Below are 72,089 nucleotides of genomic sequence, written 5' to 3' on the forward strand. Positions count from 1 at the left end.
GGCACATCTCGGACCTGCAACTTAGCCAGCTACTTTGTCTCTTTCAATGATCTGCCCAAGGATTCATCAAAATTGTCCACTCTTGATTCGAGGGCTCTGAATTGATTTGGACAGGTTAGATAGTTTATCAAAAGTGAGAAATATGGTAAAATGGAAAAAAGGACATTTATTAGCATAATCCAACAATAAAATTAAAAAATAATAATAATAATAAAAGAACTGCCAGTTGGAGGAGTTAATTATGAATAATTGTTACATATATATATATATACATTATTTTCAGCGTTAGTATATGTATACATGTATAAAAAAGAAACCTTTACTATTCAATATATTAATTTATAAAAAGAAAAAGAAAACTGCAACACATTCAAGAGAAAAAAAAAAAATGCAACACATTAAAGAGAAGAATTAGAAAATAGAAAAAAAAAAAGTGAAATCTAAATTTAGTTGTCATAAAATCTAATTTTGTATTTTGGCATATATTAACTTAAAATTTAAAACTAATTAATTGGGTGTAAAAGATATTCATCTTGGATTTTAACTTAATTACCAGAAAATACATAAATTTGTTCATTTAATCTATTATCAATTTAAGTTAGGAAGACTGTTTCTTTTTCTTTTTTTAATTGAAAATAATTTACGCTTAGAATAAAAGCATATTACATAAATCTTTAAAAGTAAATAATAATTTTTAAAAGTATAGTTAATTGTTTATTGTGTTTAGTTTGATATTTTTATTTTATTGGTGCAACCTATATATATATATATATATACTATCTTTAAACCTCCGCACATATTGGCTCCGAGAAAAACTTCCTTGTTCTTTATAGTATCAAATTTAGTCTCCAAGAAAACCATACTCTCTTTCAAGAACAATGTTAAAGAATATTGACAAAAACGAGAGCCGCGAGATACGGAAAGCAAGGCATGCAGTCACGCGCATTGTTAAATCCTACATGCCAAATGTTACTGATCGCCAGAAGTCTCGTGCTTTGAAGGGGATCGTCCGTAATATTACAGATGATTCCGTTGTGGACAAAAAGCAAGCGGTGGAAAACCTGCTCGGCGTTGTCCTGACAATGGAGCAGTACACGGAACTCTTCGACGCTGCTCAACCATTGAAAAGAGCTGGGCCTATGGAGGAGGAACCTGGGTCTCCCGAGGAGGCGAGCACAGAAGCTCATGAAGGCAGCGATTAAAGCTCTGCTTCTTCTTTCTTTCTCCTTCTTTTTCATTTTTCTTTTCTTCTTCGGGTCAGTCATCACTCATCAGTGTTCTTGGAACATTTTCATATTTTCTTTATGTCTGGTTTGGTCTAGCCAAGTGTGCATCTTTGACCTTGTGTGCATCTTAGGCATTTCAATGTACTTGTGTTTCCTTTATTTTCGGATTATTAGTCAAAGCAAGTTCATGGTTTTATGTATTATTTAATTTATGATCATGGTTTTTTTTTTTTTTTTTTTAATTGTAAGAATTTTACCCTTACAAGTTAGGTAGCCTTCAAAGGCATTCCCAGCATTCGGAAATAAACGCTATCGTTTTAGGCATAGAGTCGTCGTCGTCAACGTCACTTAGAGCTACTGAGAGAGAGGTCTTTCCTTGTTTTACAATCTTTTATCTTCGGATTATTCAAGGCTAGTCCATGGCTTTATGTATACATGATTATGGCCGGGTTCTTTAGAATTAACCTAAGAATTTTAACCTTACAAATCAAAGGCATTCTTAGCCTTTAAATCCAGCATTAATTATGGATCTTTTAAACATTAGACCAGCTAGTTACTAATAATACTAACATTAAAGATCTCAAGATTACGTTTGTAGTGTGTTTTGGTTGGAACATATTGCAATATTGTACCATATTAAAATCTCTTTGGAAACTGTTCCAGGTTAGTAAAAAAGAGAAAAAACTTGCATATATAGCTAGCTACAATTATAAAAAACATCTATATTTATATATACATATATATATTTCCTTTATTGCTGTTTAATAATGTATTTCTGTATTGTTGTTTAAAATGCCTCTACTTGGTTCTAATTAACAGAATAAAGTTGAAATTTTCAAAATTTGATTAAAATTTTCACTACTGCTGTTTTCAACTTGCTTAAAAGAATGTTCCAAATGGTATATATCAGCTAGCTAGTAACAATCCATTCAAACATGGCCTGCAGGAAAAAAGAAATGAGGTCCCATTGTGAAGTGGTGGTGGTATATAAATTCAAAAAGAATGTGACATCAGTAACAGGAAGAGCAAAAGTATAATAAAAACACTTTGGCGAAAAAAGTATTATAAAAACAAAAACGATTCTTTATCAATATATGGTTTTCTTCTTCCTATATGAGGCAGTATATATCAACAGAAAATTGGCGATGATTCTTGGAAAAATAAAATGGTAAGGGTTACCATCAGAAACATTGAACTCAGAACTTGGAAACTGCTTTTCATTAAAATCTCCATGGCATGAGGTTCTAATTTTATACTATTTACTTTAATATATATATATGTACGTATCTGGTTAATTTATTATATGCAAGCTGTGGATTTGGGGTATTACATGTGGAGGTGCAGTGTTACTTGGTGACAATGAAAGTTACTTTGCAGCTGACTAGTATCACTTGGAGAAAAATTAAAGCAACAATGAACGGTACCGATATACAATGGAGCAAAATTCTCCTCTAAGATTTAAAGATGTAAATTAAGTAATTGAGGTAGTTTCGCCATTAGGCACACGTACGTCAGTTAATGATCATAGAAATCTCTCACACATTAAACAAATTTATTAATTCAAAAGAGCTGATAATTTGTGACACATATGCATCAGTCTTGAAAATGAAGAACCCATCTAATTATTATTATTTTTTTAACCAAAAAAAATAAAAATAAAAATCTTATAAGTGTTTTTTTCAGTGGTTGGATTATTTGTTTCATCTGATCAAATCATGATTCAACATTCAAGACTTTTTCTAAGCTGGAAAGAGAAGAAATTAATTTAAGCTGCGGAAATCTCTAATCTGTCTCTTCAATTGGAAAAAGGGTGGGTGGGTTTTATTTACAGTACTGCTACAACTGAAAATGAAAATGGAAGAAGAAATCCTTCCAACTCGAGTACGTAGACAGTGGTAGTAATAATAGTAAAATAGTAAATATCGATGTGATAAGGTCGTAGGTAAGCCTGAAGGTGAAAATGAATACTAGTACTGTTCATAGTATCACTTTTACAAGTTGTGCATTGCACGGTGCAGACAGTAATGATGAAGGATTGTTGGGGTGGGAAGTTGGGAAGGAGGGGTCTGGTCCCTAGTCTTGATCTATTCCTTAACATAAATAAATAAATAAATAGAGCACCATGAGAATTGCAATGCATTCATTCTAACTAATAGGTTCATTTTCACCAGAATTGGATAGTTTAAATCAAAGGCATTACCAGCCTCTAAATCCAGCACTATGGAGCTTTTCAACATTATACTATCTAATTAGGAATAATTCTAACATTAACGATTTAAAGATTATCTTTGTAGTATGTTTTGATTGGAACATATTGCAATATTGTACCATATTAAAATCTCTTTGGAAACTGTTCCAAGTTAGTAAAAAAGAGAAAAACTTGCATATGTAGCTAGCTATAATAGGAAATAGCATCTATATACATTTCTTGTATTGCTGTTTAATAATGTATTTCTGGCATCGTTTGTTAATAATGCCTCTACTTGGTTCTAATTAGCAGAATAAAATTGAAGTTTTCAAAATTTGCTGAACTTTTCATTACTTGTGTTTTAATTTGCTTAAAAGAATGTTTCAAATGGTATATACCAGCTAGCCAGTAACAATCCATTCAAAAATGACCTGCAGGAAATGAGGTCGCATTATGAAGTGTTGCTGGCAGATAAATACGAAAAGAAATAAATTCAAATTAATTAAATAATATTAATAATAATATTATTATTTAAAATAATAATAAAATAATATGATTTTACACATGGTTGACATGTGGCTTCTCAACATGGTGGCACATGGTCACCTTCATTAAGTCACACGTGGCACATTGTTACGCGTTTAAAAATAATATTAAAAAAATACTGTGTTTGAAAAACTCTACAGGTCCATAACTTCCAAACCACATGTCCAAATCGGACGTGCCGCTAGTCTACGGACTCGTATCGACGAACACTTTACAACCATGCATGAGTCAAAGCTGAACTTTGCATGAATAAAAAGTCAACTCCGGCACCCCTTGGATAGTTTGGACCTCAACTTGTTTTGCTCATAACTTTCAAACTGTAGCTCCGTTTTCAACGTGCTACTAGTCTACGAACTTGTGCCAACGTGTACTTCGTAACGGTACCTCAGTCAACCTAGAATTCCAAGTGGGTCAAAAAGTCAACTTTTGACCCCTTGGGTCAACGGTCAACAGTCAACCTCGGTCAACGTGCAAAAATTCCGACGTGGTTCGAGACGGGGTGTTACATGTAGCGTTGTAAATCAATTTTAACAAAGTGATTTCATCATATTGTGGTACATGTCTCATAACCAAATTGTGGCTCCTTGGTTTATTTGGATATTGGACAGTACACAATTTGAGCCTTTTGATTATTTCTCAAATGCATCTAGCTAATTAACTAATATTCCCTGCACCTCATTACATCCAATGATGTGCTATAGTTTTTGCCCATGCTGATGATGTATGTATAAGACATGTTAGTTTTTTTATCTATTGATGTCCATAATTAAGGACTGTGTCAAAATTAAACCTATGTAGATTAAAGATCAATTATTTTAATAGGATATATGAAGTAGTTTGGTGGGACCTCATTTTGTGGAGTATTGTTCTTTTGAGTTTTCAACATTTGGGTACTGTATCATAGGGACTCGTGTCCATAGTAATGAATGATCAAGATACCTCAGAATCAATCATCAACAACCACTTGCTTCTCCTTTATACCACTTCATCTTCGGATATCAATCATTATAGAAAAGGAGGAAGGATTGAAAGAAATTGGTGATTGGATTTTTAATTCCAAGGCAGAGATTGTTTTCTCTAAGAGAACTATGCCTACAAATTTGGCTAATATGGATGTTTGGGAGTTGAGATGTTTGCCTAATGAGAAAGACCCCCTTTTTTTTAGTGTCCAAATTTCCAAAAGTCGTTTCAATCAATCTCTGCCAACTTCGAAATCATACTCCTGACCAACACTTTTATGGGATGTTTTTGTTTTGGTTCCTTCATGAGGTTCTTCCAGCAGTACTGTGCCATACAACTTGGAAACCCAAATTATGCTTCATAAACACTTCTGAGAATCTGGAGTTCTTTGCTTTTTTTTTTTTTTTTTATTTGGTTGAGTCATGAATGTTACAATTGATAAAAATGCAGCTTTATCTTGCAAAGTGAAGAAAAGACTCAATCTACCAAACACCTTTGTTATTTTCATTTGCATCTGTAATTGTGGTTTGGCGCTGGACTAAATGCATCTTTGATCCTTTTGATTAGTATAGTTTCAACAAGTTTTCATTGAAATTACACTTTTTTCATCTCCAAATTTTTTTTTGTTCTGGTTGAGTGTATTTTTTGCAAAATTGGATTTTGGTAATTCATAAATGAAGTTTTATATTAGATGTTTAGTTAATTTCAATGTGAATGAAGCGATTAATTATGTGGTTACACTTTGTTTTTGTATGCTAAATTCCCATCCTCGTCTTTTTAAGTTGCTCCATTAATTTTAACCTTCTTTCTCAATCTCCATCTTTTTACAAGAAAAAAAAATGCTACATTAACATTTAGCAGTAAAGTAAGTTGACAAGGAGTTTTATTCCACAATGAAGATTATGTATTAAAATCATTACAGTACTAACATATCACAAGCAATTTCTTTAATATTTGATAAACTAAATGCTTTAATCCCATTCTCCTCGATAAACGTGCTCTCTTGTTAAATCTTTAGTAAATGGATCCACAAGATTATCCTTAGATTTCACATAATCTATAGATATTATTCCATTTGAAAGCAATTGTTTCACAGTATTCTATCTTCAACATATATGTCAAGATTTGCCATTATAATTTTGGTTTTGTGGCCTTCCAATAGCATATTGACTATCACAATGTATGCAAATAGCAGGTAGAGATATTGACCATCTTAAAATATCGTTTAGGAAATGTCGAAGTCATTCTACTTCTTCTCCAACTATATCCAAAGCAATAAATTTAGATTCTATTGTGGACCTTGCAACAAAAGTCTGCTTGGAAGATTTCCAAGATACTGCTGCACCTCCAAGCATAAAACATATCTACTTGTGGATCTTGAATCATTTGAGTCAAATATTTAATTAGCATCATTGTATCTCTCAAGTACAGCAGAATATCTTGTATAATATAATTCATAATCCATAGTATGTCTTAGACATCTAAGAACTCTAATTATTGTTATCCAGTGATTATTACTAGGATTACTTGTGTATTACTCAATTTGCTAACTAAGTAAGGTGTATCTAGTCTTATACAACTCATAACGTACATTAGACTATCAATGATTCGAGAATATTCTAATTCTAATACACAATTCCCATGATTTTTATATAATGGAAACTTTGGGTCTATTGGTGTTTTTGAAATATGATCACTATCTTTGTCAAACTTATTAAGCAATTTTCAATCTAGTGCTTTTGAGGCAGAATAAAACCATCTTGAACTCTAGAAATTTTAATTTCTAGAATAACATTTGCGATACCCAAATCTTTCATCTCAAATTTACAAATCAAAATTCTCTTAGTAGGTTGAATTATTTCTTTAGTGCTACCAATGATGAGCATATCATCTAAATAAACGCATACAATGACATAATCATATTTAGTATCTTTCTCATAAACACATTTATCATATTAATTTATTATAAACCCGTTTGACTTCATTATATTGTCAAACTTTTCATGCCATTGTTTCGGAGCTTGTTTTAAATCATATAACAATTTTACAAGTTCACAAACTTTATCTTCATTTCCAGGAGCTATAAACCCTTCAGGTTGCCCCATGTAAATCTCTTCATCAAATTCTGTAACACCCCGTCCCAAATCACACCGGAATCCGTGCACGTTGACCGAGGTTAACCGTTGACCGAGCAGGTTAAAAGTTGACTTTTTGTTCCAGTTGGAATTTCTAGATGACCAGGGTACCGTGGCGAAGTGCATGATGCCCCGAGTTCGTAGACTAGTAGCACGTCGAAAACGGAGCTACGGTTTGAAAGTTATGGGCAAAACAAGTTGAGGTGCAAACAGTGCAAAAGGTGCCCGGAGTTGACTTTTTCTTGTGGTGTAATTTTGTTTTGACTCTTGTATGGTTGTAAAGTACTCGTCGATACGAGTTCATAGACTAGCGGCACGCTTAAATCGGACATTTGGTTAAAAGGTTATGGACGTTTAAAGTTCGTCGGATACCATAATATTTTATTATATCTGGCTTAAGTGCACAGTGACGCCACGTGCCAACTACTGGCCTACATCCTTCTTTATACACTTGTTTGTAGGCTCCCAGGCATATATAAATCCTCTAAAACTTGCTTACATTATCTTCGAACTCACTTTTTATCACCACAGTACTATTTGGGTTAGTTTTCCTCAACTCCTCACAGCAGTTCTATACTCTGTGGTATTGCTCTTCGACAGTCCCTTCTATAGCAGTAAGAGCCTTTCTTCTTACCCTGTAATACTGCCATTCCCTCACCTCCGTATTACACTGTTCCTTCACAGTTGTTAAGAAAGGGTTTAATTTCTAGTTGGGATCAGTTTTGAAGTTATTTATAAACCTCTTAGCTAACCAAGTAGATGTGACATTTGAATTCCTAAACAACTTAGCACATTTGTCTATATGTACATTATTCAATGTTTTAATCTGAAAGGTCATTTTATCTTTCAACATTGAAGCATACACAAACCACTCACATCTGAGGTTTAAACACACAGCTCTAACTTTATCACTGTAATTCTTCTTAAACTTTATTGGCTTTTGTTCAATGATTGCATACTCCCTAACTGCTTTTCTAAAGTCATCTACACAACTAAACAACATGCCAACCTCAAACTTAGGATCTTTCATATCTATTTGAGAATTAAACTTAGGAAAATGCCTATTAATGTCTTCTTCATCACTAGATGGTCCGCTCATCAATACATCATCATCATACCCATGATCAGACTCAATCTAGACTTCATCAGTGGAAGTAGTGGGATTTCTAGTAGATTGAACACCTGCAAACTCAACATTAGTGTCTATATTATCCCTAAACATAACCTCGTTATCTGACAACTCATAATCAAATTGCTGAAAATCTGAATCATCACCTTCACTAACATGATTACTCTCTTCACCTCCACTAACATGATCATTTTGTGGTTGGGCCTCATTGCCACCAACATTGCCCTGATCACTCTCTTCATCTCCACTCACATACATGTCAAAATTAGGCCAATCATTGCCACCAACATTGCCCTAATCACTCTCTTGACCTCCACTAACATGCAGGTTAAAATCAGAAATATCATTTTCTATTTGGAGAGGGGTATCTAAACCTGAGTCTTGGGATTGGTGTGGATCAGGTTAGGGTTCAAGTTGTTGGGTGCCTATTTCCTCCTCCCAATTGTGAGGTTCATTGGTCAAAAACCCCAAAGCCACTTGCTAAATGAAATATACTTCCATAACTCTACTATTAGGCACAATATTGCATATGTTTACCACATCCTGATCTCCTGGTATCCTAACAAAACTATCATTTATGTTCTTCTTAGGAATCTAATAGAAGTAAGCATATTGATCTTTGATCCCAATTAGCTTTGCAAACTTATCAAAGCTAGAGTAACACATAGTGTCGGTATGGCAGTAGTCTAAAAAATCAACACTCCCTCCTAAGTACATTGTCTTACCCATTCTATCAAACAAGTCACCACCATGGTGAGCTTTTAGGGTAAAGTACCCTGACCCAGCAGCTGCAATCATATATTACAACACAAACAAATAAATAAAAAGAAATGCAGTGACATAGATGCTAGACAAGAAAACATAGTTGTAAACAACTACATTACTACTAATCATATTATTTGGCATATTGCTTAAAGTTAAAGCATTAATAATTAATTCAGGCATATTACACATACACCAACCACAATGCAGTTAACATCATTTTTTTAATTCAATTTACACACATACAAATACAAACTTCCTAAAATAACTTAGACCTAGGATCACATCCCACCTAGAAAAATCCATATTTGGGACCACGCCTCACCCACAAACCTAACAACAAGTCAATTTAATACATAACGTGTGTCAGTGGTGGGGAACAAGGTTTTTACTAAAGATGGGATATGGAACCCAGAACTAACACAATCCTCTGTCATTTTCACTTTTCAAACCATAAAAATGAAAATTTCAAAGCATAAAACCTGCATCCCAAACAAAGATGCCAAAAAACCTTACAACCCAAACAAGAAGCATAGAATTTAAAATTTTAAAGCTACTTATGATATTTGGGGATTTCATTCTACACATTCTACATCTGCCAACTTTGCTTCTGAGATAAGCTCAGCTCCTTCAATTTTTGTTCGCGTAAAACTACTCTCAAAATTCTGTTCACGTTGCTCAAATTTCTTTCACCAAACTCTTAACTCTAATCAAATGCAACTCAATCAGATCATTCGATGAATCCCTAAGATGATTTTCCCGCCCAAAAATTCCTATATGAGGACAATGGTCTCTAATCCCTAATCACATACACGAGAAGCACGTGATGAGGACAGTAAAATGACCTGATCTAACCTCGCTTGATGATCACATGCGCAGCACGTGGTCATTCCGTTAAGCATTTTTGACAAAAGAACCAACAATGCAAGGGAAATAGGAGTTTAGGGTGCATAATACTAGGAAAAATAGTTTATGGTGCAATGTACCAACCCCGATAAAGTTTGGGGTGCATAGCAATTAGTTGGCCATACACATAATTAGCAATTAGTCACACTGGCCGTTGCTACTCCTAAAAAAAGACTGCACTTATACTTTTTTATTATGAACTAATCTCAAGATCAAAAATGGAATTCAAAGCCACCTCCTGGAAAGCCTCCACCTCCAAATCCACTAGGAAAGCCTCCATCAAATGTAAACATGAACTGTTAAAGGGTTAAAAGCACCACCATCACCGTCACCCATACCCATATCTTCAAGGTCTTCTCCTCTATCGTATCTAGTGCGCTTTTCTCCATCACTAAGAACCTGTAAAGGATCATAACATAGTGTCAAAAATGTCAATGGAGTTAAAGATCAAAAGCTAACAAAGATAGAAGATTGAATAGAAAAGTTGCACCATTTTTAGACCTCATATGCAATAGCAATTTCCCTGAATTAGGCCTCAACTTCTTCTCTGTTATCTATATTCTTATCTGGCTGCCACCGCAAAGCCAGCTTCTTATATGCCTGCTTAATATCAAAAATAGATGCAGCCTTTGAAACTCCCAAGATCAGTCTTTGCGTTTGGTCATCTCCAAAGCTTTCTCAACTCTTAGTATTGCTTCCCAAATATGCATAACCTGCAGAATTGACAGGGTTTTACTCTTTTCAATTAACTAAGACCAACAGCTAGGTACGTACACATGATTAATAAAATAAACTTTGCATACAGTTCTGTAAAGTGGAACATCAATTTGGAAGCACAACTATTTTCTACTAACATGTAGAAGGTGTGAGGTCAATAGATTCTGTTGTGTCCACAAATATTTTCTACAAACTTGTAGAAGGTAATGTTTGGAGTTGACTAGAATGATTCACCATAACATTCCTCCCAATCACTAAAAACATATCAATAATACCGCCTCAATCATACAGGACAAGTTTGAGGATCGAAACTGGAAGAAAAAATGGTCAAACAGTCTCTGAACACACCCTCATGGCAATATAATTATAATTAGGACTCTCTATAAAGATAACAACACCGAAATCGAAAAACAAATAAAAACAAGCTCCTGACTTTATATTATATCGAATAATCTCAAACACGCCATAGAATCGCAAAAAGCAAACCAAATTTTCAACAATCGAACTTGGATTTTATCCAATAAGGCACCAGCACTCAAACCCAAAAATAGCCTCCGAATTTAGAATGCACCAGAAATAGATTTTTTTATCCAATAAAACAAAAATACCCAAACTTTCAACTCATTAAGTCCTTCAGGAATAGAACACCAATCACAACACACCCACCCAAAAATTTCTTCCCTCCCAAAAAAATAAATAAATAAATAAATAATCCCCTACTTTAGATTCCAACTTATCCCAAAATTAATCAACAAAAAACAAAAACCACACCCGATAGATGTTTTAAAAAGACCCCAAAAACCAATCAAAAACAAATCCCAGAAACCAATCAAATCAAAAAATCAAAGGAAAAATGAAGCAAACAAACCTAGCATTTTATCAAAGAGACCAAGCGAAACAGCGAGCATAAGCATCTACTTCCGCCATGCAACACCACCCACGAGCTTCTTATGCAAATCCACATCCTCCTTCTTCACAATACCCTAATTCCGAACCATCAAATTGAACAGGTTTGTATGGAATTTTAGTGACCTGAGAGATGAAATGGGGCTGTTTGGCAAAAAGGCAATTAAGTGAAGAAAACTTCATGAATGAGAAGAGGTGAGCCAGCTTTGCGGGAAGGGTGATGAAGGAGAAGAGAAAAGCTGGGTGAAGAAAAGAAAGAATAAAAAAAAAAAAAAAAGTAAAAATATTTAATTTTGATGTAAGGGTATTTTAGAATTATTAAAAAATGAAAGGGTAAAGCAAAAAAGATGAAGGAAAGGATATATTTCGTTATAGCCTTGCCCACGAGGGCAAAGGGCCAAATTCCCCTTAGAAAATTCAAAACGAACAGCATTGTTGTTTTGGGCATGAAGTTGTCCAACCTTGAAGATATGGGTATGGGTGACGGTGATGGTCTCTAATTCCTATATGAGGACACTGGTCTCTAATCCCTAATCACATACATGAGAAGCACGTGATGAGGACAGTAAAATGACCTGATCTAACCTCGCTTGATGATCACATGCGCAGCACGTGATCATTCCGTTAAGCATTTTTGACAAAAGAACCAACAATGCAAGGGAAATAGGAGTTTAGGGTGCATAATACTAGGAAAAATAGTTTATGGTGCAATGTACCAACCCTGATAAAGTTTGGGGTGCATAGCTACCAATATCCCTTCATTTAATGCTTCATTGTATACATATTTTGGAATTTAACTATAACATGTGTTTCCAGTCAACCAACTATAATATTTATAGTGTGGAAGATATTTTGGGAGTAAATCCTACCAACAACACAGTGGCCAAAAAGAATTTTTAATGATGACATACTCATTGATTCCAAATTAAAAGAATCATAACAAAAACACATTGGAAACATTAACAAATTTCCATTACATTTTTGTATCATATAAGATAGATGTAGCATGCAAATAGAAAAAATTACAAACTGTTCTTTTTGTTGCATTATTCTTATCCTCTATAAAGGGAGTTGTAGATTGTCAATGCGATCCATATTCCGCATAAAAAATATCTGGAGGATTATGATATTTCTTTGTGGTAGCAAAGAAAGTCTCTTGGTTGGCCATACACATAATTAGCAATTAGTCACACTGGCCGTTGCTACTCCTAAAAAAAGACTGCACTTATACTTTTTTATTATGAACTAATCTCAAGATCAAAAATGGAATTCAAAGCCACCTCCTGGAAAGCCTCCACCTCCAAATCCACTAGGAAAGCCTCCATCAAATGTAAACATGAACTGTTAAAGGGTTAAAACCACCACCATCACCGTCACCCATACCCATATCTTCAAGGTCTTCTCCTCTATCGTATCTAGAAAATTTTATTGGTGCAACCTATATATATATATATACTATCTTTAAACCTCCGCACATATTGGCTCCGAGAAAAACTTCCTTGTTCTTTATAGTATCAAATTTAGTCTCCAAGAAAACCATACTCTCTTTCAAGAACAATGTTAAAGAATATTGACAAAAACGAGAGCCGCGAGATACGGAAAGCAAGGCATGCGGTCACGCGCATTGTTAAATCCTACATGCCAAATGTTACTGATCGCCAGAAGTCTCGTGCTTTGAAGGGGATCGTCCGTAATATTACAGATGATTCCGTTGTGGACAAAAAGCAAGCGGTGGAAAACCTGCTCGGCGTTGTCCTGACAATGGAGCAGTACACGGAACTCTTCGACGCTGCTCAACCATTGAAAAGAGCTGGGCCTATGGAGGAGGAACCTGGGTCTCCCGAGGAGGCGAGCACAGAAGCTCATGAAGGCAGCGATTAAAGCTCTGCTTCTTCTTTCTTTCTCCTTCTTTTTCATTTTTCTTTTCTTCTTCGGGTCAGTCATCACTCATCAGTGTTCTTGGAACATTTTCATATTTTCTTTATGTCTGGTTTGGTCTAGCCAAGTGTGCATCTTTGACCTTGTGTGCATCTTAGGCATTTCAATGTACTTGTGTTTCCTTTATTTTCGGATTATTAGTCAAAGCAAGTTCATGGTTTTATGTATTATTTAATTTATGATCACGGTTTTTTTTTTTTTTTTTTTTTAATTGTAAGAATTTTACCCTTACAAGTTAGGTAGCCTTCAAAGGCATTCCCAGCCTCTACTGGGAAGAGGTTAAAAGGGGTACAATATAACGTTGAAAATTCAACAGCATTCGGAAATAAACGCTGTCGTTTTAGGCATAAAGTCGTCGTCAATGTCACTTAGAGCTACTGAGAGAGAGGTCTTTCCTTGTTTTACAATCTTTTATCTTCGGATTATTCAAGGCTAGTCCATGGCTTTATGTATACATGATTATGGCCGGGTTCTTTAGAATTAACCTAAGAATTTTAACCTTACAAATCAAAGGCATTCTTAGCCTTTAAATCCAGCATTAATTATGGATCTTTTAAACATTAGACCAGCTAGTTACTAATAATACTAACATTAAAGATCTCAAGATTACGTTTGTAGTGTGTTTTGGTTGGAACATATTGCAATATTGTACCATATTAAAATCTCTTTGGAAACTGTTCCAGGTTAGTAAAAAAGAGAAAAACTTGCATATATAGCTAGCTACAATTATAAAAAACATCTATATTTATATATACATATATATATTTCCTTTATTGCTGTTTAATAATGTATTTCTGTATTGTTGTTTAAAATGCCTCTACTTGGTTCTAATTAACAGAATAAAGTTGAAATTTTCAAAATTTGATTAAAATTTTCACTACTGCTGTTTTCAACTTGCTTAAAAGAATGTTCCAAATGGTATATATCAGCTAGCTAGTAACAATCCATTCAAACATGGCCTGCAGGAAAAAAGAAATGAGGTCCCATTGTGAAGTGGTGGTCGTATATAAATTCAAAAAGAATGTGACATCAGTAACAGGAAGAGCAAAAGTATAATAAAAACACTTTGGCGAAAAAAGTATAATAAAAACAAAAACGATTCTTTATCAATATATGGTTTTCTTCTTCCTATATGAGGCAGTATATATCAACAGAAAATTGGCGATGATTCTTGGAAAAATAAAATGGTAAGAGTTACCATCAGAAACATTGAACTCAGAACTTGGAAACTGCTTTTCATTAAAATCTCCATGGCATGAGGTTCTAATTTTATACTATTTACTTTAATATATATATATATATGTACGTATCTGGTTAATTTATTATATGCAAGCTGTGGATTTGGGGTATTACATGTGGAGGTGCAGTGTTACTTGGTGACAATGAAAGTTACTTTGCAGCTGACTAGTATCACTTGGAGAAAAATTAAAGCAACAATGAACGGTACCGATATACAATGGAGCAAAATTCTCCTCTAAGATTTAAAGATGTAAATTAAGTAATTGAGGTAGTTTCGCCATTAGGCACACGTACGTCAGTTAATGATCATAGAAATCTCTCACACATTAAACAAATTTATTAATTCAAAAGAGCTGATAATTTGTGACACATATGCATCAGTCTTGAAAATGAAGAACCCATCTAATTATTATTATTTTTTTAACCAAAAAAAATAAAAATAAAAATCTTATAAGTGTTTTTTTCAGTGGTTGGATTATTTGTTTCATCTGATCAAATCATGATTCAACATTCAAGACTTTTTCTAAGCTGGAAAGAGAAGAAATTAATTTAAGCTGCGGAAATCTCTAATCTGTCTCTTCAATTGGAAAAAGGGTGGGTGGGTTTTATTTACAGTACTGCTACAACTGAAAATGAAAATGGAAGAAGAAATCCTTCCAACTCCAGTACGTAGACAGTGGTAGTAATAATAGTAAAATAGTAAATATCGATGTGACAAGGTCGTAGGTAAGCCTGAAGGTGAAAATGAATACTAGTACTGTTCATAGTATCACTTTTACAAGTTGTGCATTGCACGGTGCAGACAGTAATGATGAAGGATTGTTGGGGTGGGAAGTTGGGAAGGAGGGGTCTGGTCCCTAGTCTTGATCTATTCCTTAACATAAATAAATAAATAAATAGAGCACCATGAGAATTGCAATGCATTCATTCTAACTAATAGGTTCATTTTCACCAGAATTGGATAGTTTAAATAAAAGGCATTACCAGCCTCTAAATCCAGCACTATGGAGCTTTTCAACATTATACTATCTAATTAGGAATAATTCTAACATTAACGATTTAAAGATTATCTTTGTAGTATGTTTTGATTGGAACATATTGCAATATTGTACCATATTAAAATCTCTTTGTAAACTGTTCCAAGTTAGTAAAAAAGAGAAAAACTTGCATATGTAGCTAGCTATAATAGGAAATAGCATCTATATACATTTCTTGTATTGCTGTTTAATAATGTATTTCTGGCATCGTTTGTTAATAATGCCTCTACTTGGTTCTAATTAGCAAAATAAAATTGAAGTTTTCAAAATTTGCTTAACTTTTCATTACTTGTGTTTTAATTTGCTTAAAAGAATGTTTCAAATGGTATATACCAGCTAGCCAGTAACAATCCATTCAAAAATGACTTGCAGGAAATGAGGTCGCATTTTGAAGTGTTGCTGGCAGATAAATACGAAAAGATTTTTCAGATGGATGAATGGTAATACATGTTCATGGACACTCCTGCTTTCATGCAACAATATAACTAACCTTGGGTGCAGTTGTAGCCGGTTTGGCCAAGTCCATGCTTCTGCCCCCTCCCTGCCCAGTTCGAGTGGCAGTGCAGCAAATGCTGCAAAAACTACCAAAAAAAAAAAACAAACACAATATAGCTAACATGTTGAATAATAATATTAGAATTTAATAAGTGTATACACAATATGTAACACCCCGTCCCAAATCGCACCGGAATCCGTGCACGTTGACCGAGGTTGACCGTTGACCGAAGGGGGTCAAAAGTTGACTTTTTGACTCGGTGAGAATTTTGAGTTGACTAGGGTACCGTGGCGAAGTGCACGATGCCACGAGTTCGTAGAGTGGTAGCACGTCGAAAACAGAGCTACGGTTTGAAAGTTATGGACGAAACAAGTTGCGGTCCAAACTGTCCAAGGGGTGCCGGAGTTGACTTTTTGTTTATGGGGAATTGAGCTTTGACTCATGCATGGTTGTGAAGTGCTCGTCGATACGAGTTCACAGACTAGCGGCACGCTCACAACGGACATCCGGTTAAAAAGTTATGGACGTTTGAAGTTTACCGGATACCGTATTATTTTAATGTTTTTGGGTCGGTGAACAGTGAAATGCCACGTGTCAGCTTCTGATTGGTCCACGTGGCATGAACAGTATCAGCAGGGTTTTTATTTGTTAAAACACTCGGGGAAGAGAGAGAAAGAGAGAGAGGAGAGAGAGAGAGAGAGTCACCGGCCGCCGGTCATTTTCACGTTTTCCGGCCTAGTTACTGTACACAGGCCGGCCAGCCAGATTGCCCACCTCATTTCCGGCAAAACCTCCAAATTTCACGGCGATTTTTCCCCCTCCACCGCCGGCCACCGCGAATCGGCACTGTTACGGCCATTTTCCGGCCACACGCGCCTGACAGCCTTGATCCTCTCCTCAAGTCCGGCCTACCCACCAAAAATCACGGCCATCGGACCACCGACGCGCCGGGATCGGAGCGTTTTCCGGCGAGGGGTCGGAAATCTTCAAACGGTGATTTCTTCGCCGTCCGACCTCCGTTTTGCTCACCGCTGGTCCCGTTGGATTGCTCTCCTCACGATCTACAAGTCTGCAAAATTTCACAGCCAACGGCCACCGCACGCACGCACCGCCGGCGACGGTTGCCGGTGACCGCGGCGGCCCGCCTGAAAATACTGTTCCGGCTAGTACCCGAAATTCCGGCCAGCTCCAGTCCGCAGTGTTCGACCTCCTGAACCCAAATACGACTTCCGTTTCTGCCAATTCGCGACGGTTTGGGAGAATTGCGGAGCCGAAACCCGAAAAGCTTCCCGATAAAATTCCGACCCCGTCGGGTACGATCATCGAAAATTAAGACCGGATCTGTGATTAGCATCACTCGAGCTTCGATTCGGTATATAACTCGTAAATTCTAGATATCGTTTGTGTTTTGACCCCCCGGGTACCGGGTATTATTTATCCGAATAAATATTAATTTATTTATCTGTCTGTGAATTTTGTTCTAGGAGCACCGGTGAGTCGTAGAATTGATCCCGTAGTGGATCATGGGTTAATTGCGTGCTCCAGGTGAGTGACCCACCTTCAATTTAATTTTGGGAAATTTAATTGGTGAATATATTATGTGTGATTTAAATATTTGGAATTTAATTTCTATGTGCCAAATATTATTCAATTTATTGTGGAATTATTTATGAATTTATTGGATTTAAGAACATGTGCATTTTACAAATTTATGCCATGTGAAATTATGCTATGGTTTTGAGGATTTTGAAATTGGTGTGGTTTTAATGGTAAATTGGGCACGATTTGATTTTCAAATATTTCAAGGAAAATATTTGGTTATGTTGGTGATTTCAATTTTTATAAAATATGCCCATGGAATATTATGAGATTTGATTATGATATTTCGAGAAATTATTTATGCTTGGAAAAAAATATGGATATTTGAATTGATGGATTTGGAAGTTGGTGGATTTGAAAATCGTGGAATTTATGGTATGGATTATAAGGAAATTGTGGAGAATTTCCCGGTTCAAGCGGATGGATTATGCCCGCTATGCTTATGAAAAATGTGAAATTTGTTTTATAATTTAAATTTGCGGATTTTATAATTTTTAGATGCACCGTGCACGTACTGGTGTTCTGATTATGTGATATGGTATATGTGATATGGATATTGTGCACACGGATATGATTAGCGCGCAGGTGGGCGTGAGTAGCGCGCAGGTGATATTGTGAGGGTGTCCTGTGGATGCCATCGGAGAGGGTGGCCACCCCCCTTTGGCCGGGACACCAGGTTAGCAGCGGCGCAGTGGGACGCCACGCGACCGTATGCCGGTTTCTCTCTATAACCTCCTGTCTGGCGGTACCTTGGGACGCTGGGTACTGTTGGCGCCACTGGTATATAGTGGGTGCATCAAATGATTTCAGAACTGTGTTTTAAAAATAAAATGTTTTGAATCTGTATTGGAATTAAAAATATAATTATTACTGTTCTGGTATTTATTTGATGTCTTGATTTTCGGGGGTTACGAACAAAGGGTTTTGTGAAAAGGTTTTAAAAGGGGAACCTTTCCAACTGAGAGAATTGTAAGGGTTTTGAGAGAAATTATTATTTCCAATTAATTATTATCTATCTACTTATTACTGTGTTATATTGTATAGTAGATAGGGTCACTCACTGAGATGATTAGCATCTCACACTCTTAAATTCCGTTCCTCTAGGTACCAGGTTGTCGTTGTTCATTCGGAGCGGACTCGATCTTCCTCGCTGTTTTAGTTCGTGCTGTACCCTGTTATTCTTTTATTGCAGTTGTAATATTTCTTCACTCTTGTTGTATTTATTTTGCACTGGATTACTGTATTTATTTTGAAGTGCTGAAATTTGTGGAAACAATTTGTAGTCTGTGGGAGGAATAAGGGGATGTTGTTAGAAGTGTGTTTTCAGTGCAGGTAATTTGTGGTAGGTAAATCCCTTAGGGGAGGCTCTGCTGGATTTTCCGTTGGAGGGTTCGGTAGGGTTTCCCTGGGATCAGGGCTGTCTAGGGTTCCGGGGAAGGAATTCTGGACGGGTCCTGACAGTTGGTATCAGAGCTCTAGGTTCTAGTATTCCTAAGGGACTGTGCATTGTTGTGCATCCTATCCGTGTCTAATCTCTCGTTTTACCCGTGTGAAAGCGTTCTTTCTGTTTGTCTCGAAGTAAATTCGTTGCTCGAGTTTGAATAACTCTAATCTTCGAGGGTGACAATTAGGATCATCTAGCCTAACGGGGAATTCCTATGGCCTAGTCGATGGTCGAGGATGCTTTTTCTTTTTGAAGGTCAAGCTTATCATCGTGAATGGTATCCGTTTCGTTCATGGAGAAGAAGGATGATTGCCTAAGGATGTGTGTCGATCGATTTCAAGGCGTCAAAATATTTTCCCGATCGATTATCAAAATTTAAATGCTTTTCAAAGTGGTATTTGAAATTAAAGGTGTTTTATTCAAGTATTTTTGGTTTGTGCTCGTACATGTATCTGTATGTTATATTGTTGATATTATACTGCACCATATGGAGGCGGCGAACCAATGTGGTCCATGTAGAGCTAGCCCCATGATCATGTTGCCTACGACCCCGGGGAATTGGACGGCCAATATAGGCAACCACCCTGGTTTGTATTGGTAGCAGAGTGTCGGCGACAGTTGGAATCATGGATTACGTAACATGTAGAAGGAATTCTGGACGGGTCCTGACACAATATAGCTAACATGTTGAATAATAATATTAGAATTTAATAAGTGTATTGAATTTATAGTTTAATGGATTTAAAGTAAGTTATAGATTTTAAAAGATTTAATGAATTGTTATGGAATCCACAAATTTGTAAAAATCCAACGAAATTTTTGAAATGAAAGTTGAATTTCATATTGACAATTTTTTTCATAATTTTACTTTTGAAATTAATAATTTTTTGAATACCTGTATATTTTAAAAGAATTTTACAAATTCTAATTAAATACAACTATATTTTACCTCCAAATTATAAATTGAATATACCCTTGAGTCTCTATTCAATGAAATTAAATTTTTTTACAAATATATATATATATATTAAAAATGAATCCTTTTTTAATCTAAACTTCACCTAAAGTTTTAAGAATTTAAGAATATGTGATATTTAATCGATTGAAAGATTAAAATTATTTCTATTTCTTTTTAATTTCAAAGCCTTCCAAATATAGTTAGTTAAAAGCCCAAAGATTTGGGTTTAAGACTTCAAACTCTTTTCTCTCTTCAGCATTGAAATTGTAGCTATCGTCTAAATCATACACTTTGGTTGATCAGTGGCTTGTTTGTTGAAAATTTTTTAAGAAAAGATTCCAAATATAATTACCAAAAATGCTGTCAATTGTAACATTGCTTCAAATCACAAGATCCAACATGTGCACTATTAAGTATCATCCACATGAAATGTAGTACTTCCAAAATGATTTTACATATATAAACATTTGTATATTGGAATAAGTTAATGGGTAAAATAAGCGAAAGCTCAGCAACTATTTCTTTCTGACAACTTTAATGCAACAGGTAATGAAAAAGGGAAGTTTGGGGCGGATGGGGAAAAAAGGGTTATTTTAACAAAAAACACTCCAAAAAATTGACATTGGATCAAAGGGAAGGAATAACTTGGGCTTTGGACATTTAATGGAAAGTTTATTGCTTTTTTTTTTTTTTTTTAGGGGGCAATTACCACCCTCATAAAACATTTTAGAAAAAGAGTTTTTAAGACAAAAATGCCATTAACCATTTTTTATTTTATTTTTTTACTTTTTTTTTAAATATTTATGGTTTCGCTTTTACTCTCTTATTCTCTCTCACTCTCTCAAACTAATTTTCTCGCTAAACTCAAATTAAAATTATTCAGAGACAGATCAAATTAATTTAAGCCACCCAAAATATAATAGAGAAGCTTTAGTTGCATTACCAAATAAATTCTATACAATACCATTATAAATTTACATTTTTACCCCATTTAAAATTATTATTAAGGATTGAACATTTCAAATGTTTTCAGAAATATGTTATTAAATGTGTTAAATATATTTAAAAATATGCAATCGAACGTTTTTAGATATAAATATCTTAGATGTGTTTAAAAGTATGCAACTGAATATCTCAAATGCATTCAAAAATATACGACTGAATGTCTTCAAATACAAACATCTCAAATATGTTGAAAAATATATGACTAAACATTTCAAATATATTCAAAACTATATGACCAACCATCTTTAGAGAGGTTCATTATTTTGAAACCCGAACACTCCAATAATACAACTTTCCATTGCCCAAAAGTATTCTAACCAGAAAGAAAATTTTGTGGAATTATCATGACTATCAGTTTCATCCAAAAATGTTGTAAAAAGTTTTCGTGAAATATTGTTTAAGTTGTAAACGATTGTAGAGAAAAAAAAAAAACATATTTTTGACTGAATGAAGATTCTATGAATTGTGAGTATTTTATATATTAAAAATATTATATAAAATTATTTTATATTTTTATATGTTTAAATGGTAGTGTATAAGTAATGATACTATATAGAGTTATTTTAAAATTATCAAAAGAACTTCTCAATATAATATTGAAGGTGCCTAGTACTATTTTTCATTAATTTTATTAAAAATGTTAAATTTATAAATAAAGAATACAATTATTTAAAAAAAATAAAAAATACAATTATCCAGTAGAAGCTTTAGAAAGCAAATATAAATACACACCAAAAGCTTGCAAGTAATTTACTAACTAACCCCCACTTTAATCAAGAATATAATTATTTAAAAAAAATGAAAAGTACAATTACACATATCGAAACATAAGTAATTTACTAATTAAACCCCCAATTCTTGAATAAAGGGAACACCAAAGGCCTCTGTCCTTCCATCCCTTGGAAGATAGAGAATGACACCCATAAATGCCCTTATAAAATTCTTCTTCTTTAAACTCATTCCCTCTCTCCCCTCTCTATTCTCTTCTCTCTCATTTCTCTCTTCTCTCTTCTCTCTTTGTTATCAAAGTCGTCCAAGAAAACCAAAGCACACTTCTTAAAGCTTTTCAAGAAGAATGTCAAAGCTGACCCAACATGATCTCATTGAGATTATCAAAGCATTCATGCCTAAGGCACTACAAAAATAGTGGTCTTGCACATGGAACAACATTGTTGAAGATATTGGAGGCTATTACATCGTTATTAAATTATTATTAGTCCCAAAAGTTTAAACTGTTAGAATGTAGGTTAATTATGTATATCAAGCCATTTTGGTCCTTATAAATATCAATTCCTTAAGTGATATGGTTTTATTATGTATATCAAGCCATTTTGATTCTTACAAATGTTAATTCTTTAAGTGTCATATTATGCATATCAAGCCACTTAAGCTATTAGTATATGGGTTTATTATGAATATCAAGTCATTTTGATCCTTACAAATGTCAATTCTCTAACGGATGTGGGTTTATTATGTATATCAAGCCACTTTAGTCTATTCTCTAAGTGATGTGGATTTGTTATGTATATCAAACCATTTTGATCCTTACAAATGTCATATTATGTATATCAAGCCACTTAAGCAATTAGGATGTGGGTTTATTATGTATATTAAGCTATGTCTAACAATTATGAACAAAAAAAAAAAAAAAAAACTATGGAAATCCAACTCAGCAGTGTCATGTTGACAATGCAGTTGTTCCTACAAATTTTGGAGGCAACAAAACCATCGAGAAGAAGAAACAGTGGCTGTTAAAAGCTCTGTTTCTTCTTCTTTTCTTCTTTTCTTCTTTTCTTTTGCAGGTTAGTGTCCTATATTAAGTTTTTAATTGAATTCTTTCGCCTATTTTCAATTTATGTTACGTACATTGATTTTTCAATGGAACTAATTTTGGAATTCTCTTTTTTGAGGGGGTTTTTGAATTTCAGGTTTTCATTATAGTATTAGCTAGTTTCTAATTAGACATTAGTTTGTTTTTTTTTTTCTTTTCTTTCTGATTCTAAGACATCGTTTTTGATAGAATCATGTGGGTTTAATATGTATTATTTGGTAAAAAACAATATAAAGTGAAAACATGGTTTTGTATCACAACAAAATGGAAAATATGATCGATATGAGGGAATTATATGATCATGCAGAGTTCTATGTTTTAGTTATAGGAAAAAGATGTGTTTGTGTTAATATCTTATTCAAATGGAAATCTAGGTCTAGATTTAATTCTAATTAAGTACATATCGTTGAATGGATTGGGTTCTGAGTAATTTAATGATTAGCAATTTTCTGTGTTGGCAAGCTATCGATTTTCTAAATAAGACATGAGTACAACTAACTAACAGATTAATTACTATATGAAGCACATCAAATTTTCCATTGTAGTTTGCAAATTCTCAGCTATGTCATGCATGGCTACCGATATGGTTAATGTTTCATCTATGGGAGAAAATCTTCTTCTTTTTCTCATCGTCATCTTTTTTTTTTCTTTTCAAATCTATTTAATATATACTTACTTATATAGTTGTAGAACAAGTTGAAGAGATTAGAAACCAGTCTAAAAGTATTCAATTCTTTTGGGACAATACTTAACCAATCTGTTAGCTACCCTGTTTGATCTTTTTCAACTTAAGTCATATTGTGCTTTTTTAAGAATACCCATTTGAAGCTTCTATAGAATATTGCAGTTTGGTTCCCTTTTATGTACCAATTTGCTTGAAACCACAGCCAAATGATGGCTGGTTTTCTGCTTCGTTTATTAGGCAGCTGCTGTTGTAGTGTCAGGACCCGTCCAGAATTCCTCCCCGGAACCCTAAACAAGCCCTGATCCCAAAGAAATACCACCGAACCTTCCAACAGAAAATTCGGCAGCACCTCCCCTAAGGGTAGGACTAACCAAAAATTACCTGCACTGAAAACACACTTCAAAAAAAACATCCCCTTATTCCTCCCACGATACTACAAATTAGTTCCACAAATTTCAGCACTTCAAAAGAAAACAGCGGCAACCCAGTGCATAAATAAAATGTGTCCAATACAGTATACAGAGCATTATACAATTAAATGTGGAATTTATAAAATGACAGATAAGGAAGCAATACAGGATAGAGAGGAAAAGGGAAGAAATACTTCTTGAACCTTCGGCAACGAACTGAGGCGTTGGGCTCGCCCCGGACAATCAACGTCTCCCAACCTGGACCTAGGGGAACGGAATTTAAGAGTGTGAGATGCTAATCATCTCAGTGAGTGACCCTATCTACTATACAATATAATATCACGATAGTAACATAGATAAATAATAATTAATTGGAAATAATAATTTCTCTCAAAACCCTTACAATTCTCTCAGTTGGAAAAGTTTCCCTTTTAAAACCTTTTCACAAAACCCTTTGTTCGTATTCCCCAAAAACCAAGACATCAAATAAATACCAAAAACGGTAATAACTATATTTTTAATTCCAATACAATATAAAAATATTTATTTTGAAATCTCAGTTCTGAAAATTAGTTGATGCACCCACTATATACCAGTGGCGCCAACAGTACCCAGCGTCCCAAGGTACCGCCAGACAGAAGGTTATAGAAAGAAACCGGCATACGGTCGCGTGGCGTCCCACTGCGTCGCTGCTAACCTGGTGTCCCGGCCATGGAGGGGTGGCCTACCCTCATCCGATGGCAACCACAGGATAACCTCATAATATCACCTGCGCACTACTCACACCCTCCTGCGCGCTAATCACATTCGTGTGCATAATATCCATATCACATATAAACAGAACACCAGTACGTGCACGGTGCATCCAAAAATCAGAAAATCCACATATTTAATTTATATATCAAATTCCACATTTTGCATAAATAGAGCGGGTTTAAACCATCCGCTTGAACCCGGAAATTCTCCACAATTTCTTTATAATCAACACCATAAATTCTATGATTTTCAAATCCACCAACTCCCAATCCACAAATTCAAATATTCACATTTTCCCAATAGCATAAATAATTTCTCGAAATAATAATTAAATCTCACAATATCCCATGGGCATATTTTATAAAAATTGAAATCACCAACATAAACAAATATTTTCTTTGAAATATTTGAAAATCAAATCATGCCCGATTTAATGTTAAAACCACAAGAATTTCAAAATTCTCAAAACCATAAAATTATTTCACATGGCATAAATCATATAATGCACATTTTCTTAAATCCAATAAATTCACCAATAATTCCACAATAAATCAAATAATTACTTGGCACATAGAATTTAAATTCCAATATTTAAATCACACATAATATTCACCAATTAAATTCCCAAATTTAATTTGAAGGTGGGTCACTCACCTGGAGCACGCAATTAACCTACGATCCACCATGGGATCAATTCCACGACTCACCGGTGCTCCTAGGACACAATTCACACACAGTCAAATAAATTAATATTTTATTCGGGTAAAAAATACCCTATACCCGGGGGGTCAAACACAAACGTTAACCAAAATGGTCGAATAATATACCGAATTGAAGCTTGAGCGATGAGGATTACAAATCCGATCTCCATCGACCCAAATTCCGCCGGAGGTGGCCGGAATTTGGCCGGAAAGCTTCGGTCGGTTTTCAATTCCTCGTATCTTGCAAATCGATGGGAGTTGAGTTCATTGGAGCTCAGAATCGGACTCAGAGAGTCCAAATTAGTGGGAAAGGACCGGTTGCACGACCGGTGGCTGCCGAAAAATGGCCAAACCAGCGACACACCGGCCGCCGGCGTTGGAGGCCGATCCCGGCGCGTCCGCTGGCCATTCGGCCGGAGATTTGGCCGCCGGTGTCGCCCAGCTGCGAGCTTTCACGTCGGTCAGTGCGTACGTGGTTCCGGCGGCCGGAAAAAGTGCAGCAGGGAGAGAGAGAGACGGTCGGTGGGAAGGAAGAAAGAAAGAAAGAAGAAGAAGAAGAAGAAGAAGAAGAAGAAGAAAAGGAATCGAGCCCCATGGCCTTTTTTCCCACGTGGAGAAAAGGAAAAAAAAAAGAAAAAGAAAAAGGAAAATAAAAAGAAATAAATTCAAATTAATTAAATAATATTAATAATAATATTATTATTTAAAATAATATGATTTTACACATGGTTGACATGTGGCTTCTCAACATGGTGACACATGGTCACCTTCATTAAGTCACACGTGGCACATCGTTACGTATTTAAAAATAATATTAAAAAAATACTGTGTTTGAAAAACTCTACAGGTCCATAACTTCCAAACCTCGATTTCTCTGCCGTCCGGCCTCCGTTTGCCTCATCGTCGGTCCCGTTGGAATCCTCTCTCCTCGATCTACAATCTGCCAAAAATCTCTATTGATCCATTGAATGCCTCACACAGGTTGCTCAAAAGGATATCACATTTTGGCCAAGCGCCAAAATGTGATCTATACCAATATCTATAAGGTTTTTCATTCGGCCACTTAAATGCATCAAGTGACAATTCCTTTAGCTTTTCCATCTCAATTTGAAAATGTGCCACTGTTTCTGCCTTGGCAGCAAACCACAACCTTTGTTTCAAAGCTAAACCTTTGAATGTGAGGGAAAAATTATTGTACAAGTGTTTAACACAGTGTCCGTGTTCAGATTCAAGTAGTAACTCCTCCAACGTATTAACCAAGTCCTTCTGTTTATCAGAAATGAATGTCATCCCATGAGAGTTCCTTATCTCAAGATCTTCAATCAAAATTCAAGAAACCAACTCTAGGTGTCCTTATTCTCTGATTCTGCCAATGCGTATACAATTGGAAACATTGCATTGTCACCATCAATGCCAACCGCTGCCAGTAATTGACCTTGATGGTGACCTTTTATATGGCAACCATCAAGGCCAACTACTGGCCTACATCCTTCTTTATACCCTTGTTTGTAGGCTCCCAGGCATATATAAATCCTCTAAAACTTGCTTACATTATCTTCGAACTCACTTTTTATCACCACAGTACTATTTGGGTTAGTTTTCCTCAACTCCTCACAGCAGTTCTATACTCTGTGGTATTGCTCTTCGACAGTCCCTTGTATAGCAGTAAGAGCCTTTCTTCTTACCCTGTAATACTGCCATTCCCTCACCTCCGTATCACACTGTTCCTTCACAATTGTTAAGAAAGGGTTTAATTTCTAATTGGGATCAGTTTTGAAGTTATTTATAAACCTCTTAGCTAACCAAGTAGATGTGACATTTGAATTCCTAAACAACTTAGCACATTTGTCTATATGTACATTATTCAATGTTTTAATCTGAAAGGTCATTTTATCTTTCAACATTGAAGCATACACAAACCACTCACATCTGAGGTTTAAACACACAGCTCTAACTTTATCACTGTAATTCTTCTTAAACTTTATTGGCTTCTGTTCAATGATTGCATACTCCCTAACTGCTTTTCTAAAGTCATCTACACAACTAAACAACATGCCAACCTCAAACTTAGGATCTCTCATATCTATTTGAGAATTAAACTTAGGAAAATGCCTATTAATGTCTTCTTCATCACTAGATGGTCCGCTCATCAATACATCATCATCATACTCATGATCAGACTCAATGTAGACTTCATCAGTGGAAGTAGTGGGATTTCTAGTAGATTGAACACCTGCAAACTCAACATTACTGTCTATATTATCCCTAAACATAACCTCGTTATCTGACAACTCATAATCAAATTGCTGAAAATCCGAATCATCACCTTCACTAACATGATTACTCTCTTCACCTCCACTAACATGATCATTTTGTGGTTGGGCCTCATTGCCACCAGCATTGCCCTGATCACTCTCTTCATCTCCATTCACATACATGTCAAAATTAGGCCAATCATTGCCACCAACATTGCCCTAATCACTCTCTTAACCTCCACTAACATGCAGGTTAAAATCAGAAATATCATTTTCTATTTGGAGAGGGGTATCTAAACCTGAGTCTTGGGATTGGTGTGGATCAGTTTGGGGTTCAAGTTGTTGGGTGCCTATTTCCTCCTCCCAATTGTGAGGCTCATTGGTCAAAAACCCCAAAGCCACTTGCTAAATGAAATATACTTCCATAACTCTACTATTAGGCACAATATTGCATATGTTTACCACATCCTGATCTCCTGGTATCCTAACCAAACTATCATTTATGTTCTTCTTAGGAATCTAATAGAAGTAAGCATATTGATCTTTGATCCCAATTAGCTTTGCAAACTTATCAAAGCTAGAGTAACACATAGTGTCGGTATGGCAATAGTCTAAAAAATCAACACTCCCTCCTAAGTACATTGTCTTACCCATTCTATCAAATAAGTCACCACCATGGTGAGCTTTTAGGGTAAAGTACCCTGACCCAGCAGCTGCAATCATATATTACAACACAAACAAATAAATAAAAAGAAATGCAGTGACATAGATGCTAGACAAGAAAACATAGTTGTAAACAACTACATTACTACTAATCATATTATTTGGCATATTGCTTAAAGTTAAAGCATTAATAATTAATTCAGGCATATTACACATACACCAACCACAATGCAGTTAACATCATTTTTTTAATTCAATTTACACACATACAAATACAAACTTCCTAAAATAACTTAGACCTAGGATCACATCCCACCCAGAAAAATCCATATTTGGGACCACGCCTCACCCACAAACCTAACAACAAGTCAATTTAATACATAACGTGTGTCTGTAGTGGGGAACAAGGTTTTTACTAAAGATGGGATATGGAACCTAGAACTAACACAATCCTCTGTCATTTTCACTTTTCAAACCATAAAAATGAAAATTTCAAAGCATAAAACCTGCATCCCAAACAAAGATGCCAAAAAACCTTACAACCCAAAGAAGAAGCATAGAATTTAAAATTTTAAAGCTACTTATGATATTTGGGGATTTCATTCTACACATTCTACATCTGCCAACTTTGCTTCTGAGATAAGCTCAGCTCCTTCAATTTTTGTTCGCGTAAAACTACTCTCAAAATTCTATTCACGTTGCTCAAATTTCTTTCACCAAACTCTTAACTCTAATCAAATGCAACTCAATCAGATCATTCGATGAATCCCTAAGATGATTTTCCCGCCCAAAAATTCCTATATGAGGACACTGGTCTCTAATCCCTAATCACATACACGAGAAGCACGTGATGAGGACAGTAAAATGACCTGATCTAACCTCGCTTGATGATCACATGCGCAGCACGTGGTCATTCCGTTAAGCATTTTTGACAAAAGAACCAACAATGCAAGGGAAATAGGAGTTTAGGGTGCATAATACTAGGAAAAATAGTTTATGGTGCAATGTACCAACCCCGATAAAGTTTGGGGTGCATAGCTACCAATATGTAACACCCCGTCCCGAACCATGTCGGAATTTTTGCAAGTTGACCGAGGTTGACCGTTGACCGTTGACCGAAGGGGTCAAAAGTTGACTTTTTGATCTGGTTGGAATTCTAGGTTGACTGAGGTACCGTTACGAAGTACACGTTGGCACGAGTTCTTAGACTGGTAGCACGTTGAAAACGGAGCTACGGTTTGAAAGTTTTGAGCAAAACAAGTTGGGGTCCAAACTGTCCAAGGGGTGCCGCGGTTGACTTTTTATTCATGCAAGGTTGAGCGTTGACTCATGCATGGTTGTGAAGTGCTCGTCGATACGAGTCCGTAGACTAGCGGCACGTCCGATTTGGACATGTGGTTTGAAAGTTATGGACCTGTAAAGTTTTTCAAATACTGTATTATTTTAATATTATTTTTACACGCATAACGATGTGCCACGTGTGACTTATTGAAGGTGACCATGTGTCACCATGGTGAAAAGCCACATGTCAACCATGTGTTTTATCCTATTATTTTTATTATTATTTTGATTGTTATTTAATTATTTTTATATATATTTTATTCCTTTTTCTTTTTCCTTTTTCTTTTTCTTTTTCTTTTTCTCTTTCTTTTTCTTTTCCCCACGTGGGAAAACACTTTCCTTTTTCTTTTTTTTTCTTTTTTTGTTTTCCTTCCCTTTCCTTCTCTTCTTCCCCGAGCCCGTGAGACAAAACGCAGCAAGCTTTTTCTCCCTTTCTCTCTCCTTTGACTCTCTGCCTCTCCCTGTTTGACCGGCGTTTCGCCGGATTTCAATCCCCAGAATGCTACACGCGCCGGCCACCAAGGAAGCCCACCACCTCGCGACCTCGGCCACCAAATTTCCCGGCCAGCCACCGCCGGACGCGCCTAGATCGGGCCGGCGAAGTCGCGGCGGCGAGGAGAAATTTTTCCGGCGATTCTCGCCGTTTCCGACCAAACCAGCCCGTCCCATACCCCTATCCCACTATTTTCGACCCCTCTGAATCCGTTTCCAGGGTTAGTTTGCCCAAAATCCCCACCGTTTGAAAGATTCCTCAAGATCAAAACCGGCCGAACCTTTCCGGCCAAATTCCGGCCACCTCCGGCGGAATTGGGGTCGATGGAGACCGGATTTGTGATTCTCGTCCCACGAGCTTCGATTCGGTATATCATTCGCCTATTTTGGTTAACGTTTGCGTTTAAGCCCCCGGGTACCGGGTATTATTTACCCGATTAAAATATTAATTTATTTGACTGTCTGTGAATTTTGTTCTAGGAGCACCGGTGAGTCGTAGAATTGATCCCGTGGTGGATCATGGGTTAATTGCGTGCTCCAGGTGAGTAACCCACCTTTAAAAATATTTTTGGGGTAATTAATTGTATTTATATGGTGTTAAATTGATATCTGTAATTTGTGCTCATGTGGTGTATTTTAAATATAATCGGGAAAAAATATTATTTTATATATATTTACCCATTGGTAATAAATGGAAATTTTGGGGTCATTAAGAAATTCCCGATTATTATTTTATTGTGATTAAATGGTATTTATTACACATGAGCAAGTATTTTCAGTAATTGTTTGTGTCTGGATTTTATATCATTTTTGGGGAATTAATTATATTTAAATTGGTATTTAAATTATGCTCATGTGGTGTGATTTATTTATGAATTATATTGTGGTTTAATTAATTTATTATGCATGAGCAATGTGTATTTTGGTAGTAATTGTACGTGGTTTTTAAAATTGATTTTCCGGGCATAATTGGGTTAAATATTTTACGAAAATATTTGTTTAAATTTTATAAATTATGCCCGAGGTATTTTTATGGTTGCATATCGTATTTCGAGAAATTGTGGTTTGTTGATTATCGCTGTTTCGTACCGGGTTGTTGAATAAAAATATGTGGGATGGTGTTTTGTGAAAATTTGGTATACTTCCCACGGTGGTTTTTGGAAAAACGGTACGGTTGGTTACTTATGTTTATTTTTAGACGCACTCATACAGTATTGGTGTTCTGGTGTATGGTGTATGGACACGTGGTAGTGCGCGGTTATTATCTGGTTTAGCGCACGGTTATTACTTCACCCGTGAGTTGCCATTGGACCGTGGGCAGGCAAGGTTATTGTTGTGCACAGCCGCCCCCCTCCTTGGCCGGGTGATGGTTTGTAGCAACGGTACTGTCGGGACGCCGAAGTGACCGTTGCAGGTTTCTCTCTTTAATCCCCCGCCAGTCAGTGCTCGGGACGCTGGGTATCGGAGGGCATCACCGGTATATGGTGTGGTGCGTCGGTGTAAATTGCAATTAAAGTTTAAAACCCCAAAGGTGTTCAAAAAAATTATTTATTATAATTTATTGCAGTTTATTTATATTTGGGGTATATATTTATTTATTTATTTGTTGTTTATTAATTTGTTTGGTTCCTTGGTTTTTGGGAAGTACGTACAAGGGTTTTGTGAAAATGTTTTAAAAGGGGAACTTTTCCAACTGAGAGAATTGTAAGGGTTTTGAGAGAAATTATTATTTTCCAATTAATTATTATCTATCTACTGTATTACTGTGGTATTAAATTGTATAGTAGATAGGGTCACTCACTGAGATGATTAGCATCTCACACTCTTAAATTCCGTTCCCTAGGTCCAGGTTGGAGACGTTGATTGTCCGGGGCGAGCCCAACGTCTCAGTTCGTTGCCGAAGGTTCAAGAAGTTTTCTTCCCTTTTTCCTCTCTATCTTGTATTGCTTCCTTATCTGTCATTTTATAAATTCCACATTTATCTGTATAATGCTCTGTATACTGTATTGGACGTGTTGTTTTTATTTATGCACTGGGTTGCTGTTGTTGTTTTATTTTGAAGTGCTGCAATTTGTGGAACAACTTGTAGTTCGTGGGAGGAATAAGGGGATGTTTTTAGAAGTGTGTTTTCAGTGCAGGTAGTTTGTGGTAAGTAAATCCCTTAGGGGAGGCTCTGCCGGATTTTTCGTTGGAGGGTTCGGTAGGGTTTCCCTGGGATCAGGGCTGGTCTAGGGTTCCAGAGGAGGAATTTTGGACGGGTCCTGACAAATATCCCTTCATTTAATGCTTCATCGTATACATATTTTGGAATTTAACTATAACATGTGTTTCCAGTCAACCAACTATAATATTTATAGTGTGGGAGATATTTTGGGAGTAAATCCTACCAACAACACAGTGGCCAAAAAGAACTTTTAATGATGACATACTCATTGATTCCAAATTAAAAGAATCATAACAAAAACACATTGGAAACATTAACAAATTTCCATTACAATTTTGTATCATATAAGATAGATGTAGCATGCAAATAGAAAAAATTACAAACTGTTCTTTCTGTTGCATTATTCTTATCCTCTATAAAGGGAGTTGTAGATTGTCAATGCGATCCATATTCCGCATAAAAAATATCTGGAGGATTATGATATTTCTTTGTGATAGCAAAGAGAGTCTCTTGGTTGGCCATACACATAATTAGCAATTAGTCACACTGGCCGTTGCTACTCCTCAAAAAAGACTGCACTTATACTTTTTTATTGTGAACTAATCTCAAGATCAAAAATGGAATTCAAAGCCACCTCCTGGAAAGCCTCCACCTCCAAATCCACTAGGAAAGCCTCCATCAAATGTAAACATGAACTGTTAAAGGGTTAAAAGCACCACCATCACCGTCACCCATACCCATATCTTCAAGGTCTTCTCCTCTATCGTATCTAGTGCGCTTTTCTCCATCACTAAGAACCTGTAAAGGATCATAACATAGTGTCAAAAATGTCAATGGAGTTAAAGATCAAAAGCTAACAAAGATAGAAGATTGAATAGAAAAGTTGCACCATTTTTAGACCTCATATGCAATAGCAATTTCCCTGAATTAGGCCTCAACTTCTTCTCTGTTATCTATATTCTTATCTGGCTGCCACCGCAAAGCCAGCTTCTTATATGCCTGCTTAATATCAAAAATAGATGCAGCCTTTGAAACTCCCAAGATCAGTCTTTGCGTTTGGTCATCTCCAAAGCTTTCTCAACTCTTAGTATTGCTTCCTAAATATGCATAACCTGCAGAATTGACAAGGTTTTACTCTTTTCAATTAACTAAGACTAACAGCTAGGTACGTACACATGATTAATAAAACAAACTTTGCATACAGTTCTGTAAAGTGGAACATCAATTTGGAAGCACAACTATTTTCTACTAACATGTAGAAGGTGTGAGGTCAATAGATTCTGTTGTGTCCACAAATATTTTCTACAAACTTGTAGAAGGTAATGTTTGGAGTTGACTAGAATGATTCACCATAACATTCCTCCCAATCACTAAAAACATATCAATAATACCGCCTCAATCATACAGGACAAGTTTGAGGATCGAAACTGGAAGAAAAAACGGTCAAACAGTCTCTGAACACACCCTCATGGCAATATAATTATAATTAGGACTCTCTATAAAGATAACAACACCGAAATCGAAAAACAAATAAAAACAAGCTCCTGACTTTATATTATATCGAATAATCTCAAACACGCCATAGAATCGCAAAAAGCAAACCAAATTTTCAACAATCGAACTTGGATTTTATCCAATAAGGCACCAGCACTCAAACCCAAAAATAGCCTCCGAATTTAGAATGCACCAGAAATAGATTTTTTTATCCAATAAAACAAAAATACCCAAACTTTCAACTCGTTAAGTCCTTCAGGAATAGAACACCAATCACAACACACCCACCGAAAAAATTCTTCCCTCCCAAAAAAATAAATAAATAAATAAATAATCCCCTACTTTAGATTCCAACTTATCCCAAAATTAATCAACAAAAAACAAAAACCACACCCGATAGATGTTTTAAAAAGACCCCAAAAACCAATCAAAAACAAATCCCAGAAACCAATCAAATCAAAAAATCAAAGGAAAAATGAAGCAAACAAACCTAGCATTTTATCAAAGAGACCAAGCGAAACAGCGAGCATAAGCATCTACTTCCGCCATGCAACACCACCCACGAGCTTCTTATGCAAATCCACATCCTCCTTCTTCACAATACCCTAATTCCGAACCATCAAATTGAACAGGTTTGTATGGAATTTTAGTGACCTGAGAGATGAAATGGGGCTGTTTGGCAAAAAGGCAATTAAGTGAAGAAAACTTCATGAATGAGAAGAGGTGAGCCAGCTTTGCGGGAAGGGTGATGAAGGAGAAGAGAAAAGCTGGGTGAAGAAAAGAAAGAATAAAAAAAAAAAAAAAAGAAGTAAAAATATTTAATTTTGATGTAAGGGTATTTTAGAATTATTAAAAAATAAAAGGGTAAAACAAAAAAGATGAAGGAAAGGATATATTTCGTTATAGCCTTGCCCACGAGGGCAAAGGGCCAAATTCCCCTTAGAAAATTCAAAACGAACAGCATTGTTGTTTTGGGCATGAAGTTGTCGTGAAGTACTTTTTTGTTTTTGCATGGAACGTCATGGAGTCACTCGTAGCTACTAAGAGAGAGGTCTTCCCTTTTATATTCTTTTGTCTTCACATTATTAATTCCAAGCTAGTTCATGTGTTTTATATAGATGATTATGGCCAGGTTCTTTAGAATTAATATTAATAAATAATCATAATAAAATTTATAGGTAGTATGAAATTTTAAATAACTCATTAAAAATTTTACTTTTAAAATTTGATAAAAGAAATATTAGAGTTAAATACTTCCAATTAAAATTTGTCACAAGTATACAAATTGGATAGCCATCAAAGGCATCATGAATCATTATTTTAGAGTAATTACCAAATTAATTCTAACATTAAGGAACTTAGGATTGCCTTCATAATTTGTTTTGATTGAAAACATATTGCAAAGTAATACATTAAAAAAAAATATTATTTACCACCGCTAGTAAATAATTTTCAATGAAAATCTACGTATCAAACAATAATTTAAATAAATAATATTAAAATATTTACTTTTAAAATTTTAATATAAAAAATAATAAAATTAAATATCAAAATTAAAATTTAATACAGAAGTGCTAATTGTCTACCGTAATAATAAATAGTAAGACTCATTTAAAAATCCCTGCAGAAACGGTTTCAGTTTAGTTAAAAAAATAAGAAAAACAACAACAACACAAAACAATAACAACTTGCATATATAGCAGCTACTAGCTAGCTACAATAGTAAATTAAAAATTAAGCATCTATATTTCTTTGTGTTGTTGTTTAATAATGCCTCTAGTTCCGATTAGCAGAATAATAATCAAAATTTCAAAATTTCTCTAAAGTTCTCAAAAATTTTAAAATTTCAAAACTTAATGACTTCCGCTTTAATTTGCTTTAAAGAATGTTTCAAATGGTATCAGCAAGAATCCAATCAAACATGGCAAGCGGGAAAAAGGAAACGATGTCCCATTATGAAGTTTCTTGGCAGATAAAATTAAGTCATTAACTGGAGAAGTTAGAAAAACTTATAATTTAAAAGGAAAAATTGCAGCATTACTTCACATAACTCATAAAAATTATAATTAAAGACACTACTAGCAAAATCTGGAAGAGTGTATGCCAATGACAAAAATAATTTTGAAATAAAAAAATAAAAATAAAAATAAATTGATTTATTATTTTATTAAAAAAACACTAAATTTACACCCTGACAGTAATTGCCAAAAATTTATCAATGATAATTTAATAAAGTAAATTAAAACACATAAAAAAGTCCCTCTATTCTCCTAATTAATAATATACAAATTAAATCACCAAAAACTAGGAACAATCCAAAAGGGTGTGAAGCATCTCTCATCTGTTAAATGATCAATATTAAATTTGATGTCAGGCCTGAGAGATTTTTTATCAAAGTTATACACTCCAACTTTACCAACATCACGAAAATATTGATCACCATCAGCGAACAAATCAAATGGAAACCGATAGGTGATGTATAATGAATTTTGCTCCCATTCTGGAAAGTCTCGAGCACACAGTGATAACAACTTGTTTCCACCTAAAAACAGAGTTTGACCCCTCAAAGATTTCACTTTTTCCCATCTTCTGGCACAATAATTCAGCTTGTATATAAAATATTCATCTTTGTAGTCTGGATGATTATCATCATCATGATTGGTAGTAATCCGAAGCACGTACAAGATGTCGCCTAATGATTCTGCCAAATACAATCTAGCAAACTCTGGCAACTTGGTAGGGTGTATAATTCTTGTAATTTTCTTGGGAAAATCACGGTGAAGATCCCAAACTTCGACGCAACCATGACCACGCTCATAGTGCTCCAATGCATAGAGCATACTGTCGTGGTATATCATATCACAATATAATCTCGGGTCGTTACAAAAATCAGTCCATGTATTATTAATATTATTATTCTTATTATCATTATCATGGTCTCCAATGTGGCTGTAGAATGCAAGTATTCCATCACAATATATAATTATGATTGTAAAGCTTTTAGTACAACTACTAGATGGATCCGACAAGAGGATGGCTTTAGTAACAGGAACGTACTCACTGCCGCCGAGATCTTCGGTGGATGGGAGTTCGATTTGAGCTCCTGAAAAGGGATTGAGAAGACATGCATTGCAATTTTCATCAAAAATTATGAGCCACCCGAATGAAGATCCAACACATCGAGGTTTATGATAGTGATCACCAAGCCTTTGGAACACGTTCTTTACCTTGTAATGCTTTTGCTCTGCGAAATTAAACAAGTAGGTATAGCTGTCGTTTTGTCCAGTAGGAAGCATCAGCCATGGAGATTGATTATCAGAATTATTAGAAGACCAATGGGTAGAAATATACGAGTTCGTAGCTGCATACCAAGATAAACAAACACCTTTGAAGCGGATGACATCCACGGACGGCAACTTGGTCATCATTAATTCAATGATTTCGTTTGGAAGATCCAACCAGTTTGGTTGTAATTCTGCTCGTAAACATCTCTTGGTGGCCATTGTTAATCTCCAAAATTCTTGAGTTTCTATAATTAATGATGGCAGCAAAGCTATACCTGTTTATATATATACGTATACATATCGAAGTTTTTTTCGATCAACGGAATTTGAATTAGGGTTTATTATGTTTCTTAAAAGATGTTAGGCCTAAGCCCAAATAACCCAAAAGATTTGGGTTTAAACCTTGAAATCTCCTTTGTCCTTTTAGCATTGTAGGTGGAGGTGTCGCCTGAATGATTCCTGAGGCCCAATGAGCCAGATCCAAGTGTTAAAATTTGGGTCTCCTAGATTGGAAAGCCTTCTCGTCCCCCAACTCTTGCTCTTTTGAGGTAAAGGTTCAGAGAGTGCAGTTCATGGCAGTTCATGGCACATCTCGGACCTGCAACTTAGCCAGCTACTTTGTCTCTTTCAATGATCTGCCCAAGGATTCATCAAAATTGTCCACTCTTGATTCGAGGGCTCTGAATTGATTTGGACAGGTTAGATAGTTTATCAAAAGTGAGAAATATGGTAAAATGGAAAAAAGGACATTTATTAGCATAATCCAACAATAAAATTAAAAAATAATAATAATAATAAAAGAACTGCCAGTTGGAGGAGTTAATTATGAATAATTGTTACATATATATATATATACATTATTTTCAGCGTTAGTATATGTATACATGTATAAAAAAGAAACCTTTACTATTCAATATATTAATTTACAAAAAGAAAAAGAAAACTGCAACACGTTCAAGAGAAAAAAAAAATGCAACACATTAAAGAGAAGAATTAGAAAATAGAAAAAAAAAAGTGAAATCTAAATTTAGTTGTCATAAAATCTAATTTTGTATTTTGGCATATATTAACTTAAAATTTGAAACTAATTAATTGGGTGTAAAAGATATTCATCTTGGATTTTAACTTAATTACCAAAAAATACATAAAATTGTTCATTTAATCTATTATCAATTTAAGTTAGGAAGACTGTTTCTTTTTCTTTTTTTAATTGAAAATAATTTACGCTTAGAATAAAAGCATATTACATAAATCTTTAAAAGTAAATAATAATTTTTAAAAGTATAGTTAATTGTTTATTGTGTTTAGTTTGATATTTTTATTTTATTGGGGCAACCTATATATATATATATATATATACTATCTTTAAACCTCCGCACATATTGGCTCCGAGAAAAACTTCCTTGTTCTTTATAGTATCAAATTTAGTCTCCAAGAAAACCATACTCTCTTTCAAGAACAATGTTAAAGAATATTGACAAAAACGAGAGCCGCGAGATACGGAAAGCAAGGCATGCAGTCACGCGCATTGTTAAATCCTACATGCCAAATGTTACTGATCGCCAGAAGTCTCGTGCTTTGAAGGGGATCGTCCGTAATATTACAGATGATTCCGTTGTGGACAAAAAGCAAGCGGTGGAAAACCTGCTCGGCGTTGTCCTGACAATGGAGCAGTACACGGAACTCTTCGACGCTGCTCAACCATTGAAAAGAGCTGGGCCTATGGAGGAGGAACCTGGGTCTCCCGAGGAGGCGAGCACAGAAGCTCATGAAGGCAGCGATTAAAGCTCTGCTTCTTCTTTCTTTCTCCTTCTTTTTCATTTTTCTTTTCTTCTTCGGGTCAGTCATCACTCATCAGTGTTCTTGGAACATTTTCATATTTTCTTTATGTCTGGTTTGGTCTAGCCAAGTGTGCATCTTTGACCTTGTGTGCATCTTAGGCATTTCAATGTACTTGTGTTTCCTTTATTTTCGGATTATTAGTCAAAGCAAGTTCATGGTTTTATGTATTATTTAATTTATGATCATGGTTTTTTTTTTTTTTTTTTAATTGTAAGAATTTTACCCTTACAAGTTAGGTAGCCTTCAAAGGCATTCCCAGCATTCGGAAATAAACGCTATCGTTTTAGGCATAGAGTCGTCGTCGTCAACGTCACTTAGAGCTACTGAGAGAGAGGTCTTTCCTTGTTTTACAATCTTTTATCTTCGGATTATTCAAGGCTAGTCCATGGCTTTATGTATACATGATTATGGCCGGGTTCTTTAGAATTAACCTAAGAATTTTAACCTTACAAATCAAAGGCATTCTTAGCGTTTAAATCCAGCATTAATTATGGATCTTTTAAACATTAGACCAGCTAGTTACTAATAATACTAACATTAAAGATCTCAAGATTACGTTTGTAGTGTGTTTTGGTTGGAACATATTGCAATATTGTACCATATTAAAATCTCTTTGGAAACTGTTCCAGGTTAGTAAAAAAGAGAAAAACTTGCATATATAGCTAGCTACAATTATAAAAAACATCTATATTTATATATACATATATATATTTCCTTTATTGCTGTTTAATAATGTATTTCTGTATTGTTGTTTAAAATGCCTCTACTTGGTTCTAATTAACAGAATAAAGTTGAAATTTTCAAAATTTGATTAAAATTTTCACTACTGCTGTTTTCAACTTGCTTAAAAGAATGTTCCAAATGGTATATATCAGCTAGCTAGTAACAATCCATTCAAACATGGCCTGCAGGAAAAAAGAAATGAGGTCCCATTGTGAAGTGGTGGTGGTATATAAATTCAAAAAGAATGTGACATCAGTAACAGGAAGAGCAAAAGTATAATAAAAACACTTTGGCGAAAAAAGTATTATAAAAACAAAAACGATTCTTTATCAATATATGGTTTTCTTCTTCCTATATGAGGCAGTATATATCAACAGAAAATTGGCGATGATTCTTGGAAAAATAAAATGGTAAGGGTTACCATCAGAAACATTGAACTCAGAACTTGGAAACTGCTTTTCATTAAAATCTCCATGGCATGAGGTTCTAATTTTATACTATTTACTTTAATATATATATATGTACGTATCTGGTTAATTTATTATATGCAAGCTGTGGATTTGGGGTATTACATGTGGAGGTGCAGTGTTACTTGGTGACAATGAAAGTTACTTTGCAGCTGACTAGTATCACTTGGAGAAAAATTAAAGCAACAATGAACGGTACCGATATACAATGGAGCAAAATTCTCCTCTAAGATTTAAAGATGTAAATTAAGTAATTGAGGTAGTTTCGCCATTAGGCACACGTACGTCAGTTAATGATCATAGAAATCTCTCACACATTAAACAAATTTATTAATTCAAAAGAGCTGATAATTTGTGACACATATGCATCAGTCTTGAAAATGAAGAACCCATCTAATTATTATTATTTTTTTCACCAAAAAAAATAAAAATAAAAATCTTATAAGTGTTTTTTTCAGTGGTTGGATTATTTGTTTCATCTGATCAAATCATGATTCAACATTCAAGACTTTTTCTAAGCTGGAAAGAGAAGAAATTAATTTAAGCTGCGGAAATCTCTAATCTGTCTCTTCAATTGGAAAAAGGGTGGGTGGGTTTTATTTACAGTACTGCTACAACTGAAAATGAAAATGGAAGAAGAAATCCTTCCAACTCCAGTACGTAGACAGTGGTAGTAATAATAGTAAAATAGTAAATATCGATGTGACAAGGTCGTAGGTAAGCCTGAAGGTGAAAATGAATACTAGTACTGTTCATAGTATCACTTTTACAAGTTGTGCATTGCACGGTGCAGACAGTAATGATGAAGGATTGTTGGGGTGGGAAGTTGGGAAGGAGGGGTCTGGTCCCTAGTCTTGATCTATTCCTTAACATAAATAAATAAATAAATAGAGCACCATGAGAATTGCAATGCATTCATTCTAACTAATAGGTTCATTTTCACCAGAATTGGATAGTTTAAATCAAAGGCATTACCAGCCTCTAAATCCAGCACTATGGAGCTTTTCAACATTATACTATCTAATTAGGAATAATTCTAACATTAACGATTTAAAGATTATCTTTGTAGTATGTTTTGATTGGAACATATTGCAATATTGTACCATATTAAAATCTCTTTGGAAACTGTTCCAAGTTAGTAAAAAAGAGAAAAACTTGCATATGTAGCTAGCTATAATAGGAAATAGCATCTATATACATTTCTTGTATTGCTGTTTAATAATGTATTTCTGGCATCGTTTGTTAATAATGCCTCTACTTGGTTCTAATTAGCATAATAAAATTGAAGTTTTCAAAATTTGCTTAACTTTTCATTACTTGTGTTTTAATTTGCTTAAAAGAATGTTTCAAATGGTATATACCAGCTAGCCAGTAACAATCCATTCAAAAATGACCTGCAGGAAATGAGGTCGCATTATGAAGTGTTGCTGGCAGATAAATACGAAAAGATTTTTCAGATGGATGAATGGTAATACATGTTCATGGACACTCCTGCTTTCATGCAACAATATAACTAACCTGGGGTGCAGTTGTAGCCGGTTTGGCCAAGTCCATGCTTCTGCCCCCTCCCTGCCCAGTTCGAGTGGCAGTGCAGCAGATGCTGCAAAAACTACCAAAAAAAAAAAAAAACAAACACAATATAGCTAACATGTTGAATAATAATATTAGAATTTAATAAGTGTATACACAATATAGCTAACATGTCGAATAATAATATTAGAATTTAATAAGTGTATTCAATTTATAGTTTAATAGATTTAAAGTAAGTTATAGATTTTAAAAGATTTACTAAATTGTTATGAAATTCACAGATTCCATAAAAAATTTATAAAAATCCAACGAAATTTTTGAAATGAAAGTTGAATTTCATATTGACAATTTTTTTCATAATTTTACTTTTGAAATTAATAATTTTTTGAATACCTGTATATTTTAAAAGAATTTTACAAATTCTAATTAAATACAACTATATTTTACCTCCAAATTATAAATTGAATATACCCTTGAGTCTCTATTCAATGAAATTAATTTTTTTTACAAATATATATATATATATATATGTATATATATATTAAAAATGAATCCTTTTTTAATCTAAACTTCACCTAAAGTTTTAAGAATTTAAGAATAAGTGATATTTAATCGATTGAAAGATTAAAATTATTTCTATTTCTTTTTAATTTCAAAGCCTTCCAAATATAGTTAGTTAAAAGCCCAAAGATTTGGGTTTAAGACTTCAAACTCTTTTCTCTCTTCAGCATTGAAATTGTAGCTATCGTCTAAATCATACCCTTTGGTTGATCAGTGGCTTGTTTGTTGAAAATTTTTTAAGAAAAGATTCCAAATATAATTACCAAAAATGCTGTCAATTGTAATATTGCTTCAAATCACAAGATCCAACATGTGCACTATTAAGTATCATCCACATGAAATGTAGTACTTCCAAAATGATTTTACATATATAAACATTTGTATATTGGAATAAGTTAATGGGTAAAATAAGCGAAAGCTCAGCAACTATTTCTTTCTGACAACTTTAATGCAACAGGTAATGAAAAAGGGAAGTTTGGGGCGGATGGGGAAAAAAGGGTTATTTGAACAAAAAACACTCCAAAAAGTTGACATTGGATCAAAGGGAAGGAATAACTTGGGCTTTGGACATTTAATGGAAAGTTTATTGCTTTTTTTTTTTTTTTTTAGGGGGCAATTACCACCCTCATAAAACATTTTAGAAAAAGAGTTTTTAAGACAAAAATGCCATTAACCATTTTTTATTTTATTTTTTTACTTTTTTTTTAAATATTTATGGTTTCGCTTTTACTCTCTTATTCTCTCTCACTCTCTCAAACTAATTTTCTTGCTAAACTCAAATTAAAATTATTCAGAGACAGATCAAATTAATTTAAGCCACCCAAAATATAATAGAGAAGCTTTAGTTGCATTACCAAATAAATTCTATACAATACCATTATAAATTTACATTTTTACCCCATTTAAAATTATTATTAAGGATTGAACATTTTAAATGTTTTCAGAAATATGTTATTAAATGTGTTAAATATATTTAAAAATATGCAGTCGAACGTTTTTAGATATAAATATCTTAGATGTGTTTAAAAGTATGCAACTGAATATCTCAAATGCATTCAAAAATATACGACTGAATGTCTTCAAATACAAACATCTCAAATATGACTAAACATTTCAAATATATTCAAAACTATATGACCAACCATCTTTAGAGAGGTTCATTATTTTGAAACCCGAACACTCCAATAATACAACTTTCCATTGCCCAAAAGTATTCTAACCAGAAAGAAAATTTTGTGGAATTATCAAGACTATCAGTTTCATCCAAAAATGTTGTAAAAAGTTTTCGTGAAATATTGTTTAAGTTGTAAACGATTGTAGAGAAAAAAAAAAAAACATATTTTTGACTGAATGAAGATTCTATGAATTGTGAGTATTTTATATATTAAAAATATTATATAAAATTATTTTATATTTTTATATGTTTAAATGGTAGTGTATAAGTAATGATACTATATAGAGTTATTTTAAAATTATCAAAAGAACTTCTCAATATAATATTGAAGGTGCCTAGTACTATTTTTCATTAATTTTATTAAAAATGTTAAATTTATAAATAAAGAATACAATTATTTAAAAAAAAATAAAAAATACAATTATCCAGTAGAAGCTTTAGAAAGCAAATATAAGTACACACCAAAAGCTTGCAAGTAATTTACTAACTAACCCCCACTTTAATCAAGAATATAATTATTTAAAAAAATGAAAAGTACAATTACACATATAGAAACACAAGTAATTTACTAATTAAACCCCCAATTCTTGAATAAAGGGAACACCAAAGGCCTCTGTCCTTCCATCCCTTGGAAGATAGAGAATGACACCCATAAATGCCCTTATAAAATTCTTCTTCTTTAAACTCATTCCCTCTCTCCCCTCTCTATTCTCTTCTCTCTCCTTTCTCTCTTCTCTCTTTGTTATCAAAGTCGTCCAAGAAAACCAAAGCACACTTCTTAAAGCTTTTCAAGAAGAATGTCAAAGCTGACCCAACATGATCTCATTGAGATTATCAAAGCATTCATGCCTAAGGCACTACAAAAATAGTGGTCTTGCACATGGAACAACATTGTTGAAGATATTGGAGGCTATTACATCGTTATTAAATTATTATTAGTCCCAAAAGTTTAAACTATTAGAATGTAGGTTAATTATGTATATCAAGCCATTTTGGTCCTTATAAATATCAATTCCTTAAGTGATATGGTTTTATTATGTATATCAAGCCATTTTGATTCTTACAAATGTTAATTCTTTAAGTGTCATATTATGCATATCAAGCCACTTAAGCTATTAGTATATGGGTTTATTATGAATATCAAGTCATTTTGATCCTTACAAATGTCAATTCTCTAACGAATGTGGGTTTATTATGTATATCAAGCCACTTTAGTCTATTCTCTAAGTGATGTGGATTTGTTATGTATATCAAACCATTTTGATCCTTACAAATATCAATTTTTTAAGTATCCTTACAAATGTCATATTATGTATATCAAGCCACTTAAGCAATTAGGATGTGGGTTTATTATGTATATTAAGCTATGTCTAACAATTATGAACCAAAAAAAAAAAAAAAAACTATGGAAATCCAACTCAGCAGTGTCATGTTGACAATGCAGTTGTTCCTACAAATTTTGGAGGCAACAAAACCATCGAGAAGAAGAAACAGCGGCTGTTAAAAGCTCTGTTTCTTCTTCTTTTCTTCTTTTCTTCTTTTCTTTTGCAGGTTAGTGTCCTATATTAAGTTTTTAATTGAATTCTTTCGCCTATTTTCAATATATGTTACGTACATTGATTTTTCAATGGAACTAATTTTGGAATTCTCTTTTTTGAGGGGGTTTTTGAATTTCAGGTTTTCATTATAGTATTAGCTAGTTTCTAATTAGACATTAGTTTGTTTTTTTTTTTTTCTTTTCTTTCTGATTCTAAGACATCGTTTTTGATAGAATCATGTGGGTTTAATATGTATTATTTGGTAAAAAACAATATAAAGTGAAAACATGGTTTTGTATCACAACAAAATGGAAAATATGATCGATATGAGGGAATTATATGATCGTGCAGAGTTCTATGTTTTAGTTATAGGAAAAAGATGTGTTTGTGTTAATATCTTATTCAAATGGAAATCTAGGTCTAGATTTAATTCTAATTAAGTACATATCGTTGAATGGATTGGGTTCTGAGTAATTTAATGATTAGCAATTTTCTGTGTTGGCAAGCTATCGATTTTCTAAATAAGACATGAGTACAACTAACTAACAGATTAATTACTATATGAAGCACATCAAATTTTCCATTGTAGTTTGCAAATTCTCAGCTATGTCATGCATGGCTACCGATATGGTTAATGTTTCATCTATGGGAGAAAATCTTCTTCTTTTTCTCATCGTCATCTTTTTTTTTTCTTTTCAAATCTATTTAATATATACTTACTTATATAGTTGTAGAACAAGTTGAAGAGATTAGAAACCAGTCTAAAAGTATTCAATTCTTTTGGGACAATACTTAACCAATCTGTTAGCTACCCTGTTTGATCTTTTTCAACTTAAGTCATATTGTGCTTTTTTAAGAATACCCATTTGAAGCTTCTATAGAATATTGCAGTTTGGTTCCCTTTTATGTACCAATTTGCTTGAAACCACAGCCAAATGATGGTTGGTTTTCTGCTTCGTTTATTAGGCAGCTGCTGTTGTAGTGTCAGAACCCGTCCAGAATTCCTCCCCGGAACCCTAGACAAGCCTTGATCCCAAAGAAATACCACCGAACCTTCCAACGGAAAATCCAGCAGCACTTCAAAAGAAAACAGCGGCAACCCAGTGCATAAATAAAATGTGTCCAATACAGTATACAGAGCATTATACAATTAAATGTGGAATTTATAAAATGACAGATAAGGAAGCAATACAGGATAGAGAGGAAAAGGGAAGAAATACTTCTTGAACCTTCGGCAACGAACTGAGACGTTGGGCTCACCCCGGACAATCAACGTCTCCCAACCTGGACCTAGGGGAACGGAATTTAAGAGTATGAGATGCTAATCATCTCAGTGAGTGACCCTATCTACTATACAATATAATATCACGATAGTAACATAGATAAATAATAATTAATTGGAAATAATAATTTCTCTCAAAACCCTTACAATTCTCTCAGGTGGAAAAGTTTCCCTTTTAAAACCTTTTCACAAAACCCTTTGTTCGTATTCCCCGAAAACCAAGACATCAAATAAATACCAAAAACGGTAATAACTATATTTTTAATTCCAATACAATAAAAAAATATTTATTTTGAAATCTCAGTTCTGAAAATCAGTTGATGCACCCACTATATACCAGTGGCGCCAACAGTACCCAGCGTCCCAAGGTACCGCCAGACAGGAGGTTATAGAAAGAAACCGGCATACGGTCGCGTGGCGTCCCACTGCATCGCTGCTAACCTGGTGTCCCGGCCATGGAGGGGTGGCCTACCCTCATCCGATGGCAACCATAGGATAACCTCATAATATCACCTGCGCGCTACTCACACCCTCCTGCGCGCTAATCACATCCGTGTGCATAATATCCATATCACATATAAACAGAACACTAGTACGTGCACGGTGCATCCAAAAATCAGAAAATCCACATATTTAATTTATATATCAAATTCCACATTTTGCATAAATAGAGCGGGTTTAAACCATCCGCTTGAACCCGGAAATTCTCCACAATTTCTTTATAATCAACACCATAAATTCTATGATTTTCAAATCCACCAACTCCCAATCCACAAATTCAAATATTCACATTTTCCCAATAGCATAAATAATTTCTCGAAATATAATAATTAAATCTCACAATATCCCATGGGCATATTTTATAAAAATTGAAATCACCAACATAAACAAATATTTTCCTTGAAATATTTGAAAATCAAATCATGCCCGATTTAATGTTAAAACCACAAGAATTTCAAAATTCTCAAAACCATAAAATTATTTCACATGGCATAAATTATATAATGCACATTTTCTTAAATCCAATAAATTCACCAATAATTCCACAATAAATCAAATATTTACTTGGCACATAGAATTTAAATTCCAATGTTTAAATCACACATAATATTCACCAATTAAATTCCCAAATTTAATTTGAAGGTGGATCACTCACCTGGAGCACGCAATTAACCTACGATCCACCATGGGATCAATTCCACGACTCACCGGTGCTCCTAGGACACAATTCACACACAGTCAAATAAATTAATATTTTATTCGGGTAAAAAATACCCTGTACCCGGGGGGTCAAACACAAACGTTAACCAAAATGGTCGAATAATATACCGAATTGAAGCTTGAGCGACGAGGATTACAAATCCGATCTCCATCGACCCCAATTCCGCCGGAGGTGGCCGGAATTTGGCCGGAAAGCTTCGGTCGGTTTCAATTCCTCGTATCTTGCAAATCGACGGGAGTTGAGTTCATTGGAGCTCAGAATCGGACTCAGAGAGTCCAAATTAGTGGGAAAGGACTGGTTGCACGACCGGTGGCTGCCGAAAAATGGCCAAACCAGCGACACACCGGCCGCCGGCGTTGGAGGCCGATCCCAGCGCGTCCGCTGGCCATTCGGCCGGAGATTTGGCCGCTGGTGTCGCCCAGCTGCGAGTTTTCACGTCGGTCGGTGCGTGCGTGGTTCCGGCGGCCGAAAAAAGTGCAGCAGGGAGAGAGAGAGACGGTCGGTGGGAAGGAAGAAAGAAAGAAAGAAAGAAAGAAAGAAAGAAAGAAGAAGAAGAAGAAGAAGAAGAAGAAGAAAAGGAATCGAGCCCCATGGCCTTTTTTCCCACGTGGGGAAAAGGAAAAAAAAAAGAAAAAGAAAAAGGAAAATAAAAAGAAATAAATTCAAATTAATTAAATAATATTAATAATAATATTATTATTTAAAATAATATGATTTTACACATGGTTGACATGTGGCTTCTCAACATGGTGACACATGGTCACCTTCATTAAGTCACACGTGGCACATCGTTACGCGTTTAAAAATAATATTAAAAAAATACTGTGTTTGAAAAACTCTATAGGTCCATAACTTCCAAACCACATGTCCAAATCGGACGTGCCGCTAGTCTACGAACTCGTATCGACGAACACTTTACAACCATGCATGAGTCAACGCTCAACTTTGCATGAATAAAAAGTCAACTCCGGCACCCCTTGGACAGTTTGGACCTCAACTTGTTTTGCTCATAACTTTCAAACTGTAGCTCCGTTTTCAACGTGCTACTAGTCTACGAACTCGTGCCAACGTGTACTTCGTAACGGTACCTCAGTCAACCTAGAATTCCAATTGGATCAAAAAGTCAACTTTTGACCCCTTGGGTCAACGGTCAACAATCAACCTCGATCAACGTGCAAAAATTCCGACGTGGTTCGAGACGGGTTGTTACATGTAGCGTTGTAAATCAATTTTAACAAAGTGATTTCTTCATATTGTGGTACATGTCTCATAACCAAATTGTGGCTCCTTGGTTTATTTGGATATTGGACAGTACACAATTTGAGCCTTTTGATTATTTCTCAAATGCATCTAGCTAATTAACTAATATTCCCTGCACCTCATTACATCCAATGATGTGCTATAGTTTTTGCCCATGCTGATGATGTATGTATAAGACATGTTAGTTTTTTTATCTATTGATGTCCATAATTAAGGACTGTGTCAAAATTAAACCTATGTAGATTAAAGATCAATTATTTTAATAGGATATATGAAGTAGTTTGGTGGGGCATCATTTTGTGGAGTATTGTTCTTTTGAGTTTTCAAAATTTGGGTACTGTATCATAGGGACTCGTGTCCATAGTAATGAATGATCAAGATACCTCAGAATCAATCATCAACAACCACTTGCTTCTCCTTTATACCACTTCATCTTCAGATATCAATCATTATAGAAAAGGAGGAAGGATTGAAAGAAATTGGTGATTGGATTTTTAATTCCAAGGCAGAGATTGTTTTCTCTAAGAGAACTATGCCTACAAATTTGGCTAATATGGATGTTTGGGAGTTGAGATGTTTGCCTAATGAGAAAGACCCCCTTTTTTTTAGTGTCCAAATTTCCAAAAGTCGTTTCAATCAATCTCTGCCAACTTCGAAATCATACTCCTGACCAACACTTTTATGGGATGTTTTTGTTTTGGTTCCTTCATGAGGTTCTTCCAGCAGTACTGTGCCATACAACTTGGTAACCCAAATTATGCTTCATAAACACTTCTGAGAATCTGGAGTTCTTTGCTTTTTTTTTTTTTTTATTTGGTTGAGTCATGAATGTTACAATTGATAAAAATGCAGCTTTATCTTGCAAAGTGAAGAAAAGACTCAATCTACCAAACACCTTTGTTATTTTCATTTGCATCTGTAATTGTGGTTTGGTGCTGGACTAAATGCATCTTTGATCCTTTTGATTAGTATAGTTTCAACAAGTTTTCATTGAAATTACACTTTTTTCATCTCCAAAATTTTTTTTGTTCTGGTTGAGTGTATTTTATGCAAAATTGGATTTTGGTAATTCATAAATGAAGTTTTATATTAGATGTTTAGTTAATTTCACTGTGAATGAAGCGATTAATTATGTGGTTACACTTTGTTTTTGTATGCTAAATTCCCATCCTCGTCTTTTTAAGTTGCTCCATTAATTTTAACCTTCTTTCTCAATCTCCATCTTTTTACAAGAAAAAAAAATGCTACATTAACATTTAGCAGTAAAGTAAGTTGACAAGAAGTAAGTTGACAAGGAGTTTTATTCCACAATGAAGATTATGTATTAAAATCATTACAGTACTAACATATCACAAGCAATTTCTTTAATATTTGATAAACTAAATGCTTTAATCCCATTCTCCTCGATAAACGTGCTCTCTTGTTAAATCTTTAGTAAATGGATCCACAAGATTATCCTTAGATTTCACATAATCTATAGATATTATTCCATTTGAGAGCAATTGTTTCACAGTATTCTGTCTTCAACATATATGTCAAGATTTACCATTATAATTTTGGTTTTGTGGCCTTCCAATAGCATATTGACTATCACAATGTATGCAAATAGCAGATAGAGATATTGACCATCTTAAAATATCGTTTAGGAAATGTCGAAGTCATTCTACTTCTTCTCCAACTATATCTAAAGCAATAAATTTAGATTCTATTGTGGACCTTGCAACAAAAGTCTGCTTGGAAGATTTCCAAGATACTGCTACACCTCCAAGCATAAAACATATCTACTTGTGGATCTTGAATCATTTGAGTCAAATATTTAATTAGCATCATTGTATCTCTCAAGTACAGCAGAATATCTTGTATAATATAATTCATAATCCATAGTATGTCTTAGACATCTAAGAACTCTAATTATTGTTATCCAGTGATTATTACTAGGATTACTTGTGTATTACTCAATTTGCTAACTGAGTAAGGTGTATCTAGTCTTATACAACTCATAACGTACATTAGACTATCAATGATTCGAGAATATTCTAATTCTAATACACAATTCCCATGATTTTTATATAATGGAAACTTTGGGTCTATTGGTGTTTTTGAAATATGATCACTATCTTTGTCAAACTTATTAAGCAATTTTCAATCTAGTGCTTTTAAGGCAGAATAAAACCATCTTGAACCCTAGAAATTTTAATTTCTAGAATAACATTTGCGATACCCAAATCTTTCATCTCAAATTTACAAATCAAAATTCTCTTAGTAGGTTGAATTATTTCTTTAGTGCTACCAATGATGAGCATATCATCTAAATAAACACATACAATCACATAATCATATTTATCTTTCTCATAAACACATTTATCACATTAACTTATTATAAACCCGTTTGACTTCATTATATTGTCAAACTTTTCATGCCATTGTTTCGAAGCTTGTTTTAAATCATATAACAATTTTACAAGTTCACAAACTTTATCTTCATTTCCAGGAGCTATAAACCCTTCAGGTTGCCCCATGTAAATCTTTTCATCAAATTCTATAACACCCCGTCCCAAATCACACCGGAATTCGTGCACGTTGACCGAGGTTGACCGTTGACCGAGCAGGTTAAAAGTTGACTTTTTGTTCCAGTTGGAATTTCTAGTTGACCAGGGTACCGTGGCGAAGTGCATGATGCCCCGAGTTCGTAGACTAGTAGCACGTCGAAAACGGAGCTACGGTTTGAAAGTTATGGGCAAAACAAGTTGAGGTGCAAACAGTCCAAAAGGTGCTGGGAGTTGACTTTTTCTTGTGGTGTAATTTTGTTTTGACTCTTGTATGGTTGAAAAGTACTTGTCGATACGAGTCCATAGACTAGCGGCACGCTTAAATCGGACATTTGGTTAAAAAGTTATGGACGTTTGAAGTTCGTCGGATACCATAATATTTTATTATATCTGGCTTAAGTGCACAGTGATGCCACGTGTCATCACCTAATTGGTCCACATGGAATGAACAGTATCACCACGATGGCTTTTATTTGACAAAAATCTCGGGGAAGAAAGAGAAAGAGAGAGAGAGAGAGAGACCGACCGGCCGCCGGAATCTTCAAATTTTCCGGCCGATTCACGTTACACGCGCCGTCCAGACGGAAGCCTCTCCCCATTTCCGACCAAACCCCAAAATTTCACGGCCATTGGTCGCCGGACAGGCCCGGATCGAGGCAGCGAAGATCGGCGGCGATTTTTCCTTCCACCGTCGTTTGCCCTGTTTCCGGCCATTTTCAGGCCACACGCGCCAACCACCCCTCACCACCTCCTCAAGTCCGGCCTACCCAACAAATTTCACGGCCATCGGACCTCCGACGCGCAGGGATCGGAGCTTTTTCCGGCGAGGGGCCGAAAATCTTCAAACCTCTATTTCTCCGCCGTCCGGCCTCCGTTTGCCTCACCGTCGGTCCCGTTGGAATCCTCTCTCCTCGATCTACAAATCTGCCAAAAATCTCTATTGATCCATTGAATGCCTCGCACAGGTTGCTCAAAAGGATATCACATTTTGGCCAAGCGCCAAAATGTGATCTATACCAATATCTATAAGGTTTTTCATTCGGCCACTTAAATGCATCAAGTGACAATTCCTTTAGCTTTTCCATCTCAATTTGAAAATGTGCCACTGTTTCTGCCTTGGTAGCAAACCACAACCTTTGCTTCAAAGCTAAACCTTTGAATGTGAGGGAAAAATTATTGTACAAGTGTTTAACACAGTGTCCGTGTTCAGATTCAAGTAGTAACTCCTCCAACGTATTAACCAAGTCCTTCTGTTTATCAGAAATGAATGTCATCCCATGAGAGTTCCTTATCTCAAGATCTTCAATCAAAATTCAAGAAACCAACTCTAGGTGTCCTTATTCTCTGATTCTGCCAATGCGTATACAATTGGAAACATTGCATTGTCACCATCAATGCCAACCGCTGCCAGTAATTGAACTTGATGGTGACCTTTTTATATGGCAACCATCAAGGCCAACTACTGGCCTACATCCTTCTTTATACCCTTGTTTGTAGGCTCCCAGGCATATATAAATCCTCTAAAACTTGCTTACATTATCTTCGAACTCACTTTTTATCACCACAGTACTATTTGGGTCAGTTTTCCTCAACTCCTCACAGCAGTTCTATACTCTGTGGTATTGCTCTTCGACAGTCTCTTGTATAGCAGTAAGAGCCTTTCTTCTTACCCTATAATACTGCCATTCCCTCACCTCCGTATCACACTGTTCCTTGACAGTTGTTAAGAAAGGGTTTAATTTCTAGTTGGGATAAGTTTTGAAGTTATTTATAAACCTCTTAGCTAACCAAGTAGATGTGACATTTGAATTCCTAAACAACTTAGCACATTTATCTATATGTACATTATTCAATGTTTTAATCTGAAAGGTCATTTTATCTTTCAACATTGAAGCATACACAAACCACTCACATCTGAGGTTTAAACACACAGCTCTAACTTTATCACTGTAATTCTTCTTAAACTTTATTGGCTTCTGTTCAATGATTGCATACTCCCTAACTGCTTTTCTAAAGTCATCTACACAACTAAACAACATGCCAACCTCAAACTTAGGATCTCCCATATCTATTTGAGAATTAAACTTAGGAAAATGCCTATTAATGTCTTCTTCATCACTAGATGGTCCGCTCATCAATACATCATCATCATACTCATGATCAGACTCAATGTAGACTTCATCAGTGGAAGTAGTGGGATTTCTAGTAGATTGAACACCTGCAAACTCAACATTACTGTCTATATTATCCCTAAACATAACCTCGTTATCTGACAACTCATAATCAAATTGCTGAAAATCCGAATCATCACCTTCACTAGCATGATTACTCTCTTCACCTCCACTAACATGATCATTTTGTGGTTGGGCCTCATTGCCACCAACATTGCCCTGATCACTCTCTTCATCTCCACTCACATACATGTCAAAATTAGGCCAATCATTGCCACCAACATTGCCCTAATCACTCTCTTGACCTCCACTAACATGCAGGTTAAAATCAGAAATATCATTTTCTATTTGGAGAGGGGTATCTAAACCTGAGTCTTGGGATTGGTGTGGATCAGTTTGGGGTTCAAGTTGTTGGGTGCCTATTTCCTCCTCCCAATTGTGAGGTTCATTGGTCAAAAACCCCAAAGCTACTTGCTAAATGAAATATACTTCCATAACTCTACTATTAGGCACAATATTGCATATGTTTACCACATCCTGATCTCCTGGTATCCTAACCAAACTATCATTTATGTTCTTCTTAGGAATCTAATAGAAGTAAGCATATTGATCTTTGATCCCAATTAGCTTTGCAAACTTATCAAAGCTAGAGTAACATATAGTGTCGGTATGGCAGTAGTCTAAAAAATCAACACTCCCTCCTAAGTACATTGTCTTACCCATTCTATCAAACAAGTCACCACCATGGTGAGCTTTTAGGGTAAAGTACCCTGACCCAGCAGCTGCAATCATATATTACAACACAAACAAATAAATAAAAAGAAATGCAGTGACATAGATGCTAGACAAGAAAACATAGTTGTAAACAACTACATTACTACTAATCATATTATTTGGCATATTGCTTAAAGTTAAAGCATTAATAATTAATTCAGGCATATTACACATACACCAACCACAATGCAGTTAACATCATTTTTTTAATTGAATTTACACACATACAAATACAAACTTCCTAAAATAACTTAGACAAACCTAACAACAAGTCAATTTAATACATAACGTGTGTCTGTGGTGGGGAACAAGGTTTTTACTAAAGATGGGATATGGAACCCAGAACTAACACAATCCTCTGTCATTTTCACTTTTCAAACCATAAAAATGAAAATTTCAAAGCATAAAACCTGCATCCCAAACAAAGATGCCAAAAAACCTTACAACCCAAACAAGAAGCATAGAATTTAAAATTTTAAAGCTACTTATGATATTTGGGGATTTCATTCTACACATTCTACATCTGCCAACTTTGCTTCTGAGATAAGCTCAGCTCCTTCAATTTTTGTTCGCGTAAAACTACTCTCAAAATTCTGTTCACGTTGCTCAAATTTCTATCACCAAACTCTTATCTCTAATCAAATGCAACTCAATCAGATCATTCGATGAATCCCTAAGATGATTTTCCCGCCCAAAAATTCCTATATGAGGACACTGGTCTCTAATCCCTAATCACATACACGAGACGCACGTGATGAGGACAGTAAAATGACCTGATCTAACCTCGCTTGATGATCACATGCGCAGCACGTGGTCATTCCGTTAAGCATTTTTGACAAAAGAACCAACAATGCAAGGGAAATAGGAGTTTAGGGTGCATAATACTAGGAAAAATAGTTTATGGTGCAATGTACCAACCCCGATAAAGTTTGGGGTGCATAGCTACCAATATCCCTTCATTTAATGCTTCATCGTATACATATTTTGGAATTTAACTATAACATGTGTTTCCAGTCAACCAACTATAATATTTATAGTGTGGGAGATATTTTTGGAGTAAATCCTACCAACAACACAGTGGCCAAAAAGAATTTTTAATGATGACATACTCATTGATTCCAAATTAAAATAATCATAACAAAAACACATTGGAAACATTAACAAATTTCCATTACAATTTTGTATCATATAAGATAGATGTAGCATGCAAATAGAAAAAATTACAAACTGTTCTTTCTGTTGCATTATTCTTATCCTCTATAAAGGGAGTTGTAGATTGTCAATGCGATCCATATTCCGCATAAAAAATATCTGGAGGATTATGATATTTCTTTGTGATAGCAAAGAGAGTCTCTTGGTTGGCCATACACATAATTAGCAATTAGTCACACTGGCCGTTGCTACTCCTCAAAAAAGACTGCACTTATACTTTTTTATTGTGAACTAATCTCAAGATCAAAAATGGAATTCAAAGCCACCTCCTGGAAAGCCTCCACCTCCAAATCCACTAGGAAAGCCTCCATCAAATGTAAACATGAACTGTTAAAGGGTTAAAACCACCACCATCACCGTCACCCATACCCATATCTTCAAGGTCTTCTCCTCTATCGTATCTAGTGCGCTTTTCTCCATCACTAAGAACCTGTAAAGGATCATAACATAGTGTCGAAAATGTCAATGGAGTTAAAGATCAAAAGCTAACAAAGATAGAAGATTGAATAGAAAAGTTGCACCATTTTTAGACTTCATATGCAATAGCAATTTCCCTGAATTAGGCCTCAACTTCTTCTCTGTTATCTACATTCTTATCTGGCTACCACCGCAAAGCCAGCTTCTTATATGCCTGCTTAATATCAAAAATAGATGCAGCCTTTGAAACTCCCAAGATCAGTCTTTGCGTTTGGTCATCTCCAAAGCTTTCTCAACTCTTAGTATTGCTTCCCAAATATGCATAACCTGCAGAATTGACAGGGTTTTACTCTTTTCAATTAACTAAGACCAACAGCTAGGTACGTACACATGATTAATAAAATAAACTTTGCATACAGTTCTGTAAAGTGGAACATCAATTTGGAAGCACAACTATTTTCTACTAACATGTAGAAGGTATGAGGTCAATAGATTCTGTTGTGTCCACAAATATTTTCTACAAACTTGTAGAAGGTAATGTTTGGAGTTGACTAGAATGATTCACCATAACATTCCTCCCAATCACTAAAAACATATCAATAATACCGCCTCAATCATACAGGACAAGTTTGAGGATCGAAACTGGAAGAAAAAACGGTCAAACAGTCTCTGAACACACCCTCATGGCAATATAATTATAATTAGGACTCTCTATAAAGATAACAACACCGAAATCGAAAAACAACTAAAAACAAGCTCCTGACTTTACATTATATCGAATAATCTCAAACACGCCATAGAATCGCAAAAAGCAAACCAAATTTTCAACAATCGAACTTGGATTTTATCCAATAAGGCACCAGCACTCAAACCCAAAAATAGCCTCCGAATTTAGAATGCACCAGAAATAGATTTTTTTATCCAATAAAACAAAAATACCCAAACTTTCAACTCGTTAAGTCCTTCAGGAATAGAACACCAATCACAACACACCCACCGAAAAAATTCTTCCCTCCCAAAAAAATAAATAAGTAAATAAATAATCCCCTACTTTAGATTCCAACTTATCCCAAAATTAATCAACAAAAAACAAAAACCACACCCGATAGATGTTTTAAAAAGACCCCAAAAACCAATCAAAAACAAATCCCAGAAACCAATCAAATCAAAAAATCAAAGGAAAAATGAAGCAAACAAACCTAGCATTTTATCAAAGAGACCAAGCGAAACAGCGAGCATAAGCATCTACTTCCGCCATGCAGCACCACCCACGAGCTTCTTATGCAAATCCACATCCTCCTTCTTCACAATACCCTAATTCCGAACCATCAAATTGAACAGGTTTGTATGGAATTTTAGTGACCTGAGAGATGAAATGGGGTTGTTTGGCAAAAAGGCAATTAAGTGAAGAAAACTTTATGAATGAGAAGAGGTGAGCCAGCTTTGCGGGAAGGGTGATGAAGGAGAAGAGAAAAGCTGGGTGAAGAAAAGAAAGAATTAAAAAAAAAAAAAAAGAAGTAAAAATATTTAATTTTGATGTAAGGGTATTTTAGAATTATTAAAAAATGAAAGGGTAAAACAAAAAAGATGAAGGAAAGGATATATTTCGTTATAGCCTTGCCCACGAGGGCAAAGGGCCAAATTCCCCTTAGAAAATTCAATACCAATCGAAAACGAACAGCATTGTTGTTTTGGGCATGAAGTTGTCGTGAAGTACTTTTTTGTTTTTGCGTGGAACGTCATGGAGTCACTCGTAGCTACTAAGAGAGAGGTCTTCCCTTTTATATTCTTTTGTCTTCACATTATTAATTCCAAGCTAGTTCATGTGTTTTATATAGATGATTATGGCCAGGTTCTTTAGAATAATATTAATAAATAATGATAATAAAATTTATAGGTAGTATGAAATTTTAAATAACTCATTAAAAATTTTACTTTTAAAATTTGATAAAAGAAATATTAGAGTTAAATACTTCCAATTAAAATTTGTCACAAGTATACAAATTGGATAGCCATCAAAGGCATCATGAATCATTATTTTAGAGTAATTACCAAATTAATTCTAACATTAAGGAACTTAGGATTGCCTTCATAATTTGTTCTGATTGAAAACATATTGCAAAGTAATATATTAAAAAAAAATATTATTTACCACCGCTAGTAAATAATTTTCGATGAAAATCTACGTATCAAACAATAATTTAAATAAATAATATTAAAATATTTACTTTTAAAATTTTAATATAAAAAATAATAAAATTAAATATCAAAATTAAAATTTAATACAGAAGTGCTAATTGTCTACCATAATAATAAATAGTAAGACTCATTTAAAAATCCCTGCAGAAACGGTTTCAGTTTAGTTAAAAAAATAAGAAAAACAACAACAACACAAAACAATAACAACTTGCATATATAGCAGCTACTAGCTAGCTACAATAGTAAATTAAAAATTAAGCATCTATATTTCTTTGTGTTGTTGTTTAATAATGCCTCTGGTTCCGATTAGTAGAATAATAATCAAAATTTCAAAATTTCTCTAAAGTTCTCAAAAATTTTAAAATTTCAAAACTTAATGACTTCCGCTTTAATTTGCTTTAAAGAATGTTTCAAATGGTATCAGCAAGAATCCAATCAAACATGGCAAGCGGGAAAAAGGAAACGATGTCCCATTATGAAGTTTCTTGGCAAATAAAATTAAGTCATTAACTGGAGAAGTTAGAAAAACTTATAATTTAAAAGGAAAAATTGCAGCATTACTTCACATAACTCATAAAAATTATAATTAAAGACACTACTAGCAAAATCTGGAAGAGTGTATGCCAATGACAAAAATAATTTTGAAATAAAAAAATAAAAATAAAAATAAATTGATTTATTAATTTATTAAAAAAACACTAAATTTACACCCTGACAGTAATTGCCAAAAATTTATCAATGATAATTTAATAAAGTAAATTAAAGCACATAAAAAAGTCCCTCTATTCTCCTAATTAATAATATACAAATTAAATCACCAAAAACTAGGAACAATCCAAAAGGGTGTGAAGCATCTCTCATCTGTTAAATGATCAATATTAAATTTGATGTCAGGCCTGAGAGATTTTTTATCAAAGTTATACACTCCAACTTTACCAACATCACGAAAATATTGATCACCATCAGCGAACAAATCAAATGGAAACCGATAGGTGATGTATAATGAATTTTGCTCCCATTCTGGAAAGTCTCGAGCACACAGTGATAACAACTTGTTTCCACCTAAAAACAGAGTTTGACCCCTTAAAGATTTCACTTTTTCCCATCTTCTGGCACAATAATTCAGCTTGTATATAAAATATTCATCTTTGTAGTCTGGATGATTATCATCATCATGATTGGTAGTAATCCGAAGCACGTACAAGATGTCGCCTAATGATTCTGCCAAATACAATCTAGCAAACTCTGGCAACTTGGTAGGGTGTATAATTCTTGTAATTTTCTTGGGAAAATCACGGTGAAGATCCCAAACTTCGACGCAACCATGACCACGCTCATAGTGCTCCAATGCATAGAGCATACTGTCGTGGTATATCATATCACAATATAATCTCGGGTCGTTACAAAAATCAGTCCATGTATTATTAATATTATTATTCTTATTATCATTATCATGGTCTCCAATGTGGCTGTAGAATGCAAGTATTCCATCACAATATATAATTATGATTGTAAAGCTTTTAGTACAACTACTAGATGGATCCGACAAGAGGATGGCTTTAGTAACAGGAACGTACTCACTGCCGCCGAGATCTTCGGTGGATGGGAGTTCGATTTGAGCTCCTGAAAAGGGATTGAGAAGACATGCATTGCAATTTTCATCAAAAATTATGAGCCACCCGAATGAAGATCCAACACATCGAGGTTTATGATAGTGATCACCAAGCCTTTGGAACACGTTCTTTACCTTGTAATGCTTTTGCTCTGCGAAATTAAACAAGTAGGTATAGCTGTCGTTTTGTCCAGTAGGAAGCATCAGCCATGGAGATTGATTATCAGAATTATTAGAAGACCAATGGGTAGAAATATACGAGTTCGTAGCTGCATACCAAGATAAACAAACACCTTTGAAGCGGATGACATCCACGGACGGCAACTTGGTCATCATTAATTCAATGATTTCGTTTGGAAGATCCAACCAGTTTGGTTGTAATTCTGCTCGTAAACATCTCTTGGTGGCCATTGTTAATCTCCAAAATTCTTGAGTTTCTATAATTAATGATGGCAGCAAAGCTATACCTGTTTATATATATACGTATACATATCGAAGTTTTTTTCGATCAACGGAATTTGAATTAGGGTTTATTATGTTTCTTAAAAGATGTTAGGCCTAAGCCCAAATAACCCAAAAGATTTGGGTTTAAACCTTGAAATCTCCTTTGTCCTTTTAGCATTGTAGGTGGAGGTGTCGCCTGAATGATTCCTGAGGCCCAATGAGCCAGATCCAAGTGTTAAAATTTGGGTCTCCTAGATTGGAAAGCCTTCTCGTCCCCCAACTCTTGCTCTTTTGAGGTAAAGGTTCAGAGAGTGCAGTTCATGGCAGTTCATGGCACATCTCGGACCTGCAACTTAGCCAGCTACTTTGTCTCTTTCAATGATCTGCCCAAGGATTCATCAAAATTGTCCACTCTTGATTCGAGGGCTCTGAATTGATTTGGACAGGTTAGATAGTTTATCAAAAGTGAGAAATATGGTAAAATGGAAAAAAGGACATTTATTAGCATAATCCAACAATAAAATTAAAAAATAATAATAATAATAAAAGAACTGCCAGTTGGAGGAGTTAATTATGAATAATTGTTACATATATATATATATATATATATATACATTATTTTCAGCGTTAGTATATGTATACATGTATAAAAAAGAAACCTTTACTATTCAATATATTAATTTATAAAAAGAAAAAGAAAACTGCAACACATTCAAGAGAAAAAAAAAAAATGCAACACATTGAAGAGAAGAATTAGAAAATAGAAAAAAAAAAGTGAAAATCTAAATTTAGTTGTCATAAAATCTAATTTTGTATTTTGGCATATATTAACTTAAAATTTAAAACTAATTAATTGGGTGTAAAAGATATTCATCTTGGATTTTAACTTAATTACCAAAAAATACATAAAATTGTTCATTTAATCTATTATCAATTTAAGTTAGGAAGACTGTTTCTTTTTCTTTTTTTAATTGAAAATAATTTACGCTTAGAATAAAAGCATATTACATAAATCTTTAAAAGTAAATAATAATTTTTAAAAGTATAGTTAATTGTTTATTGTGTTTAGTTTGATATTTTTATTTTATTGGTGCAACCTATATATATATATATATATATATATATATATACTATCTTTAAACCTCCGCACATATTGGCTCCGAGAAAAACTTCCTTGTTCTTTATAGTATCAAATTTAGTCTCCAAGAAAACCATACTCTCTTTCAAGAACAATGTTAAAGAATATTGACAAAAACGAGAGCCGCGAGATACGGAAAGCAAGGCATGCAGTCACGCGCATTGTTAAATCCTACATGCCAAATGTTACTGATCGCCAGAAGTCTCGTGCTTTGAAGGGGATCGTCCGTAATATTACAGATGATTCCGTTGTGGACAAAAAGCAAGCGGTGGAAAACCTGCTCGGCGTTGTCCTGACAATGGAGCAGTACACGGAACTCTTCGACGCTGCTCAACCATTGAAAAGAGCTGGGCCTATGGAGGAGGAACCTGGGTCTCCCGAGGAGGCGAGCACAGAAGCTCATGAAGGCAGCGATTAAAGCTCTGCTTCTTCTTTCTTTCTCCTTCTTTTTCATTTTTCTTTTCTTCTTCGGGTCAGTCATCACTCATCAGTGTTCTTGGAACATTTTCATATTTTCTTTATGTCTGGTTTGGTCTAGCCAAGTGTGCATCTTTGACCTTGTGTGCATCTTAGGCATTTCAATGTACTTGTGTTTCCTTTATTTTCGGATTATTAGTCAAAGCAAGTTCATGGTTTTATGTATTATTTAATTTATGATCATGGTTTTTTTTTTTTTTTAATTGTAAGAATTTTACCCTTACAAGTTAGGTAGCCTTCAAAGGCATTCCCAGCCTCTAGAATCCAGTGTCATGGATTATTGTTTAAAAATTAGTTTAGAATAATTAGGAAAATTATTCTAACATTAAATATCTATCAGTATTACTATTTTAGTTTTTTTTTTTTTTTAAATAAAAACCACAGTCAAAATGGAAGATCTTTTTTAAATTAACTTTTTTGGTGTCAGAGTCAAAGAGAGAAAGAAAGTACAATGGAAGAAGAGAGTGCGAGGCTCTGTTTAGTTCAAGCATTAAATTGGGAGAAAATGAAAGAGATTTATTTATTTTCTTTAATTAAAATAAAATACTGGAAAGAGGTTAAAAGGGGTACAATATAACGTTGAAAATTCAACAGCATTCGAAAATAAACGCTGTCGTTTTAGGCATAGAGTCGTCGTCAACGTCACTTAGAGCTACTGAGAGAGAGGTCTTTCCTTGTTTTACAATCTTTTATCTTCGGATTATTCAAGGCTAGTCAATGGCTTTATGTATACATGATTATGGCCGGGTTCTTTAGAATTAACCTAAGAATTTTAACCTTACAAATCAAAGGCATTCTTAGCCTTTAAATCCAGCATTAATTATGGATCTTTTAAACATTAGACCAGCTAGTTACTAATAATACTAACATTAAAGATCTCAAGATTACGTTTGTAGTGTGTTTTGGTTGGAACATATTGCAATATTGTACCATATTAAAATCTCTTTGGAAACTGTTCCAGGTTAGTAAAAAAGAGAAAAACTTGCATATATAGCTAGCTACAATTATAAAAAACATCTATATTTATATATACATATATATATTTCCTTTATTGCTGTTTAATAATGTATTTCTGTATTGTTGTTTAAAATGCCTCTACTTGGTTCTAATTAACAGAATAAAGTTGAAATTTTCAAAATTTGATTAAAATTTTCACTACTGCTGTTTTCAACTTGCTTAAAAGAATGTTCCAAATGGTATATATCAGCTAGCTAGTAACAATCCATTCAAACATGGCCTGCAGGAAAAAAGAAATGAGGTCCCATTGTGAAGTGGTGGTGGTATATAAATTCAAAAAGAATGTGACATCAGTAACAGGAAGAGCAAAAGTATAATAAAAACACTTTGGCGAAAAAAGTATTATAAAAACAAAAACGATTCTTTATCAATATATGGTTTTCTTCTTCCTATATGAGGCAGTATATATCAACAGAAAATTGGCGATGATTCTTGGAAAAATAAAATGGTAAGGGTTACCATCAGAAACATTGAACTCAGAACTTGGAAACTGCTTTTCATTAAAATCTCCATGGCATGAGGTTCTAATTTTATACTATTTACTTTAATATATATATATGTACGTATCTGGTTAATTTATTATATGCAAGCTGTGGATTTGGGGTATTACATGTGGAGGTGCAGTGTTACTTGGTGACAATGAAAGTTACTTTGCAGCTGACTAGTATCACTTGGAGAAAAATTAAAGCAACAATGAACGGTACCGATATACAATGGAGCAAAATTCTCCTCTAAGATTTAAAGATGTAAATTAAGTAATTGAGGTAGTTTCGCCATTAGGCACACGTACGTCAGTTAATGATCATAGAAATCTCTCACACATTAAACAAATTTATTAATTCAAAAGAGCTGATAATTTGTGACACATATGCATCAGTCTTGAAAATGAAGAACCCATCTAATTATTATTATTTTTTTCACCAAAAAAAATAAAAATAAAAATCTTATAAGTGTTTTTTTCAGTGGTTGGATTATTTGTTTCATCTGATCAAATCATGATTCAACATTCAAGACTTTTTCTAAGCTGGAAAGAGAAGAAATTAATTTAAGCTGCGGAAATCTCTAATCTGTCTCTTCAATTGGAAAAAGGGTGGGTGGGTTTTATTTACAGTACTGCTACAACTGAAAATGAAAATGGAAGAAGAAATCCTTCCAACTCCAGTACGTAGACAGTGGTAGTAATAATAGTAAAATAGTAAATATCGATGTGACAAGGTCGTAGGTAAGCCTGAAGGTGAAAATGAATACTAGTACTGTTCATAGTATCACTTTTACAAGTTGTGCATTGCACGGTGCAGACAGTAATGATGAAGGATTGTTGGGGTGGGAAGTTGGGAAGGAGGGGTCTGGTCCCTAGTCTTGATCTATTCCTTAACATAAATAAATAAATAAATAGAGCACCATGAGAATTGCAATGCATTCATTCTAACTAATAGGTTCATTTTCACCAGAATTGGATAGTTTAAATCAAAGGCATTACCAGCCTCTAAATCCAGCACTATGGAGCTTTTCAACATTATACTATCTAATTAGGAATAATTCTAACATTAACGATTTAAAGATTATCTTTGTAGTATGTTTTGATTGGAACATATTGCAATATTGTACCATATTAAAATCTCTTTGGAAACTGTTCCAAGTTAGTAAAAAAGAGAAAAACTTGCATATGTAGCTAGCTATAATAGGAAATAGCATCTATATACATTTCTTGTATTGCTGTTTAATAATGTATTTCTGGCATCGTTTGTTAATAATGCCTCTACTTGGTTCTAATTAGCATAATAAAATTGAAGTTTTCAAAATTTGCTTAACTTTTCATTACTTGTGTTTTAATTTGCTTAAAAGAATGTTTCAAATGGTATATACCAGCTAGCCAGTAACAATCCATTCAAAAATGACCTGCAGGAAATGAGGTCGCATTATGAAGTGTTGCTGGCAGATAAATACGAAAAGATTTTTCAGATGGATGAATGGTAATACATGTTCATGGACACTCCTGCTTTCATGCAACAATATAACTAACCTGGGGTGCAGTTGTAGCCGGTTTGGCCAAGTCCATGCTTCTGCCCCCTCCCTGCCCAGTTCGAGTGGCAGTGCAGCAGATGCTGCAAAAACTACCAAAAAAAAAAAAAAACAAACACAATATAGCTAACATGTTGAATAATAATATTAGAATTTAATAAGTGTATACACAATATAGCTAACATGTCGAATAATAATATTAGAATTTAATAAGTGTATTCAATTTATAGTTTAATAGATTTAAAGTAAGTTATAGATTTTAAAAGATTTACTAAATTGTTATGAAATTCACAGATTCCATAAAAAATTTATAAAAATCCAACGAAATTTTTGAAATGAAAGTTGAATTTCATATTGACAATTTTTTTCATAATTTTACTTTTGAAATTAATAATTTTTTGAATACCTGTATATTTTAAAAGAATTTTACAAATTCTAATTAAATACAACTATATTTTACCTCCAAATTATAAATTGAATATACCCTTGAGTCTCTATTCAATGAAATTAATTTTTTTTACAAATATATATATATATATGTATATATATATTAAAAATGAATCCTTTTTTAATCTAAACTTCACCTAAAGTTTTAAGAATTTAAGAATAAGTGATATTTAATCGATTGAAAGATTAAAATTATTTCTATTTCTTTTTAATTTCAAAGCCTTCCAAATATAGTTAGTTAAAAGCCCAAAGATTTGGGTTTAAGACTTCAAACTCTTTTCTCTCTTCAGCATTGAAATTGTAGCTATCGTCTAAATCATACCCTTTGGTTGATCAGTGGCTTGTTTGTTGAAAATTTTTTAAGAAAAGATTCCAAATATAATTACCAAAAATGCTGTCAATTGTAATATTGCTTCAAATCACAAGATCCAACATGTGCACTATTAAGTATCATCCACATGAAATGTAGTACTTCCAAAATGATTTTACATATATAAACATTTGTATATTGGAATAAGTTAATGGGTAAAATAAGCGAAAGCTCAGCAACTATTTCTTTCTGACAACTTTAATGCAACAGGTAATGAAAAAGGGAAGTTTGGGGCGGATGGGGAAAAAAGGGTTATTTGAACAAAAAACACTCCAAAAAGTTGACATTGGATCAAAGGGAAGGAATAACTTGGGCTTTGGACATTTAATGGAAAGTTTATTGCTTTTTTTTTTTTTTTTTTAGGGGGCAATTACCACCCTCATAAAACATTTTAGAAAAAGAGTTTTTAAGACAAAAATGCCATTAACCATTTTTTATTTTATTTTTTTACTTTTTTTTTAAATATTTATGGTTTCGCTTTTACTCTCTTATTCTCTCTCACTCTCTCAAACTAATTTTCTTGCTAAACTCAAATTAAAATTATTCAGAGACAGATCAAATTAATTTAAGCCACCCAAAATATAATAGAGAAGCTTTAGTTGCATTACCAAATAAATTCTATACAATACCATTATAAATTTACATTTTTACCCCATTTAAAATTATTATTAAGGATTGAACATTTCAAATGTTTTCAGAAATATGTTATTAAATGTGTTAAATATATTTAAAAATATGCAGTCGAACGTTTTTAGATATAAATATCTTAGATGTGTTTAAAAGTATGCAACTGAATATCTCAAATGCATTCAAAAATATACGACTGAATGTCTTCAAATACAAACATCTCAAATATGACTAAACATTTCAAATATATTCAAAACTATATGACCAACCATCTTTAGAGAGGTTCATTATTTTGAAACCCGAACACTCCAATAATACAACTTTCCATTGCCCAAAAGTATTCTAACCAGAAAGAAAATTTTGTGGAATTATCATGACTATCAGTTTCATCCAAAAATGTTGTAAAAAGTTTTCGTGAAATATTGTTTAAGTTGTAAACGATTGTAGAGAAAAAAAAAAAAAACATATTTTTGACTGAATGAAGATTCTATGAATTGTGAGTATTTTATATATTAAAAATATTATATAAAATTATTTTATATTTTTATATGTTTAAATGGTAGTGTATAAGTAATGATACTATATAGAGTTATTTTAAAATTATCAAAAGAACTTCTCAATATAATATTGAAGGTGCCTAGTACTATTTTTCATTAATTTTATTAAAAATGTTAAATTTATAAATAAAGAATACAATTATTTAAAAAAAAATAAAAAATACAATTATCCAGTAGAAGCTTTAGAAAGCAAATATAAGTACACACCAAAAGCTTGCAAGTAATTTACTAACTAACCCCCACTTTAATCAAGAATATAATTATTTAAAAAAATGAAAAGTACAATTACACATATAGAAACACAAGTAATTTACTAATTAAACCCCCAATTCTTGAATAAAGGGAACACCAAAGGCCTCTGTCCTTCCATCCCTTGGAAGATAGAGAATGACACCCATAAATGCCCTTATAAAATTCTTCTTCTTTAAACTCATTCCCTCTCTCCCCTCTCTATTCTCTTCTCTCTCCTTTCTCTCTTCTCTCTTCTCTCTTTGTTATCAAAGTCGTCCAAGAAAACCAAAGCACACTTCTTAAAGCTTTTCAAGAAGAATGTCAAAGCTGACCCAACATGATCTCATTGAGATTATCAAAGCATTCATGCCTAAGGCACTACAAAAATAGTGGTCTTGCACATGGAACAACATTGTTGAAGATATTGGAGGCTATTACATCGTTATTAAATTATTATTAGTCCCAAAAGTTTAAACTATTAGAATGTAGGTTAATTATGTATATCAAGCCATTTTGGTCCTTATAAATATCAATTCCTTAAGTGATATGGTTTTATTATGTATATCAAGCCATTTTGATTCTTACAAATGTTAATTCTTTAAGTGTCATATTATGCATATCAAGCCACTTAAGCTATTAGTATATGGGTTTATTATGAATATCAAGTCATTTTGATCCTTACAAATGTCAATTCTCTAACGGATGTGGGTTTATTATGTATATCAAGCCACTTTAGTCTATTCTCTAAGTGATGTGGATTTGTTATGTATATCAAACCATTTTGATCCTTACAAATATCAATTTTTTAAGTATCCTTACAAATGTCATATTATGTATATCAAGCCACTTAAGCAATTAGGATGTGGGTTTATTATGTATATTAAGCTATGTCTAACAATTATGAACCAAAAAAAAAAAAAAAAAACTATGGAAATCCAACTCAGCAGTGTCATGTTGACAATGCAGTTGTTCCTACAAATTTTGGAGGCAACAAAACCATCGAGAAGAAGAAACAGCGGCTGTTAAAAGCTCTGTTTCTTCTTCTTTTCTTCTTTTCTTCTTTTCTTTTGCAGGTTAATGTCCTATATTAAGTTTTTAATTGAATTCTTTCGCCTATTTTCAATTTATGTTACGTACATTGATTTTTCAATGGAACTAATTTTGGAATTCTCTTTTTTGAGGGGGTTTTTGAATTTCAGGTTTTCATTATAGTATTAGCTAGTTTCTAATTAGACATTAGTTTGTTTTTTTTTTTTCTTTTCTTTCTGATTCTAAGACATCGTTTTTGATAGAATCATGTGGGTTTAATATGTATTATTTGGTAAAAAACAATATAAAGTGAAAACATGGTTTTGTATCACAACAAAATGGAAAATATGATCGATATGAGGGAATTATATGATCGTGCAGAGTTCTATGTTTTAGTTATAGGAAAAAGATGTGTTTGTGTTAATATCTTATTCAAATGGAAATCTAGGTCTAGATTTAATTCTAATTAAGTACATATCGTTGAATGGATTGGGTTCTAAGTAATTTAATGATTAGCAATTTTCTGTGTTGGCAAGCTATCGATTTTCTAAATAAGACATGAGTACAACTAACTAACAGATTAATTACTATATGAAGCACATCAAATTTTCCATTGTAGTTTGCAAATTCTCAGCTATGTCATGCATGGCTACCGATATGGTTAATGTTTCATCTATGGGAGAAAATATTCTTCTTTTTCTCATCGTCATCTTTTTTTTTTTTTTTTCAAATCTATTTAATATATACTTACTTATATAGTTGTAGAACAAGTTGAAGAGATTAGAAACCAGTCTAAAAGTATTCAATTCTTTTGGGACAATACTTAACCAATCTGTTAGCTACCCTGTTTGATCTTTTTCAACTTAAGTCATATTGTGCTTTTTTAAGAATACCCATTTGAAGCTTCTATAGAATATTGCAGTTTGGTTCCCTTTTATGTACCAATTTGCTTGAAACCACAGCCAAATGATGGCTGGTTTTCTGCTTCGTTTATTAGGCAGCTGCTGTTGTAGTGTCAGGACCCGTCCAGAATTTCTCCCCGGAACCCTAGACAAGCCCTGATCCCAAAGAAATACCACCGAACCTTCCAACGGAAAATCCGGCAGCACCTCCCCTAAGGGTAGGACTAACCAAAAATTACCTGCACTGAAAACACACTTCAAAAAAAACATCCCCTTATTCCTCCCACGATACCACAAATTGGTTCCACAAATTTCAGCACTTCAAAAGAAAACGTGTCCAATACAGTATACAGAGCATTATACAATTAAATGTGGAATTTATAAAATGACAGATAAGAAAGCAATACAGGATAGAGAGGAAAAGGGAAGAAATACTTCTTGAACCTTCGGCAACGAACTGAGGCGTTGGACTCGCCCCGGACAATCAACGTCTCCCAACCTGGACCTAGGGGAACGGAATTTAAGAGTGTGAGATGCTAATCATCTCAGTGAGTGACCCTATCTACTATACAATATAATATCACGATAGTAACATAGATAAATAATAATTAATTGGAAATAATAATTTCTCTCAAAACCCTTACAATTCTCTCAGTTGGAAAAGTTTCCCTTTTAAAACCTTTTCACAAAACCCTTTGTTCGTATTCCCCGAAAACCAAGACATCAAATAAATACCAAAAACGGTAATAACTATATTTTTAATTCCAATACAATATAAAAATATTTATTTTGAAATCTCAGTTTTGAAAATCAGTTGATGCACCCACTATATACCAGTGGCGCCAACAGTACCCAGCGTCCCAAGGTACCGCCAGACAGAAGGTTATAGAAAGAAACCGGCATACGGTCACGTGGCGTCCCACTGCGTCGCTGCTAACCTGGTGTCCCAGCCATGGAGGGGTGGCCTACCCTCATCCGATGGCAACCACAGGATAACCTCATAATATCACCTGCGCGCTACTCACACCCTCCTGCGCGCTAATCACATCCGTGTGCATAATATCCATATCACATATAAACAGAACACCAGTACGTGCAAGGTGCATCCAAAAATCAGAAAATCCACATATTTAATTTATATATCAAATTCCACATTTTGCATAAATAGAGCGGGTTTAAACCATCCGCTTGAACCCGAAAATTCTCCACAATTTCTTAAATCCAATAAATTCACCAATAATTCCACAATAAATCAAATAATTACTTGGCACATAGAATTTAAATTCCAATATTTAAATCACACATAATATTCACCAATTAAATTCCCAAATTTAATTTGAAGGTGGGTCACTCACCTGGAGCACGCAATTAACCTACGATCCACCATGGGATCAATTCCACGACTCACCGGTTGTCAGGACCCGTCCAGAATTCTTTCCCCGGAACCCTAGACAGCCCTGATCCCAGGGAAACTCTACCGAACCCTCCAACGGAAAATCCGGCAGAGCCTCCCCTAAGGGATTTACTTACCACAAATTACCTACACTGAAAACACACTTCTAACAACATCCCCTTATTCCTCCCACAGACTACAAATTGTTTCCACAAATTTCAGCACTTCAATATAAATACAGTAATCCAGTGCAAAATAAATACAACAAGAATGAAAGAAATAGTACAACCGCAATAAAGAAGAACAGGGTACTTCACGAAGTAAAACAGCGAGGAAGATCAAGTCCGCTCCGAATGAACACCGACAACCTGGAACCTAGAGGAACGGAATTTAAGAGTGTGAGATGCTAATCATCTCAGTGAGCGACCCTACTACTATACCATATAATATCACAGTAATAAGTATAAATAATAATTATTTGGAAATAATAATTTCTCTCAAAACCCTTACAATTCTCTCAGTTGCAAAGGTTCCCCTTTTAAAACATTTTCACAAAACCCTTTATTCATATTCCCCGAAAACCAAGACATCAAATAAATATCAGAACAGTAATAATTAATTTTATTTTTCCAATACAGTTTCCAAACATTTTATTTTTAAAACACAGTTCTGAAAATCATTTGATGCACCCACTATATACCAGTGGCGCCAGAGTACCCAGCGTCCCGAGGTACTGCCAGACAGGAGGTTATAGAGAGAAACCGGCATACGGTCGCATGGCGTCCCACTGCGCCGCTGCTAACCTGGTGTCCCGGCCAAAGGGGGGTGGCCACCCTCTCCGATGGCATCCACAGGACACCCTCATAATATCAACCGCGCGCTACTCACACCCACCTGCGCGCTAATCATATCCGTGTGCACAATATCCATATCACATATACCATATCACATAATCAGAACACCAGTACGTGCACGGTGCATCTAAAAATCATAAAATCCATAAATTTAAATCATAAAACAGATTTCACATTTTTCATAAGCATAGCGGGCATAATCCATCCGCTTGAACCGGGAAATTCTCCACAATTTCTTTATAATCAATGCCATAAATTCCATGATTTTCAAATCCACCAACTTTCAAATCCATCAATTCAAATATCCACATTTTCCCAATAGCATAAATAATGCTCAAAATATCATAATCAAATCTCATAATATTTCATGGGCATATTTTATGAAAATTGAAATCACCAACATAACCAAATATTTTCCTTGAAATATTTGAAATTCAAATCGTGCCCAATTTACCATTAAAACCACACCAATTTCAAAATCCTCAAAACCATAAAATAATTTCACATGGCATAAATTTATATAATGCACATTTTCTTAAATCCAATAAATTCATAAACAATTCCACAATAAATCCAATAAATATTTGGCACATAGGAATTAAATTCCAAATATTTGAATCACACATAATATATTCACCAATTAATTTCCCAAAATTAATTTGAAGGTGGGTCACTCACCTGGAGCACGCAATTAACCCATGATCCACTACGGGATCAATTCTACGACTCACCGGTGCTCCTAGAACAAAATTCACAGACAGTCAAATAAATTAATATTTTA

At 34.2% G+C, this 72,089-nt stretch overlaps 2 protein-coding genes across 2 annotated transcripts; both read right to left on the reverse strand.

Annotated features, from left to right (window-relative positions):
* Positions 1-33,167: 33,167 nt before the first annotated feature.
* On the reverse strand, positions 33,168-37,486 carry LOC125420974 (putative F-box protein At4g17565). The gene is made up of 2 exons (XM_060812106.1): positions 36,296-37,486; positions 33,168-33,287 (listed from the first exon to the last, which is right to left on the reverse strand). The coding sequence occupies exons 1-2, from the start codon at positions 37,484-37,486 to the stop codon at positions 33,168-33,170; spliced, it is 1,311 nt and encodes a 436-aa protein (XP_060668089.1).
* An 18,396-nt stretch (positions 37,487-55,882) lies between these two features.
* LOC125420973 (putative F-box protein At4g17565) lies at positions 55,883-60,211 on the reverse strand. Its single transcript, XM_048468662.2, has 2 exons — positions 59,021-60,211; positions 55,883-56,002 (listed from the first exon to the last, which is right to left on the reverse strand). Exons 1-2 carry the CDS (start codon positions 60,209-60,211, stop codon positions 55,883-55,885), a joined length of 1,311 nt encoding a protein of 436 aa, XP_048324619.2.
* Positions 60,212-72,089: the final 11,878 nt, after the last annotated feature.

This window comes from Ziziphus jujuba, chromosome 10 (genome assembly GCF_031755915.1).
Source record: "Ziziphus jujuba cultivar Dongzao chromosome 10, ASM3175591v1".
NCBI lineage: Eukaryota > Viridiplantae > Streptophyta > Magnoliopsida > Rosales > Rhamnaceae > Ziziphus > Ziziphus jujuba.

Excerpts from the sequence above, each read along its gene's own strand:
- LOC125420974 (XM_060812106.1), bottom strand. The coding sequence starts at position 37,486 with ATGGCCACCAAGAGATGTTTACGAGCAGAATTACAACCAAACTGGTTG. Across the intron at positions 33,288-36,295 it reads GCTTCACACCCTTTTGGATT|GTTCTTAGTGATGGAGAAAA; the intron begins GTTCCTAGTTTT and ends GATCCTTTACAG.
- LOC125420973 (XM_048468662.2), bottom strand. The coding sequence starts at position 60,211 with ATGGCCACCAAGAGATGTTTACGAGCAGAATTACAACCAAACTGGTTG. Across the intron at positions 56,003-59,020 it reads GCTTCACACCCTTTTGGATT|GTTCTTAGTGATGGAGAAAA; the intron begins GTTCCTAGTTTT and ends GATCCTTTACAG.